Here is a 72089-nt window from a genome sequence, read left to right on the forward strand (position 1 = left end):
GATTTTGTTACACTTTTTATTCTTGCATTGGACATTCATCTCATCATTTATATTTATTTTTAATTTTTTTTTGAAATATTTATATTTATTTTTATGATATTATTATAATTGTAAATTTAAATAAATTCAATCTAATATACTGACATGTGTATTCGTGCACACAAACTTATAAAACTTATTTAATATCTAACCCGGGCAACGTCGGGTCTCTAAACTAGTAATAATAATAATAAATGTTGTTACGAGGATAATATTGAGATTTTAAATTAATATAAGGATAATTTTGACAGTGCAATAAAATTTGCTCATCTCCCCTCCCCTCCCCTCCCCTTCTAAAAATTGAACCAAACACGTCAAATTAAAAATCTCCCCTCCCCTCCCCTCCAAAACTCTCGAACCAAACAGACCCTTATGTTAAAATATACACTCCCCTCCCTTGAAAAGTAAAATTTATACTCCCCTCCCCCATAAGATGCTTGAATTACATACTCCCCCCTTAATAATTAAATATGGACTTCACTTTAATCTATTTTAACATAAATAAATATTTTTATAATATATATTAATTTTGAATCACCATTTAAAAAATATAAATTTGTTTCTTTATAATCTAAATGTCAATTACAATTAAATTTAAATCTTTTGTTATTAATTTTATAATTTAGAGTATAAAATTCACTTTTAAATAACCATACTTAATCGACTTTAGTAATTTTTTAAATATTTTAATTTTTTTGTGGGTTGTTTCATATTTTATAATAGGGTTTAAAACTATATGTTAATGAAATTGTGAATAAAAAATAGAGAAAGATATGTATTCAAAATTTGATTATATTAAAATGAACCCGCAATACTATTTTTCTTTGAAGTGTGTTAGATTATTTTTTTTCTAGATTATTAGAAATAAAAAAAAAACTATTGAGGGACTAAAGCGTAGATTTTAACTTAAGAGGGGAGAGAAATGTAATTCAAGCTTCACTCAAGGGAGGGGAGTGAAATATTTTCTAATATGTTTTGAATAAGAGGGGAGGGGAGTGTATATTTTAACATAAGATGGGAAGGGAGTGTAATTCAAGCATCTATGATGGGAGGGGATTGTAATTTACTCTAAATTTTAAAAGTCCTTGACCAAAAAAAAATTATAAGTCAATGTTCATTCAAAAATTTCCTTTTATTTACTCTATTTCCAACTAAATACTATTACACATCTTTTTTTTTTGAGGGAAAATACTATTACACATCTAAAAGTCAAAATAAGATTTAAATAATATAGTGGTGTACCTATTTTAATAATATTTAACTAAAATTATAATCAATAACTTAAAAATTTAAAAATAATGTGAGAAAGAGAGAGATTAGGGCTATGTTTAATCTTTGTAAATTACTTCACATCCTAACATTTGATTTGGGTTGGATTGGATTTGGTGATTTAAAATTAATCAATAATAATAATTTACTATTTTTTAATTTTAAATCATCATATCCTTCATCATTATTCGAATGAGCTAGAGATTATTAGAGATTTCATGGCGAAAGATTGGGCAATATCGTTTCATCACGCCCTTCGCGAAAAGAATGCTTGTGCAGATGTGCTAGCAAAGTTGGGAGCTAATAATGTAGATCCTTTAATTATGCTCCAAACGCCTCCTTCTAGTTTGTCATTAGCTTTGCTAGCTGATGCTCTTGGGGTGTCCTTTGTAAGGAAGTAATCCCTTATTTTTCTTTTCTTTTTTCTTCTTTTTCGTTTCTCATGTAACCAAAAAAAAAAAATCATCATATCCTAACCAATTTTTTTTTTTTTTTGAAACATATCCTAGGTTAGATATGGAGTAATTTTATAAACTCATTCAATTAATCAATGAAATGTTATTTTTTTTCATCGAACTTAAGTTGTTTTCTTTTTTTTTTCTTTCAATGTAATGATTTGTTAGAGTATACTCAATTAATGTCGATCAAATCACAATAGATATATTGTAAAAAAAAATACATTCACAAATAGATGTTTTTTTTTACCAATTTTTAATTTCTATTTTTATTTTGATATATGCATATTTAGAGCGAATATAACATTATCTATAAGTCTAGATACATGCAGAATTATAAACATATTTGACATATTAAAATTTCATACATCAATATATAATTAGATTGAACTTGAATGTAGAAAGTAATTTTAATATATTTTAATGAAAAGATCAACATTAACTGTTATTTGCGAATTCTCGCTGCACTAAGGAATGCTTCGACTTTGTTGAACTTGTGCCAAGCACGAGATGACTATTATTGCGTCTCGAACAATGTATTTTTTCTAGAAAACATTATTGATTGGGTAAATAAATTAGAAAAAAATATAATTTACATAACCATACTGATAATATGTTCTAATGGCTTCTTAAAAATCTTTTTTAGACAGAAAATATGTTCTTACCTCCCACTTATAGTCAACCATATTGTCAGGTAGCTTAAATGTAGAGAATTTAGTCTTAGCCCTCTCATCCCCATTTTCATCTGAATGTGAGAAAAACACAAGAAGAGGGTTGAATTGTGTTGGATTTTTCTGGCTAACTTTTTCTAAGTGTTAAAAGCTGTTCAGAATCTGATGAGTACAAATTATGATACAGAGTTTGAGTGCAACAAAAAACAGAACACATATATAAAAGACAAAGAGAGAAAGAAAGCATACACAAGCATTTTTATATTGGTTCCTCCCACTACACAGGAATAGTCTAATCCCCTTGCACTTCCAAAGGATTTCATTCTAATCACTATTGATTACAAATTGCTCAAGAACTCTTCCAAGAGACTTCTCAATGCTCAAGCACCCTTGCAAAAGACTTTTTTGCCCAATGTCACTACCAAGGGACTTCCACTGCTCAAGGACAACTCCAAGAGACTTCTCAATGCTCAAGCACCCTTGCAAAACACTTTTTTGCACAATGTCACTACCAAGGGACTTCCACTGCTCAAGGACAACTCCAAGAGACTTCTAATGCTCAAGCACGTAGCCAAAAGACTTCTTTTACTCAAAGGGCTCCCCTAAGAGACTTCTGTTGCTCTAGGTTTCACCCAGAGACTTATATTGCTCAAACACAACTGAATGAGACTTCTGTTACTCAAGGTTTCACTAAAAGACTTATGATGTTTAAGCTTAACAAGCAAGATACTTCTATTTGTTTACAACAAATATAAACAAATTTGTTCTTACACTGGATCTAACAATTTTGGAGTAAATTGAACAATATGAACAAACTGTTTACAACTTCTAGGATTTCTATGATACAATAATCAAAAATGAAAATCCTAAATGTTTATGCGCTATTTGATTTGGCAGAGTAATGACACAATTAAAATCGCAGAGTCTTGTTGGTCGTCTTCATGGTTTTCAGCTCCTTATATAGGCAGGGATTTGAGAGACGTTGGGGAAGAGTGCCAGCGCATATAGAGTCGTTGAGAAGCTTCAGATCAAGGACATTAAACCATCACCAGATATGGATAATTCCATTGGATAGTCAGTGGAAATTCTTGCTGAAACATGAAGTATTTGTTCATTCTTTTTGCCTATGAAGTCATTTGTCTGTTTCTACACGTGGTCAGAAGAAGACAAAACTGTGTTCAAATTTTTTGACGTGGACAACTACAGAAGACGGCAAAACTGACGTGGAGTCTGGGTCCTTCAGGTGCTTTTGAAGTCTGAAGGGTCTTCCAAGTTTGATGGGATCTTCTATGTCCTGCTATAACTTCTGAGTTTGGCGATCTCTACAAAATCTGATGATCTCTTCAGCTTCTGGAGAGGCGTCCTTTTCTTCTAGTCCAATGTGTTGACTTCTTGTTGACCTTTCTTCATATCTTCTACCAAAGTCTTTGAGCTTCTCTTGTGCTTCTGATGCTTTTATATTTGTTTAATAATACTTGATGGATATATTATATGATCCTGCACACTTGAACAAATATTAATATGTCCAATTGTTCTTCAATACTTTGTTATCATCAAAACTTAGAGGAATTGTACAAGACCCTTCTTATTCCAACACCATTTTCACTTTCACAGCCACTTTCTAACACATCATTGTTATGCTCTTCATCGTCACTCAATCCTCCATCCTTGACTATACTAGACTGACCATTCTCACTAGTGTTGATCTGCTCAAGTAAAACCTTGTCCTCGAACACAACTTCATTCAAGTTTTGTCTTTGTTTTCCTGGACTTCCTCTCTTCTCTCATTCTTTCCTCTGCCCTAGTTCAGTTAAAACCTCATTAGGTGTCACTTCAGCAACCTCATCACAAACCCTATCTTCACCCTGATTATGTGTTTCTTCACCTACTTCAAAACCAAAGTTATCTTCCAACCCTCTATCTTCCTCTACAAAGGTTGATGTCAAGTGCACTGTCTTCTCTATCCTCACCTTCACAGTCTGACTCATTCTCATCTACTAACTCATCATCAAGCCCAGTCATAAAATCTTCCTCTAGTCTAGTAGACTCATTCACATCATTCTCTTTCCTTGACGCATTCTCATTAACTACATTGCTTGGCCCATCCAGATCTACGACAAAGCTAACACCAGTGGGGCCCCTCATTTATTCTTTCATTAACCTTTATGGGCCCCCATCAACTCTTTCATCCCTCTTAGTGGTCTCTACATAAACTTATTTGTTCCAATTCCAACACCTATACCAGTGTCCCCGTCATCCAGCTCAAGTTCAACATCTTCCACCTCAGCTACCCCCACTTCCCACATTAGCCCCCACATTCTCCACCTCAACATGGCGAAACTCACCATCCCCCACCACCACCACGACGGTGGAGCACAAGAACAAATCTACAATCCAGAGCCTACAAATTGAAAAAAAAAAAAACTAAGCCTACTTAATTTTTTTGCACATAAAGCAATGGAGAAAACAAAGAATGAATATGTTATGGAACACTTGTTTAAAAAATTGATTTTTAGCAAAACCCAAAACCACAACAAACACAGGAAACAAAAACGAAAACTAGAAAACAAACAAACCCTAAACCAGAAAATTAGACAACAAAACCCTAAACCAAAATTCCAATAAACCCTAACCATAACATTAAAAAGGTGAGAAAAAACCAACCTTTCCAAAAGCATCAAAATTGACGTCTTCAACTGCCATTTTCGTGTTCTTCGTCCTCAGATTCCTCTTCTTCGTGTTCTCTCCCTTCTCTCTTCCTCTTTCTATTAATGGTACTTCTCTCTTTACAAATGAAACATCCCTTTTATACGTGTCACGTGGGATAGGCCACATGTGCACTCGCTAACGGGGGAATAAATCATTTGATAAAAAGGACGTGTTTGATTAACGGAGGTATACTTGAGTAAGAATGTTTTTTGAATTTAGATCAAAATGAAAAACAACAAATAAGTTAGAGGACCACATGATCAATTAAATTAGAGTTATAATACAGTTTCGATGAGATAATACGTGTCTCTTCTATCATAATCAAGACCGTGAGTTCGAATCTAAGCTTTAGACATGCAAGCGATACCAAATTTACATAAAAGAAAATCATTATTGAAAAAATTCATTCAAAAATTTGAAAGGTGTCCAAATTATATTAAAAAAAAAAAAATGGTTTATACTCTTCATTGATTGATTACACAGGCAGGCCTACTCGAACATAAGAAATCGAGGTAAGTAGGGTCCACACTTTACACTGTTCAAAAACTATAATCCCTTCATTCCTTCTCACTTCACAATTTTCTATTCGAAACCAAATTCCATTTCATCCCAAAACCCTAATTTCCTTCTCAATCGCAGATCTTCGCTCTCCATAGATTTTAGGGTTTCTTCCACCTTTCTCAAACCATGGTTAGTTCTTCACCTTTCACTTCGATTCACCTTTTTTTTCACTTCATTTTTCTTCAAATTCTTAGTATTTTTTTAATGTAATTTTTTGTTTGTTTGTTTACATATGCAAAATATATACAAGTAGTTGCTCTGTGTGTTGATATTTTTATGAATCAGTTTGAGTGATTTTTTATTGTTTTGAATTGAATGATTCGCATGTTGTAATAATTGATGATGATGCTCAAAGTGAGCTTTAATGATTTGTCGGTGGTGGATGTTAATATTGTTAGGATTTTGTTTGGATAGACAACTTATTTGCAGCTTATATACAACACAAGCGCTTAATAAGCACTTGTGTATAAGCTGATGTAAACTGTGGGTCTGTTTGGATTGCCTTATTTTAGCTTATCTACTAGTACTAGCATAAGCTTTGTGGCACTGTTTGAGACATGTTTTTTCGGTATTGGAGAACTTATGACCTAGAATTGAGGATTTGGCAGTTATACCTAAAAGCGGTTATAAGTTAAATATAGCTTATAAAAATTGATTATAGGTTGTTTATCCAGATATTCCCCTAGTAAAAGATAAAATAAAGTTAAGTTGTTTTCGTATATGCTATAAGTTAAATTGTTTTTGTATATGCTATAAGTTTTTTTATAAGCTATTTTGGAACATTTATGATAATAACATGAAAAAAGTGTAAGAAAAATGGCATAAGCTGTTTTCACAAGTTCTTCCAAACAGTATCACAAAGCTTATGTCGGTAGATAAGCTCAAATAAGTCAATCCAAACAGGCCGTTTGTAATTGTTAGTGATGTAATTATGATGTGTGTTGTGTTGATTAATTGTTTTGTGATTCTTTGTGCAGCATAAATTGGGGAGAGGTCATCGGGATAAAGTCCAGCAGTTCGTAACGATAACTGGAGCTAGGTAATCTCATAGTTGCTTGTTTTGTTTAGTTTCACGTTTTCTCGGTGGATATGTTGATTTATCACTTGCATGAGAAACTTATAGAATTTAATGCGGTTATATATATTTATCATTTTTTTTAACCACAGAATTTGATATTTGGTCTAAAAATAAAACAGAATTAGATACCCTTTTGATTTTGTATATGTTGGTATTTATTTATTGATGGTGGAGAGGGGAGAGTGGGATCTGTGTCCAATCTTGGATTGAACACGTGTTTGTATATTTCGTATCATTGCAATGTTGTTACATAGCAGCTATAGTCGCGCTCTACTGCTATAGCATAGCGGAATTCTGGCAAACCGCTACTGTTTGCTACACGCTATTTACTACAAAATGCTGTCAAATAGTCGCTAGTGGCACTATATAACTACTGCTTAGCGGAATTTAAACAATATGCTACTTTCTGCTATCCACAATTGACAACACTGGATCATTGTAACTTTGAATAATATTTTCTATTTTCTATATCAATCATGTTTAACTTTGCATTCTATGTTGATTGTGAATTTTAGTTTGGTGAGCCGATTCAATCAAATTTATTGTATGTGTTATACAATTGCTTGTCAGCTTCATCCTAAACTGGTGCTGTCAATATGATAATCTAATTTTGTATTTTCAGCGAGAAAGTGGCAATGCAGGCTCTGAAGGCTAGTGATTGGAATCTTGAAGGAGCATTTGATTATTTTTACAGCCAGCCTCAGCTTAGAACCTTCACTGATACTAGACACTTGGAGGAGCTATACAATAGATATAAAGGTTAGCAATGAAGGTGAAAATATTGAGACACCTATAGCTTCTAAAATAATTATAATTGCAAGTAATCAACTTATAATCTCCCATAAGCATAACATTCAATGGCTCGGTAAACATGGCAAAAGGATTGAAAACGCAATGATAGTGTTACATGTATAGGGTGGTTGACAGACAGCCATAGTAAATTTTATTTCCCTTCAGATTGAAAGCCTGTTGGAAAGCTTGTAAATTTTACTACATAATAAATTTTTTGTTATTTTGAGAGAACATGGGTGTGTTTCATCCCTATCTCAGATTAAATTATGCCTTTCAAGCATTCTAAGATAAAGCATCATGGAATCAGAACTGACTCTGCATCCTGCGATGTGGCTAGATGATGTCATTCTAGAAATATGTAGGAAACAATAATTAGAGCTCCTTGTAGCCTTATGCTGATGAAAGCGTCTCTATTTGGACATCATAGTTTTCATGCATTTCAAATATTGATATTCTGAATCTTTAATAGTATACATCAATTATTCTCTCTCACTGCAATTTTTCTTTTTACTTATATCCATAGGAAAATGTAACTGATTCAAAGTATTAAGTTGACAAAAGAAGGAATGAATACTTCGAATTGTGATTATTATTTTACTCACAAGACTGAGAACTATCCCTTACTTGTATTAGACTCCAAATCCCAATTAATTTTAAAATAAATAAGAAAAAAAAAATCATGTTTTGGGGAAAAAAATCAATGGAAGGTTTAAGAAAACAAATCAACACAATATAACCTATCAACTTGATAGGGAAAAAATCACCATTTGTATGGTACGGTGGTGTGAATCATCATTGTATGACTCATTGGTAAGAAAAATTTGCCAAACATCATCACTAAAAAGATAACATGCATAACAATGGAAGGTTTGAGAATAGAGTAGAGGACAAGCCAATCTGGGACATAACCAAGGACAAACTGCATCTGGAATAGTTGAGGCCAAGTTGCATCTCACAACCAAGGAGAAATTGTATATGGGAGAGGTTGGCAAATGAAGAATACAATGGTGGGACAATATTTTAAGGGTTTTGAGATAGGTCGTGGAAGCGACAAACAGATATCCCACAAAAGAGAGATTTATGAGAAAGAAATAGTAGCTGAAATTTGGCAACGGTATGGAACAATAACTTGATAGGTCATGAAGGATGTGTTGCTCTGATGCCATGTTGAAGTTGTGATTATGGTCTTCATGCATAATTATAAAACCTTTGAAATGTGATTAGGAAGGATGAGAAAGAAAAAATCTTCTAATTGTGGCTATGCATTTGATATTATACAGAAGTTTAAGCACTAACCCTTATTTATACTAGTACTAGATATCTACCCTGATTAAAAAATTAAATTAATAAGAAATATAAAGAAATATGGAAATCTACCGTAAGAGATAATATATGATATTTTAAATTACTCTTGGATACAACCCAATATTCAGATCTTTAGTTCATATCTTCTAATAGGAAATTTCATTTATTGAGTATAAGAGATGTGAAAAAAAATATTAGATACAAGATCTTGTAAATTTTGCGTGTTAACTCAGATTAAAGAAGTTGATCAAGGTCCCCTGTTTTGTGGGCTGAGACTCTCATATGAACATTATATCTTTGCTGCTGCCAGTTGCTTATTTTGAGTTATTCCTTGCCCATTAATATATCATTATCATTTATTAGAACAAGGTACATAATGACTGTTTGCTAATCCTTCACTCCCCTAATTTTCATACAGATAAATATATTGATATGATTTATGCAGACGGCATCACCCTCCTTTGCAATGATATCCAGGTTGGTGCTTCAGACTGCAATTAATTAATTATATTCTCGTGTTTTTGATTTAGTATCTTTATAACTCTTCACATGTAATTTTCACGGAAGGATTTATGTGAACAGTACTTGAAGCAGTAAATTCTTAGGTATTTTATTTTTTATTTATGATTAAACTTGGAAAAGAATTGCTGTCAAATACTTGAGTGGTTTTCAAAGTTTTTAGGGATCTGATTAGGGGATTGATCTGATTAACTATTAAGATAAATCAGAGTGGTGGACATAAGAGAGAAGAAAGAAAACCATGACTTTACTTTACACTTGGTTTACTTAGGCTTTGTTTGGATAACCTGAAACTAACGGAGCAGAACGGAATGGAGCGGAGTGGAACGGAACAGAGAGGAATAAATGTTCCATCCTATTTTTTGGATATTTTACGACGGAATAGAATTAATTTTCCACTCCATTGTTTGGAAAGTGAATGGAACAGAATGATTTATAACTTTTTTATTCCATTTTTACTCTTTATTTAAAAACATTACTATGTTAAATTCTCAACTCAATTCAATCAATATGTAGTTATTTTGACATTATTCATAAATAGCACAAAATAAACAAGTAAAGGAATAAACACTAGTAGCACCACAATTAAGGTAAGAACAAAACATTTTTAAATTTCGGGTCTTGCATAATTTGCAACTACCGTATTTCCATTTGGCAGCTTAAATCAAACAATAATAATATAGGATACATGTTAAAATTCATCTATTTAATTTCTAGCGTATGTAGGTTACATTAGTTGCAAATTTCTGTTCATCGTATTTTTAGATATAATTCGATATCAATAGTTTTTAGATATAATTCAAAATCGATCTTAAAGAGGTTTATAAATAAGAAACCTATGTGTTAATCAGTTCAAAGAGTTTTATAAATAAGAAACCTATGTGTTTTTCCATTTGCAACTGCTGTAGTCAATTTTCATGATACTGTAACAGGAAAGAAGAAGAAAGAGATTTATAAACAAGAAACAGTGAATGGAAAAAAGAAACGGGGAATGAGGAGTGGCTAATGAAATAGTAAAAGTAGGGATAAAAATGTAATTGGATTATTAATGTGTTCCCTTTATTCTAAGTCCCAACAGTCAACTTGTTTATTGTTCTATTTAGCATATCCTATTGTAACTGAATTTTACATTATTTATCTTGTTTGTGAATAGCATCATATTCACGTCAGACACGACGCTGATTACTGGCATCATGTTCATGCCTATTTGATAATCTCTGTTTCCTAGTCTCGTCAAATATTGTCATTTAAGTTGTTTACATCTTATCTGTACTTCAGATTTTTATTCTCTTATTTACATTTCCAATGTTTGAGTTTTGATTCTTTCAGAATGTCAAGACCATATTCATTCAAAGTTTAATTGATGTTTTCTTGTCATGTGCAGGTGGATCCTCAAGACATAGTAATGGTATGAATATTTTTGAGATCATTTCATTTTCAGATCATGGATGGTTTCATGGTTATTTACTGTTCCTCGTTTAATATAGTCAAATGAATCAAACTTTAGAAAATGTTTGAACAATTATCATCCAAGTTACGAATACGTAATGACCAAAATTCAGTAGGTATTGTGAAACTATGAAAAAGATAGGAGGGTGGTTATAGCTGAGAAGTGAAAGCTTCACATGGTTTTTCATGGCCAGAATTTCTTTTATTGTAAAATATAGGTGGCCAGTAAGTTACAGATGAAATGCAGAAATGTTTATGATGGTTTCACAATCCATCATTTTCTTCTAGGAAAAAGTCCAAATATATATTAGCTCCAGTAGATATCAAAACATTGCACGATAAGATCCATGTTAGATTTGTTAGAAAAGGTTAAATATCATTCCTTATGGTGGCTTAAAGCTCATAATGTCAATTTTGTATATGGCAATCATAATTGGTGGTCGAACCCATTACTGTGTTTGGGTATTGACTGACCTCTCTGATGTAATTATGAATTGATTGGTTGTTTCTTTGTGGGTTGGCTTCTTGAGTACACCTTGTGCTTAAGAGGTTTCAGTGCCAGTTGTTAATATATTTCATTTTAGTTTCTTCAAAAAAAAAGATCCATTATTTGTAGCAATGGAGAATAATAATCCTCACACTCATTGGTGCAACTGGATGATTATTGGTCCCTATATTGTGAATGTGCAATATTTTGTAATTGGAGTGTTGGTAATTTTTATGCAATATTTGTAAATAGTACAGTGAGGGGTAACCTTGGCGCAACTGGTAAAGTTGTTGTCATGTGATCGAAAGGTCACGGGTTCAAGTCCTGGAAACAGCCTCTTGTGTAAAAAACAGGGTGGCTGCGTACAATACACCAAATGGTGGGACCCCTTCCCGGACCCTGCATATGCGGGAGCTTCAGTGCACCGGGTTGCCTTTTTTTTTTTTTTTTTTTTATATTTGTAAATAGTACAGTGTGTTGGGTGGTTAAGAGTCAACACGAGAATCAAGTAAGTGTAGCGGAGATGAGGATGTTGCTTTGGATGAGTGGTAAGACTAGACATGATAGGATTAGGAATGACACCATTAAAGAGAGAGAGAGAGAGAGAGAGAGAGAGAGAGAGAGAGAGAGAGAGAGAGAGAGAGAGAGAGAGAGAGAGAGAGAGAGAGAGAGAGTGGGGGTAGCACCTATAGTAGAAAAGTTGGTAGAAAATAGGCTTAGATGGTTTGGGCATGTAGAGAGAACACCCGCAGATGCCGTGGTAAGAAGAGTAGATCAAATGGAGGAGAGTCTAGTTAAAAGAGGTAGAGGAAGACCTAGGAAAACTATTAGAGAAACCATTAGAAAGGATTTAGAGGTCAATGAGTTGGATCCAAATTTGGTTTATGATAGAACACTATGGCGTAACTTGATCCATGTAGCCGACCCCACTTAGTGGGATAAGTCTTGGTTGTTGTTGTTGTATTTGTAAATGGTGTTTGTACTTTTTGTTTAAAAAAATGATGCTACAAAGCTTCCATTATGTTTAGAGTTCAGGGCCATTGGAATGCTTTAGGTAACTGGGGATGTTTACATTTTTGCAGTTAGTTCTTTCATGGCACATGAAGGCTGGCACTATGTGTGAGTTTTCCAAAAAGGAGTTCATTGAAGGCTTACAATCTTTGGGGTATGAATTTTATAGTAACTTTGTAATGAAATTTGTTTCTGTAATGACACAATCCCGGTTGAAGCTCTTATAAAATTATTGCAGGATTGATTCTCTGGAGAAATTCCGTGAAAAGATACCATATATGCGCTCTGAGCTGAAAGATGAACGTATGAACCCTAGGCATTCAGATCATGGCTTGAAATTAGTCTTAGTCATGCAATTTTTATCATTTGTCATTAGAAATCATCTCCAATGATAAATTGAAGATCTGAAATTATATTTTCTGTTTTTGGTTGTCCAGAAAAATTTCGCGAGATATATAACTTTGCTTTTGGCTGGGCAAAAGAGAAGGTATGAACTGATATCTTCTTGTTAACCCTCCCCTTCTTTGTGTGGCTTAACTTATTTGCATGGAAGTAAGTGATGACCTGTTGGCTTATACTAATTTAAGCAATCTATTCGAACCGAATAAAATATACTAGTTCATGCATAAGACTCAATTGCCCCTTCCATTTTACTTGGTATAATCATGATTTTTCCCCCCTATTCAATTAGGATTAGGACTAGAGCCTCATATCTCTACACAGTGTTAAAGAGTCCGACATCGGACAAAAGATGGCCTCAACATGTGTTTATAAGTGGGGGAAATCCTCACCTCACAAGCCGGTTTTGTGAGGTTGTGTTAGGCCCAACTATGAATTCTAAGACAGGGATTGGTACGTAACCTTTTTAGTATCATCTGATTATTTATCAGCAAATAAATCATCAATCACAACAATATTTTAGTCTTCATTATTCTTTCTCTCCTCTCTTTATCCATAATATAAACAGATTGTATATAAATTATTAGTTGATTCCAATGCTGTATTGGTTCTTTCACTTTTACCATCTAATACCACACAACAGTAATATACAAGTTTACTTTTTGCAGGGTCAAAAATCTCTGGCTTTGGATACAGCTATTGGGATGTGGCAATTATTATTTGCTGAGAAGCAGTGGCCTCTGGTTGAACATTGGTGCCAATTCTTGCAGGTAATAAGCCTAATTATACACCTTTTTAGTTTTCACTTTGCAAGTTAGAAGATTTTCTATTGGTATGATAATGCTTGTTTATTTTACTTCAAATTGAAAAGTTCGTTGCTACTTACTCAGGCTCGGCATAACAAAGCAATATCTAGGGATACATGGTCTCAGCTTTTGGAGTTTGCAAAGGTAAATTCACAATTTATCAACCTTTAGAATAACTTCAATAGGCGACACCCTCATAATATGGATGCAACCTCCCTTAATGTGGATATTATGCTGCATGAATTTAACTATGCGTGTTCACTGCTTGTATATTGTGTATGTCTTGACTAAATATCCAGAATCATAATAAGGAAAAGTAAATGTGGCTACATTTATCCTTCCATGTCGTTTCTCTCATGATTTGTGTTTGACCATCTTGCAAACAGTAGCTATTAATAGCATTCGAACAACTTTGTTTTTTAAACATTTTGAATCCTGATTACATCAGTGATCTTTGTTTACTTATTGCCATACACTTTCTTGGCATGTGGAACCAAGGAACCAACAATACACTAGGACAAACTGCAATTTATGAGAATAGTTTAGCTGATACAGAAGGATATTTATTCATTTATTACACTCTACAAAAAAAAAAAAATCAAAATTATCACATTTTACATCAGTGGCTGTATTTATTGCCAGCCATGTCAGCTGTAAGTCTTCATCGTCATGTCACTGTCTATAGACCAAGAAGAATTTGTATTCACTTTTACTGTATATAAAGATGGCAATTAGGCATGGCAACAAAACCCGTGCCCATGGGTACCCGCCCAAACCATCCCCGATTTGAGGGGTTTTCTCCGATTTGACTAGGTTTGGGTATGGGTTTGGGTTTTCCCCGATTTCATAATACGGGTATGGGACGGGTAACGGGGATATATGTACCCAACCCGAACCCATACCCAAACCCTACCCGAATGTTTAAATGTCATGTTTTTGTTTTTGTTGAGGGGGTTGATAACGATATGTAATGTTATTTGGTTTGATAGCTATCATGATATAAGAACTTTCATTGATGATTAAAGGAGCAACCGAATTATTCGGTAAGGAAATGTTAAAATGAGCGCAAATTCTTGGATAATGCATTAGAACATTACCATTGAAGCTTAAAAAAATCTTTTTTCGTTAAAAAAAATTGATTCACTGCAGGGACGGGGACGGGGCGGGAATACCCAAACCCATTGGGGACGGGGATGGGATTCAATTTCTCATCCCCGTTGGGTATGGGTAGGGTAATGGGTAAGTATATGGGAGTAGGGGATGGGGATGGGGAAGGCAAAACCCGTCCCCACCCCGCCCCATTGCCATGCCTAATGGCAATGCAAGTGGTACCTTTTTCTTAGGCTGGCATATTGATGATATTATGTTGTTACCTTTATGAAGTTAACACTATATTTATGTTCTTTTATGCAGACTGTTAGCTCAAATTTATCTGATTATGATGCCGAAGGTGCTTGGCCGTATCTTATTGATGAGTTTGTCGATTATCTGAACGAGAATGGTGTTAACCAACATGGTCAGATAACCGATTCTAGTCTAAAACGATGAATCATTCGGTAAAATGCTGCTATTGAAGAAAATTTGATCTCTGGTCTTTTGTGATGGAGTCATGATTGTTAAGGGGTGATTAAGTATTTCTTTTTTTAGGTTGAAAAGGGTGATTAAGTCTAAATATGCAAAAAGAAGAGGACATTGACAACTAGTAGCATCAGTTTCATGTGAGATTGTTTATATAGTTCATGAATTTCCTTGGGAGGTATTGTGGAATTAGTACTGGTAGACTACTGACACCATGTTATAATTTATTGTCCCTTTAACAATTTATTCTTGTACGATGTCTCTGGTTAGATAAAATATTTTGAAATTGTATGGGGAAAATTGCTAGCTAGCATGTGATATGGATACCATTGGAATTATTGAAAAAAACCATATATATTGGTTCCATTCCTTGTTTTATTTTTCTTACTAGATGTATGTTCCGAGGAAATTGCTCAAAAGCCCTCCGAATTTGCTTAAAAATCAGTAAAAACGACAACCAGAAGCTAAATAGGTTCCGATACACTTCGAAGCAAAAAAATGCCTATCAGAAGCTATGTTCCAGTAAGCAAAAAAATGCCTATCAGAAGTGATGTTCCGATAGGTTGAGCAACATGGGGGATTGATCAGCAATGACCTTCCAAGTAATATGTGTGGGGGGGATTCACTTATTTTAGAAACAATAACATGTGGCACGTGCTTGGTTTAATAATTTATTTACGAAGGAAGTACTCAAAAAAATGTGTCACTAGCCAAGTATTTTATTTACAATATAATATGTATTTTATTTAGAATAAGTTACAATGTATTTCATTCAAAATAAGTGGGAAATAAAAAGCGGGGAACGATAAAAATCACGCATATCAGTTGTAAATGTTGCCTACTTTGCTTAAGAGTGAGTTATACTATTTGTTAACCGTCTAACAAAATTAACACCATAGTTTTCCTTAAAAAATATAAAATTTAACACCATAGTTTTAGAACTAAGAAGATTATAAGAATTTAAAGTACCACTCAATTGAGAGACATGATCAAGAGGCTTACCAAGACAATTAACAGTCTTATTATTTAAGTCAAAATGATTTTTATTCGGTCAAAAAAAAAAAAGTCAAAATTATTTTTGTAGGCCTTGATCTTGCATCATCCATTGGAGAGCTTTAAGAAAACATGTAACTTCACTTTCAAGAGTACATAAACAATAAGGGACCTAAATCGTTCATCTCTGATACGAGATATAACAAAGAAGGGAAATGCTAACTATTGCTCTTGGAGCATTGGATAAAGTACTAAAATAAGTAAATTTGTGTTGAAAAGTGGTGTAATTATTGCTAAAAAAAATTTAAAACTTGTATTTTCAAGACAAAGTTTCTATTCAAGGAATCATTAACCATTATCCTTAAGACACTAGTTAGCAAGACCCAACAAAAAAAGTTACGTCATCTTTTCCCAATTTTACAATAGTAAAAGATATTATTTATTTTCGCAATATCTTTTATTTCGAAATAGTTACTTCAAAGATTGTAAAACGGACTCTCATATCAAGTTCATCCCTTCTAAAAAAGTAAAGCAAAGGTATTTAAAAGAATCATATGTATAAATATGAGGGATGAGTATGGTCCTACAAACCTTATCTTCGTCAACACTCCTCTCAACGAACAAGTTATGAAGAGGTTTGGCAATTTATTTTTTATTTTTATTTCACAATCACTGTAATACGTTGCGTTGCAATTGGCGTTGAAGGTAAGCACTCTCTACAAACCTTTACTCTTGGTGAAATCTTGAGTTTTCAAATAAGCAATAAGTTTACATCATCTTTAAAATAATCATTATCAATTACATCATTCATCAATAATTATACCGTTGCTTTTTAAACTCTACTATCATGAAGAAAAACCACATTGATCGATTCCTCACTCCATTGCTTCACATTTGGTTTCAATAAACTCCCCACCTTTAATTCTCCATTAAGAGAGCACATGTGGATGATATGCTTCTCCACAAATAAGAAGGATTTTGGCCAATTATTTCAAAAATAACACCAGGAAACTTACTTAGCCTTAAACAACATTGTTTCCAAGAGCATCAGATTGAGTAATGAATTTCTAACCTTGTTCACCAAACATTGATACATACATACATACATACATACATACATACATACATACATACATACATGAGAGATCAAATTACATCGATGTAATGTTACACTAATATTACACCGCTCAATATTATTTTGCTCGATACATATTTTTTAAATTTGACCGTTGGATTGTAAGTTTATATCATATATATTATTCATCCAAGTTTTTATAAAAATCTAAAATCATTTGATATGTATTGACATACACAAAGATTAACAATGTTCTATAAAAATGCATAAACCGTTAATCTTGATGTAGATAACTGCATGAATGTAACATAATTTTTATAGAACATTACTTTGTCCGTTTTTTCTAATGCGCATTAATGCAACACTACTTTAATATATTTCATGAATGATTTAAATAATTGATTGTTGCATTTAAGGAATATTTACCTTTTAAAAAAGAATTCATAATACAAGGAATGAAAGCCACCTCCCAACTTTCTCCCTCCCTTATGAATAAGGATCAGATGTTCCTTTGTTAGTAAACTGATATACATAGAAGAAAAAAAATCTCCATAAAGAACTTGAAGGCAATATGAAAAACAGGTTGGAACTAATCTGAAGAAAATCGCATAGAAAATAATCATACAATGGATAATGACAACTAACTTATTAACAAAAGATTTTCTTACGTGACATTGACAACTATAGAAGTTTCTTATTAGTTTCTCAATGTCACTTAAAATCAACAAACCAAAAATAGTAAAGGTAAAATAGTTTATTATAGGGAGTATGTAGTTTAGTCTATCCACATATATTCACTACAACTGATCTTCACTTGAAATAAATCGCGATATCAAAATTTTTTTAAAGTTAAAACGGGAAATGTAAATTTCTATATAAAATCTTAGAAATTGTGGTTGGGCCTAACACAACCCCACAAAACCAGCTTGTGAGTGCTAAACAAAAATGAATACAAAGCATTTTCTCTCAATATTTTGAAATATTATTTTTTAAAATATTATTTTCCAAATTTAACTGCCGTCCGCGGTCATGCACAAACAACTATTTTTCCCTCCTTCCATGCCCCTTAACTTCAAACTTCAGTTTGATTAATCTTTTCTCTAGCTGTAATTATAACTTAGGGGTGTTCAAATCCAAACCGATCCAAAATAAAACCGCAAACCGATCCAAAAAAACAGAAAACCGCAAAAAACCGAATATATTTGGATGCGTTTGGATGTTGTTTTGTAAAAACCGCTAAGATCGGATCGGATTTAGGATAACTTTTTCAAAACCGAACCAAACCAAACCGAACCGCAAAAATAAATATTAATATTTATTTATTCTTTTATTAGTATTATAGATTGCATTATTATGTTGTTTGTTAAATTTTAATCTTATACATTGCACTAATTTAATCTATATTATTATTACTTCATATGTTTCAAAAATAATCGATAATTTTCATACTATAATTTTATTTTTTTAATATATTTTGCATCAAACCTATTATTTTACCGTGTTTGTGTAATATTAATATTAATAAAAAAATTATATTCTTCAAAAAAGAGTAAATAAAAAAATATATTTTGCATTTTGGACATCCAAAAACCGATCCAAATTAAACCGCATATATTTGGATCGGTTCGGTTCGGATTTTTTTAGAATACTCATCCAAACCGAACCGAACCGCATGTGATTTTTATTTTGGATCGGTTGACATTTTGCCTCAAAATTGATCCAAACCGCACCGCGAACACCCCTAATTATAACCGATAATCGATACTACAGTTGTAACCAACTCCTAAGTAATTCACAACTGCCCAAACGCTCCCGGCTCTAGCCCTAATCACATAACAACAGCGTACGCAGCTCATACAACTATGTACCATCCCTAACATTCCTTCTTCAATTTTTCCACCCCACGAATTAAATCTTGTTTTCATTACACTAATACATTTTCTTCTATTTTATAATAATGTCAACGCAATCAATTAAATCTCTACAAAGAGTTACAATTTCAACATTAAACCCTAGAAACACATTCTAAGCATCAATTTCCACAATATGCAATTTCATGATAAAATTTCCAACATAAATCTGAAGGTGAGAAAAACACAAGAAGGGGCGGTTGAATTGTGTTTTCTTTTTCTTCTCCTAAAACTTTGTTCACTGATCATAAGCTGATAGAGTTCAGGTTCTGATGCAATGTTCAGAGCCTAAATGCAGCGGATAAGTAAAGATAGAGAGAGAGAAGAAAGACACAAAGCAATTATGGTGGTTCCTTCCACAATCCGGAAGTAGTCCACTCCTCCTTGCACTTACAAGACGAGTTCACTAAAATCAATATCTGATTACAATTGCAAGTAAGAGACTTCAAACTACTCAAGCACAACTGCGACAGGTTTCCTATGCTCAAACACAACTGCAAGAGACTTCCTATGCCCAAGCACAACTGCAAGAGACTTCTATTCAAACAAAAGTACAAAGAAAATGTTTGAGGTTGAACACTTGATATACAATCAGCGCTGTTCAAAAATACAAATCAGATAAGACTTTTAAGACTCTAGAATTTCTAAGATATGAAAGTTGTTAAAAAATTCTAAGTGAACTTGATGTGTAACAATTTCAGCAGAGGTTTGACACTTGTAAAATTGTTGTGAGTCTCTTGGAAATCTTCAAGTCTTCGCTCCTTTATATAGAGGTGTGAAAGAGACGTTGTCGATTGCCAGCACATCAAAAGAGTCGTTGTTGAAGCTTGATAATCACCAATGATCTATTGCTTGATTTGGATATTGTCCTAGGAGGGAACAATTTCAAATCCATTCCTTGTATAGAGAATTGCCAGTGTAGTCACAGCCGTTGTCTTGTACTATTGCAGACACAAAAAACAGAGTAGTGGAGATAGTGGTTGTACAATTGTACTATGTCCTTTTCTTGCGCTATTCAGTGAATAAGCATCCAATGCCTTCTAATTCCTCTAAAATAGCCATTGCTCCAGGCTTTTATTCCTTCTGCAATGATGTGCAATCAAAATGACAACATTTAACTAACTTCAGCTTCTGATGATCTTCAACTTCTGATGACACCAGCTTCTGGTAGACAGCTTCTGTTGAGACTGCTTCTGATGATCTTCAGAACCTCTTCTCTTCAGACTCTCTTTTCTTCAGATGCTTTCTTGCAACACAAGCTTCCTTTTTGTAGATTCCATTGCTCTCATTTGTTCTTCCAGAACCTATGCTTGATTTAAAGACACTAAATTTTTTGTCTATGGTCCTGCACACTTGAACAAATATTAGCATATCCAATTGCCATTTTTAATACCTTGTTATCATCAAAACTCAAAGTGGTATTGTAAAACACATTTTGTTCCAACAATCTCCCCCTTTTTGATGATGACAAACACTTGTATTAAAAAATTCAATTGTTGTTAATCTAATTAACAAGTTGACTATTTGGGTCTGAGGTTTGTAAGCTCCCCCTAAGTCCAATAGCTCTTTAAGGTGAGGTTTGTAAGCTCCCCCTAAGTTCTATTCAAGTTAATTAAATTCATTTTAAAAACGTAATAACACTCAGAATAATCTCACATGAAATTAAAGACTAAGAGATGAGAAGCAGGTTCTCCTAATTCAATTAAACATTCAGAGAATCACACATACCAATCTCCGTAACAAACCACCGCATCCAACAAGATCTACCGACTTTTTATAAGTTCCATTACAGTTAAGCTTGATCAAACTCAGGTAGATGCTTAAACAAAAACAGATTTCTTTTTTTTTTTTTACCATCAAAAACTCATATTATTTCATTTCTTAAAAGAGTCTCAATACAAGATGGAATCAAATCAAACTGTTGGTGAGGAGCATGTAATCTTGATGCCCCTGCTAAAGTATGAGCGACAGAATTAGCTTATCTCCTAGCAAAACTTATCTTAAAGTTTGGATGTTGTTGTAAGAGAGCTTGACAATCGGATATAATACTTCAACAAAAACAGATTTCTATGATACAAAAATTTGTAAAAGTTCACTTCATAAATAGTATTAAAAAAAAGAAATTACAAGAATAAAAAAAATATATTAATAAAAAGTAAGGGGGTAATATAAGAAAAACTTTTTATATATAAAAGAAACTTATTTGTTTCTTCAAAAAAGATAAAGTGAGACAATTTATTTTTGTTAAAATGATAGCTTTTGTGGGGTCATGAGAATACGTATGTTTGAACATCCACTACCAATTTGGTTATCGGTTGAAATTATTTTGAACCCAAATTATCGGTAGATAGAATTATCTATCTCTGTACAAAATAGGTTTGGACTTGCACATATATTTACGATTTCCATCATCAATTCCCTAACCTTATGTAGAGTGATGATGGTTCTTGTATGAATCCATCAATCAACCCCTTTTCATAAAAAGGATCTTTAATTTTCAATGTTCCATCAAAGCAAAAAAAAGGTTGAATTGTGATGAATTTTCATATGCACCGACAGCACAATATAACACAACACAGATCTCTTGGAATTGCTCAATTTTCAGGTACTGTTCTTATCTTTTGATAACATTTTTATGTTAGATTTGCTAAATTCTGCGGTCTCTGATTGTTTAAATTTGTTATCCATTATCAAATAGACTTGTATGAAACACTAACAGATACCGGATACTGACACGTAGACACCAGTAATAATTTGAAAGAATGGAAGTAATTGAACATGTCTGGCACCGTTAAGTTGGATACCGGATACTGAACACGTCTTCAATCTTAAGTGTCGGTGCCACATAGATAAACAGTTTGTTTTAGATTGTTTCTGTTTCATAAATTGCTGAACTGAACAATCCATTTGGGAGGAATTGATTGGATTTGAAGTAATTAGCACACAAATCTTGATGGATAGTGAATATAATAACAATCCTTCAGAATCAACTTTATCATACAAAGTAGAATGAAATGGTATTCTTCATTCCTATGTTCAGGACCATCAGAGACATTAAAAATTTATCAACGGTATGATGATGAAGGTTCTTAGTTGCTGTGCTAACTTTGACGATTGAGACTATTTTCATGCTCTCATGACTCTAGGAGTAGCTCTTTTGCTGCCTTGAATGCCTTCTATTCTCATGGTTAATTTTACTGATAGTGCTAGCATCTACTTCGATATTAAAGTTCTTTGATTCCCATTGCTATTATATAAATTGTCCTGACTTGTTAGCAACGTCCCCTATCGCAACATAGTGTGGTATAACAGTCCTTAGTCGTTGTGCAAGAACCTCGTAACATTGCAGTTTTGACGAGTAGTGGCGCTAACAATCTGATAACTGCTGTAGTGGCCACATTGAAAACCTGATTTACCCACAATTGATAGCTGTGCTTATATTTTCGAGAACCATTTATGCAATTTGTAGATGCCTTCATTTATACAATTTCGTGCACATGCTGTGTTCTGTTATTGGTTTCCCCTCTGTGCAAGCTGTTTTGACTGATATTGGCTGCCCCCTGTTGTGTTGGTACTCTCCCTCTACCCAATGCTTAGGGGCTAAATCTTATTTGCTTTATAGATATTGAGGTTGAATATTAGTAACAATCAATAATTTACTAGTAACAATCTAATGCTTAGGGGCTAAAACTTTGTTTGAGCTTTTGTATGTAAATTTATTGTATCATTTTACTAAACTTTAGCATAGCAGCAGACCACCACTACCCATCAGTGTTATGGGGGTGGAATGCTAAGTGGGATTGACTACATGAAAATTGCCTGCATCGAAATAGATGTAGCCAAACCTCAGCAAGGAAGGTGCACAATCTTTGTAGTTGCAGCTAATTAAAAGCCTGAAAATTGTTCTATATGCATTTTAGAATACCCCTAAAACTTAACAACAACATCAAATTCTTGCAAGGGTTACATGAGGTAGACTTTGCCACAAATGCAAGTGTCTATTATAGTACAAATATTCTTGCAAGGGTTACATGAGGTAGATTTTGCCACAAATGCAAGTGTCTATTATAGTACAAATTAATGTCAAACCATTTTAGCAACTTTAAGATGAAGCATCATTGCACGGTCAACTTTTTTTGGCATAAATCGGTCATCCTCTGCGTACAACAGCAAAGACTAATCCCTCTAACCTTGTGAGATTTGAATGGACAACTAATTCTTTGCTTTTTAACGTTGTTGCACACCCAAGGCTAAATTCGAACCCAGAACATTGGTAAAGGTAGATGAGACCCATGTCAACTCATCTAAGAGCTCTCGGGTATTGCCCAGTAAATTTGCTTTATGAATTTTTGGTAAAGGTAGATGAGACCCATGTCAACTCATCTAAGAGCTCTCGGGTATTGCCCATTAAGTTTGCTTTATGAATTTATATATTACATTAATTTTCCTTTTTCCTTCCATTACATGCATATTCTTATACTCTCCATGGTCTCAATACATGTGTCGCAGGTACTAAAGGTTTAGAAAGGGATTCAAGACATTTGACAGGCTCTGAAGCGAAGCAAACTGAGAAAAATGCACCAAATTACTTTTCATTTCAGTTTTAACATTTTACATTTGCATTCAGATAAAACAATTTATGTGCCAGATAAATGAGTCTCTATATCCTTAATTGTCCTTAATTGTAACCGAACACAGAATGCACACGTGGGCATTTTCAGTGACAAAAGTCTGGAGTAATGAAAATTAAAATGACAGAAAGTGACCCTGTAAGAGGACCATCTTTGAACATTCTATGCTGTTTAGTTGCATATACATTTCACCCACAGTCAGACTTCTAGATGAGACTTCGAGAGAGAGCAAACAATCATCTTCCAGGTTCACGATTGTCTCCACCATGCAGCTGATTTACGTGCTCTAATCCTCTTTCCATTAATTGTCCATGCGAATACGGTTGTTCTCCATCTGTTATATGGCAAAAAAAAAAAAAAAATAGTTACATAATTTACAAACATGATAATTACTTGTGAAAAACATACACTACAAATCTATTGTGAGTTAATCCTAAGCGCTTGATGGACACCTCAAGCATGCATAACCAATTGTGCAAACAAAGCCACCACTTAACATAATACAAATCACTTGTTGATTCTCAAATATGCGCTAGCAAAAAATTACAAATCATCATTTTTTTCTGCCTCTTTCTCCATACAAGCACATTATGATGCAACTAATTCAAACATTAGCCATAATGATGAGTCCACTGATTACTCTCTTAACCTCTCACTTCCCCTTTTCTTGGTTTCACACTCCTTGCATGGTTTCGACCCAAAATGCAGAAAAGCTATTGTTTATTTTCAAGTTGGAGAATTGCTATAATATGTTTTTGTGGAAAACACTACAAAATGATATATTTCATATTTCATTCAATAGCAACAGTAAACTTTTGTTAACTTATCATGAACAGAAAAGTTGATTTCAATATACAAGTTGAGTTTCAATAAACAAAACGTATGAAGCAATATTATGTAGACTTCTAATTATTACCACTTTCACCATCTGATGTATCTGCAATCCTCGAAATTGCGTCGACGAGAGCCTGCTCATGCTCCTATACAACATTACAATCAATAATCAGAAAATATGAACAATAACCATGTGCATTAAAGTTGATATTAAGTAATTTCATGATGGTTAGTGACTGTACTTTCAGCATTTGCTTTGCTTTCTCAAGCTCCACAGAATCTGGATGACTTGTAGCAAAAACCCTTTCCACCTGTTATATAACATACGTGGCATTAAAAACTAAAGAACTTCCTTATCTTTTCACCCGGTTCTTAATAAGGTTTCTTAGGCAAGACATATCTACCTCCTTAACTAATGAATCTGTGTTCAGCAACTCAATTTCGTCCGGAACTCTATTTCCAATACCATTTTGTGGCGGCATGAGTTCTTTTCTAGAGTGAAATCTTGGATGTCCTCTCCCTCTTCCAGCACCTAAAGTATCACCACCATGGCCAAAAAATTTCTTAGCTCCACGACCTTGCCCGCTATGTTCACCTCTATGTAGTATGCTAGGTTCTTCACCTTCCCATCGTATATCCTCAGGTGGTATCTGCAATCAATAAGCTTTTAGCTCATTCCAACCAGAAACTTGTAGCAAAATAATAAACATGATTTATTTTGCACAAATAGTTTTCATATTCAGAACGTCCAATGGTGTAAGCAAATTAAAATCATTACCACATTTAAACCTATATCTGCTTAAACATCTCTATCCAAAAATTCAGTTTGAGTCATGATGTTTCTTTTCATTTCATTTACAATGGATTATGCTGTAATGTTAACTGGTCATAATCTTTGTTCAATCAGTGATCCTTTATTCTCAAAGTGGGATCATAGGCAAGCAGGGTATGAGTTTACAAGCAAGGGAAAAAAAGGTGTGTCACATATAAGTGAGGAAAAGAATCTTATGATTGAAGGGCATTGGAGAATGGCCATTGAGTGAGGTGCCACACAGTTTGATGTTAACTGCTGGTGCTTCATTTGATGTAAGCAATGGTTAAAACCTAATCAATTATTGTTCTATCCATTTCCAATTCTCATTTGCTTTATTAACATCTTAATTTCTTGCCTTATTCATTCAATGTTATTTGCTTTATTCCCTATGCAACAAAAGATAGGAATAAATACCTCTTTGAGATCAACCCATTCCCAAGTCTCATTCGCTTTATGAATATCATAAACCAAAGCATGCCGGCCCTGCAAAGAAAAATAACAAATGAGTAACAGTGTATATATCACCGACACTTCTGATCAAAGGTGTGTCTGGTGTCGACGTCGTGTATTTGTCGGTGCTTCATAGGTAAAAGTTCCCTAAGAAGTTATTAATTTTTCTTTGAGATGATTAATATACATCGCACTTTGAGGTTCAGACCCTAATCACATTTGAGTATTTTCATTACATCTAGGTAAAAGGGGGACAACTTTCTATACTTGAACATTAGAAAAAAGGCATCTTAAATGAGAAAACAAATTAGACAAATCCACATATAATTAACCCTAAACACAATACTATATCAACCCAGTGAAAACTCCAACAAGGAACACTAACCTCGTAATATATCTACATGTTAATAATGGATTTCGACAGTTCTGAAGACCTAAACATACCTCAGCATGGTTGTAATCAGTTATGAGAGCTTCATAGAAGTGGTTGTCTTCAGGCCATCTGGTCCAAACTTTCTTCCCAATCAATGGATCAGCAGGTGCATTCAGATTACTAGAAGAATTGCGATTTGCGAAATGCCTAGCCCCAGTGGGAGTAGAAGCGTACTGTACAGGCTTCACTGAAGACAAACCAGGCAATGACTGACCCTGCAAAATTTGATAGAAAATTAAAAACTAAATGGACATCAATAAATTACTTTTCTTTGTAATAGTTGAGTAAATAATTTAAGTAGAATGGAATTAGTTGACTTTTAGCCACCGGCTATTAAAACCATCTACAATTGCAGCACGAGTACAAAGATACTAACAGTGCTGTTAATGATCACATCAAATATAAAACAAGAGAGGGTAGTACCGAATGTGATGTCTTCGGTTTTTTGCGGGAAGCTGAAACGGTTGGACTGGGTAAAATGTCATGAACAGGCTGAGATGTGGTGCGCCTTGGAGGTTGGTAAATGCCAGTTTGTCTCCAATCCCTGATTGCGTTTTGCATCAGATAACATTGTGAAAGAAAAAAAAAGAATCTGAAACTATTGATATTTTTAGCTGTCATTACAATTTACAACAAGTCAGATAACTACAAATACAATACCTTATGCGGTGGATTATTTCATCGGAATTAACCCTGCCAAGAAGCTCCCTATGTTCGTCATCTGAAACCCTTAACTCTTTTCTGAGCTCAGTTATCAAACCTTCTTTTTCCTGATTAATAAATAAAAATAAAACATAGGTTATAATTCTTCAAAACAAGACCAATATAAAGATAATATAAAAGACATAGAGGGAACTAACTAAATATACACACCCAAGTAAGAGCATCGGACTGAGCTTTAAAAGCACGCAAGACAGCAGAGTATGCATCTTGCTCAAGTTGATGAATTTGAACCTCCATGTCAGTTTCCCTGTCCAATCGATAGCGTGAAACAGAAGCTACAGCAGATTTTTCATATCCCACAACACTGGTACCTCTCAGAACTGTATTTTGATTGGAGGGAGAAAGGTCATCATCAGTACTTTATTTTTTTTTATGAAAAAAGAACACACAAATAAAGAAACAAGGACATCATTGTAAACTACCAAATTTAACTTTGCTTAAATGTATTGATTCATCCATTCTTGGTAGAAAAGATCTTTGTGAGTGCCGATAACACTACTTTTCAGTTCAAGACATAGAGGACTTTTCTTTAATTTGCAGTATGCTACTATCAAGGTTATATAACACAGCTGACAGCTCTGATGCTTTCTTTCTTTTTTCTTTTTCTTTTCGTAATTGTTAGTTGAACGTGCAATATTTTAGTAATAACTTCCTTCTGTTACTTGAATCTTTTAGATTTTATTTGGTTCGTATAGGTTTCTGTTCATAACCAACTACTGTAACTGTTTGTAACTAACTATTTTAATGCTCTACTATTTATCTTGGTTCTTATAGCATAGATAAGACAGGCATGAATAAACAGCAACTGCTCTGAAAATATTCTTCCAAGTTTCCTCTTGCTTTCTTACATTTTCTACCCTACATAACATGGTACCGGAGTCATTGATCTAAAATGACCTGTGAATATCCTAGCTACCACAACTACCACCACATTAATCTCAAACCATTGCAAGTTCTGTTGTAAGATTCAAGACCACTGTCACCCTAATCTTCATTGTTTTCCGGTGCCGTTTTCCGATTTGAATACCCACTCACAATTTCAGAAAAGCTTGATTATCACAACTTTATTATTTGGCATCGGCTAAAGAGGGTGCAAATTACTTATCTGACCCTTCCATGTTCATTACAGATCGGTGGTTTGGGCTTTCCAATATGCAAATAATAAAAGACTCGTGGCTATGTTGCGAATAAAGTTTGTTGCTATTTCATGTCCATTGGAATTTCATTGGGTGGCATTTATGCACTTAAAAGACACTTCAAATTGCAGTTTACAATTCTTCCCTCTGTTGACAAAGCGGAAAAGCGGCGCGACGCGGCCACCCCAAAAATTGACGCAGCGCGGTATGCGGGCGCGACACGGGGGCTATTTCATGACGCGGACACTAATATATTTAATACTAAAATACTATAGTGTTGAAAAAGAAATACTAAAACAACTTAAATATTACTCAAAATTCATAATGTATTCATAATTTGAAATAAAACATGTCTTATGCAAAACATAAGAACATACTTGCAAGAAATACTAATAAAATTCAAGGTATAGTTTGGTCTCTTGATCATACTTATTTTAACTTGATTATTATAACTTATATAATTGAATATAGTTTGGTCTCTCTCCCATAACCACTCAGTAACTATCACATAATCACTTTCTCCTTTCCTTTCTCTATTTATTCCTAAAATTAAACAACATAAGTGACATGATAACTGGCATAATAAGAGGTCTAACAGATTCATTTTTAATCACTTTTTAATTTTCGTTCTTAGCAATAAAAACACTTTAACATGATTATTATAACTTATATAATTGAATATAGTTTTTAAAAAATATTGAAGGAGAGGACTAACCAGTAACTTATTCCTTATTCCTTGTTACTGATTTAGAATATAGTTTTTAAAAAATAAAAAAGAAAACCAAAAACGAAAAAAAATAATAATTGAATGAAGATTTCACAAAGAAGATTGCTAAGAGGCAGAGGAAGACCAAGACAAACTAAAGGAAAGAGCAGAACCAGAACAGTGGAAACAGCAGATTGGCTACTGCTAAATAACAACCAAAACACTGCAACGGTAGAGAACTACGTTGCACGGGTGCGGGTACGGGATACGACATTTCTCAAAAAACAAAGGTACGGGTACGTTAGGATGATTTTTTTTTTTTTTAATTTAAAATAACATAGCATGAGGAAATTATATTGCAAATATAGTATAATCAAGTGGGAAGCGAGAACAAAAGCTTAACAAGGATTGGATTTTATACAATATGAAAAGGAAGATAAAAAGATACATTGCACAGTAAAATAAATGGTTTAACAAGGCTTGAGTGCTAGACTTTTCTACTTCTGCAACTATTGGCAGACAAGAAAAGGCGGACATTAAGTAAGTAGCAGCAGTTCCAGAGTCTAGTAATTGTTGTTGTGGCTCTTGACCCGTTTGAGTTTATAAAAAAAACAAAAAAAAAACTATAATTGCTATTAATTCCCATGAAAAACCTCATTTTCTCAAGAAAAAAACGGTTATGAGTACCCTGAGAGTACCACCGCACCGTAACCGTACCAACATTAAAAAAACAAAAAAATAAAAATGGTGCGTGATGGCTGCATACTGTACGCGTACCGTACGAGTACCAGTACCCGCGAAGTACCCGGTATGGGTACGTTTTGCAAATTGGAGTACTGGTGCTTCAGAGGTAGAGAACAAGCACAAAGAACCAGTTTTATGTAAACAAAACACACAGCATAGACTCATTATTCCTAGTATTGAACTTTTTACCAAGAATTCCCTATTTCTTAGTTGACCAAAATAATCATTGCAAATGCACCTCAGTCCTACGTAAACACAGAACAGGCAATCAAAGGTAAGTCCCAAACAAAATTTACAGTCATAAAGGATTTCTATATCTTCTATACCAATTCTACAAAGCAGATCAGGATGCCACTATCTATTTAGTACCAAAAGTTTAGATAGGAATAGATTAGAACCTGAAAAACTTGGTACAAGGCTTCGTTTTGCTTCCTACACCAGTTGATTCCATTTCTGTTGCAAAACATTAATTATCTTTTCTCAGTTAATGTTCTCTAAATTATTAAATGTAGTACATATTATTCCAAAAATCTTATTCTTTCTTTTAAGTAATAATATTTTTGGAATTAAAGAAACTAAAAGTTATACTACTAGTATATCAACGTTAAACTCAGGGTCATGTGAAATTTTTCCACTTGTGCTTCCAATTGAAGCAATCATCCTAAACTTTTGAACACTCTCTGACACACAACTCTGTTGCTATTACGGTTTAGAATTTCGGGTTTAGTTTTCTTAAAGGGAATTTGTTTAGATTGATGTATATGGTATTTAAAACGAGGTTTTTTTGATAAAGTTGTTGTTTTTCAGTTTACAATGTATTGATTGATTCCAGTGGAAAAAACATCGAACGCAAATTTCACTGACGATTTCGACAACAGAGTTGCAGAGGGTATAGCTTAAACAGTTTTTTAAGTTCAGGACGCTAATTGCTTTAACTAAAGAAGCATATTTGCTTCGACCTATGAAGCACGGACACTCCTCGGATTAGAAGTGTCCAGGTGTCCGACACTGACACTTGTAATTTCACTGAATTATCGAAAATCACAAACACCTTTCAAATACAAGAACAGAAAATAAATAAATAAATAAATAAATAAAATAAAGAGAGAGTTTGTAGAGGTGAAAAAGAAACCTTGTTTGGTTTTCTTGACGGAACCCTCCCTCGTTTGCGGGCATCCGTAGTAGTAAAAGAAAGGAGTAGATCGAGATCCAAAAACCCTAACCCTAGATAGAGATAGAGAGCTTGAGAGGAAAAACCCTAACCCTAAACCCTAAGGTTGAATTGAATGGAAGATTGGGTTTGGAAAGAGATGAGAGAAGCGAAGGCGATACAAAGAAAAGAGAAGTGAAGAAAAGGTTCCAAAGAAAAAACACAAAGCACACTGAGGATAATATTATTTATAGTACTATTCGAATCTTAACTAAATTTTGTTTTTTGTTTTTTTTGTTTTTTTGTTTTTTTTTTGGCTTAAATGTGTAGGTTCCAAAATGTTCTTTCAAAAAAAGAAAAAACATGTGTGTTTTTGTTGTATGATACTGTCAGGTTTGTAGCTTGGTCTGGAAAAGTAGAGCACTTACTTAAATTTTGAGATCTTTTTAAAAAAATTAAGCTTTAATTGTATCACATTTTTAAAAAGATTTTTTTGATTTTATTTTTTTTATGATTATTATCAATAAAAATAATGAACAAAACAATAATAAAACATAATAATTTCATTGAAAGATTTAAAAAAAAGTTTAGGGACCAATACCAAAGTGCAGGGACTAATATAAAAAAATGTTGAAAGTGCAGTGTGCCATGTGGCGTGTCATGCTTGGTCCACGTGGCACATTGTTAGTTTTGGTATTTTTTTTAACTGAAATTTAACAGAAGGACTAAAACCAAAAGTTTTACAAACTGCAGCCTTTTTTTTTTGACTCAATCTTAAATCAATAGTATCTATACTATCTATACTACATATAAAGAAAACTACCTCTTTCAGCACACTTTTGGGTTGGACTTTTCTTTCCAAAAATACTTTTAATTTTTAATTTTAATTTTAAATACAAATAACACATGTAACAAATAGATAAGAATAAATTTAATTTAAGATGAAAACTTACACAGAGTTCCTTATGAACTGTTCTTACTGTTAGCCAATTATAAAATAACACGTGGATTACTAATCCATGTCACTAATATTCTCTGTTAACCCTCTTTTACCTTTGTTAACCACATATCAAACTCACAAAAAACTAGCACAAAATAAAAACTCATGTTACTTTTTTATTAGCCGCTTTTATATTGTACATCTGTGTTGTTTCTGTAACAGTCTGATTTTTCGATTAGATTTATTTTTATTATTCTTAATTGTGTTATATGTGCTCTTGTGTGAATATTTGCCTCTCTGTAAAATTCGGTATTAGAAGGGTATTTTAGTCATTTTGGACTTAGGGCATTTTGGTCATCTTGAGAACAAGGGTAATTTTGTAATTTTTGCTGAAGGTTATTTTTAGTGCTTAGTGAGAGTTATTATTTTACTAAGTGTTGGAGAGTGGGGTAATTATTTAGTTTACCATTAAGTGACCGTTAGTGTTATATTTCACCGTTAAGTGAGTAGTAACATTTTGGGGTTAGGATAGAAATGGATTAGGCCCATTAAGACATTGTGAGTTGAGCCTAATTGAGTAGAGCTTATATAAACACTAGATGGTAGTGAAATTGGGGCTTTACCAACATTTCATTTCATTTTCAATTAAGATAGAGAGAAATAAGGGTTTGAAGAGGAAGAATAAGAGAAATGGGTTGGAGGCTAGAATTAGAAGAGGAATTCATCATCTAGGAGCTAAATTGAGGCTTGGGTTAGAGATTTTTGGTGCTAGAGGTAAGAGGGTTAGACTTCACTCATAATTTCATAACTTTTCCCTTTTACCCATTTTTATGAAATTGATGAATTGATTTTAATTGTGAAATTCGTGCTTATGTTGTGATGCAATGTTTGGGTATGTAAATTGAATGTTAATTGAGTTGATGATGAAATTGCAAGCTTAAATCATGACATATGTATGCTTTGTGTTTCACCCAAAAAATTGTTGATATGAGATGTTGTTGTTGATGAATTGTGATGAATTCATGATTAGTTGTTGTTGTTGATGTTGTGAGGTGTTGTTATTGATGAATGGAACCTTGGGTTATCATAATCTTTGAGCTTGTGATGATTTGTGTTGTTATTTTTGAAGTTATATGAAATGGGTCAAATGATGAATTTTGTGGGAATAATGTTTTGGTACAAATTTTATATGGATTTGAGTGTCTTTTCATGTTTAGAAATGTTTGGACAAACCTTGGAATCAAATTTGGGCATTGGGGAGTCAAAATTGGGGTTTTGGGGTGAAAATGACTCTTTTTCTCGAAACTACTGTCACAACTTGCCACCGCGCTCGCGAGGCGAGTTGGACGCGAGCAAGGGGAGGCTCCCTGGAGCTTACTCGCCTCGCGAGTAAAGTTACTCGCAATGGCGAGTTACACAGGGCAGCACCCCCCTGTTTCGCGTTCTTGCATCTTTTTCCCTCGCTTCTGTTTTGTTTTGGTTTTTGGTGTAAACATGGAAGTTGTAGATAATTTTGCTATCTTTCCAATGGCATTGGTTTGACTTGAAAATGATTCTTGGATTTTAAGTTATGAGGAAGATGCTCTATGGATGTCTTAGAGGAATTTTACGAAAACTCCGCATAACCACTTTTAAGTCAACCCAAACCTTATGGATTGTTTCCTACTTTCAAACTTGGGTTCTATAAGTTCAATTATACTTTTAAAACTGTGATGTGTTGGGTTTAACTTGTTTTGCTTAGAAAATGGAAAATTTCTTGAAAAGTGTTTCGGTGAGACGAACTTGTGATTTTTATGAATTCATCGTAGTTGGCCGATGAAATGCTTATGTAACCTCTACTGCACGCATATGTGACTTGTGCGAATACATGGCATAGGCAATTGAACTTGTTTACTTGGTTTTGGCTTAAATGCTCAATTATTTTTAATGTTGTGACTTTGAGAGACGAACTTGATTGAAATTGAGTTTCGAGAGCCAATTGTATATGAATCCTTTATGGATAGTTGTTATACCTTATGTGAAGATGATTGGTGGTGTATATATGTGACAACTATATGTTGCTTGAATTATGGATGTTGTTGGTGATTGTACATATTGTTAAGTGGTGGTGAATTGTTGTTGATTGCATATGTACAAGTATTGGTGATGTTGAGGTGATTAGTTTGTGTGAACATATGCATTGTAGTTGAGTCATATGTTCATGCATTTATGACTGATGGTGATGAATTTTATATCCAAATGAGGTGATTACGATGTTTTTGTTGCATCGAAGGTGACGACCTTGAGGTGATATGGTACGGCATGCATCTAGATGAGTCTAGAGCCATTGCATACATTGTTGGTGAATTGAAATATATTTGAGTTGTGCATGATGATTGGACTTGTTAATTGTTAATTGACATGGTTGAAATTGTGATATGTGTATGATACACTTGTTGATACGAACTTGGAATGATGATATTGAATGATGTGAGTGTTGTGAATACTTGTGAACACATGTATGACTTTTTTTTTTTTTGACAAACACATGTATGACTTGTTCTTGAATATATATATATATATATTCCCTCCGTTCCTTTTTAAGTGTGTTTTTTGGGTGAATTTTTCGTTCCTATTTAACTGTCTTTTTGGTACTTTAAGGGTACGATTTGTCAATTATACCATCTGTCAATTACTTTTATCTTTTTCAGTAAAACTAATTAATTCTATCTATTTGGAAAATTAAAGTTTGTTTTTTTAAACAAAATTTGGTCCAAACAATGGTTTCAAGAAGTGTTAAAATTCTATAAATAAGATGAGTAACAATTGTTAAAAATTTCAAGTGTGACTCTAGCATTAGTTGAAGCCTTAACTTTGATTAAAGGAGTTGGAAGAAAGTTAATTTTTTTTCTTAACTTTTGATAAATGTGAAGTTGAAATAATTTTTATATTGACTTACAATAATTAAAAAGATGTGCACAATATTTAGAAAATTGACAATTGTTTGTTATGATAGAGAGAGTGCGCAAAAAAATAAGAATTTGTTGGAGAAAAAGATAATAATTGTTTGTTACGGGAGAAACATAACATATTAAATTTATTGAAAAGATAAAGTGTATGAAATAGGAATTTATTGGTGAATTAAAATGAGGGTATAATAGGAAGGAAATGTGCAAAAATACACATCGCTATTTCAGTGTTAATTTTCTAAAAAGACACTTAAAAAGGAACGGAGGGAGTATATATATATATATATATATATATTCCTGAGCATTATGGTTGGAACAAACAGACTAAGAAATGGTACAAAAGACGATCAAAACTAAAAGTTATTGGAAGAATATATATGGTATCACCTGCAGAAGGTTAAAAGTTTTACTTGCGAGTTTTGTTATCCCATTTAAGAGGTCCAACCGGTTGGGAATATCTTCTTACAAATAATGGCACACACTTCAATATATTTAGAAAGGCAGCTGAGAATCGAGGATTTCTATAAACCGATAATAGTATTAGTCAATGCTTGGTTGATGCATCAAGTCTCAAAATGCCATACGTGTTAAGGAGGTTGTTTGTGATTATATTAGTTTTTGGTGAACCAACTGATGTAAGATCCCGTTATGATGAATTTCACACTCATATGATAGAAGATTATCAAACAATAAACAATATCGTGAGATTAATATGTTATTAAGGGATTTAAATGAGCTCTTGAAGCAACATGGTAAAGATATCACATATTATGATCTTCTAGAATTACCAGCAGAAATAAATGAAGATAATCCAGTTCCAAGGGTTATTCAAGAGGAGTTATTAGTCCAAATTCCCAACGAAGACATCGAATCTATTGAGAAGTTAAATCATGACCAAATGGTTGCTTTCAATATCATTATGAATTCCATTGATCATAAACAAAGTCAAGTATTTTGTTGATGGTCCAATGTCAAAATTAGGTGAAAGTGCAGGGATCAACACACATTTAAGCCTTTTTTTTTTACTCAATCTTAAATTTAGTTTAAAAAAAAACAAATCTTAATTAATTTTATCATTATTAAAAAAAAAACTAATTTTATACTGTACTAAACACTTCTTTCTGTTTTTATTTCTTTTTCTAAAATGAAGTTTAATGGAAAATGGAGTTATAAAAGGAGAATTGGATAATGTGTTTTTGCTAAAGTATCCCTAGTCAAGTGTAGTAATTTCTCCTAAATCCTTTTCTTGGTTTTGGGTTACTTACTAAATAGGCTTGAGTCATGCTAACATTCTACTTGAACTAATCTTTTAACACTAACTCATAATAAAAAACATATCGGATTTTGTCAACAATATTAATAATCATACATTAAAGGTTAATAATAAGTAATAGTAATAACTATAACAACAACAACATCAATATTATAAATATTTGGTCAAGAAAATTGGGGATGTTACAATATATATGCCTTAAAATCTTAATTTTAGAAAAATGTTTCAGTTGTCTATGCTACACTATAACACATGAAGGTTACACTATAGCGTAGCTGAAATGATTCAAGAATGTACATCCACGGTAGAGATGTTAATAGGTACCCTTTAGGAAGGATACTATAGTGTCATTCCCATATCTCCATTTATAAAAAATCCGCATACACAAGTCTATATCCTCGTGGGCAACAAGTTTGGTGTATGTCACCGTATTTTATGGGCATTTAAGCACATGTACTTGCGCCTATTACCCACACTTTAGCTATAAAAAGACAATTAATAACAAAAAATATCACAACTTAATTAAAATATGATCTAAAATCACTTAAATCAACTTATACAATATTGCACATAATAGTATTTAACAAAATAAAAAGGGACTAAAATATAAAATACAAATTCATATTACGATAAATATCAATGATTGTCCTGTTGTAAAAAACACTAGTGATCATTTTACAATCGTTTTGAAGGGTATTCGAACTCAACACTAATAGGGTTTCATTCTCAAGAACCACTGAACTAATAAACATGTTTCATTTAAACAATCAATACACTAACAAGGTTAATACTATTAATGTTTTGTACATACAATAGGAATAGGCTGAAAAACTAATGATGCAATTCGATTCTGAATTTCAGGATCTTGGTTGGTATGGCCATCTCCACGATGATACATAAACAATGCCATTCTAGCAAGATTTACAGCAGTATCTATGAAATATTGAGAGAAAGATGAACTATGAGCTTCTTTATTCAACTTCTTCCACTCTATAAACATCATGGACTTAACATACTCACAAGCCTCAACTTCAGAAGCTCCAGTTTCATTCATGTAGCATTGAATTGACTTTGGAATATCACCCGTCTCTTTTTCACGCTTTAAAAAGGAAAAACAAAACAATTAGCGAAAAATTTAAGGTTTAATTGCATTTTTAGTCCGTTTAGAGAAGCAAAAAAAACTTACTTTATATGTTCCGAGGTCATTAGCAAGGCGTAAAATTATTGCTGAAAGCCTAATTATGTTGGAGTTTTCTTCTAAACTAACCAAGTCTTCCATTTTGAATGAATGTGGAATCACAAAGTAAGCATGAGTAAGTATAGTAGGTGCACTTATGGATATCCATGCATTCTCTAAGTATTCTCCAAGGCTTGGTGTGTATCCACTATGGTACCACTTTGCTTCAATCAAATATGATTTACATAGATCTGTCCACTATAATAATAATAATAATAATAATAATAATAATAATAATAATAATAACAATAACAATGATAATAACAATAATAATAATAATAACAACAACAATAATAATAATGATTACAATGAATGATGATGATAATGATAATGCTTACCACTTTTTTCAAGTATGGAGTGATATGGTAGCCACACTTTTTCAAAGTTTCAAAAGCAAGTTCACTCACAAAGTTATAGAGTGCATGAAAGCATATTTTCATGTAGTTTGGGAGAGAATCCATGGCATTTAGATCCCATCTAGAATCAGAAGAAAAATATTGATAATTACTCACTAATAGTAAGAAAATATTTCAATAAATTGAGGAAGTAAAAAACAAATTATTGAGCAAGAATTTTAGACCTATCAACCGCTTTTGTGAAGAGCTCTAGTTCTTCCAATGTGCCATACACATCGTACACATCATCAATGATGGTAATTAAGGAATTGACCTTTGTCATAACTTTTCGTAAATATTTAAAATCTGGTTTGAAATTTGTTCCCACGGTCCAAACAAAATTCTCAACCAATCTATCCCTTGCAAAGCATAAATTGTCTCCAAGTTTAGTTCTTTTCCACCATCTTCAAATATACCCAATAAAATTAAGCATTAGTCGGAAGTATCATCTATCTCAATCTCTAGTATGCCTACAAGTGAGCAACTAAATTTTTTATTTACTATTCATTAAGTTAAAATTTTAAGTAATAAGCTAGTTTAAAATATAATTTTAATTAAATAATCACTATTTAAATTAATAAAATAACTTTTTTAAAATAATTAATCAACCTTAGAAATGTTTTTCCATTTGTTATCGAATTTTAGAAAAATAAAAATATGAAGAAGAAAATATAAAATTTCTTTATATAAAAATCTACTTTTTACTGGTTCAGTTTCAATAAATCTTTTTCTAAAATAATAATTTTTATTATGGTAAAAAAACACAAAATTTCTGTTTTTTTTTTCTTAGAAAAAATCTCTAAAAGTTAGACACCACAACGTGAACATGTAATGTTTATCAAGGAACTGATACTTGAAGTTGGTTAGCACCTTGATGTATACTTAAGGTCTTCTTGGTAGAAGCTTTGAAGAATGTTGAAATCCAATTTAGCAAATTCAAGTAAAACATGATTCTTATTTTGTTGTCTTTCGTATATATCAATGAAACACCTAGCCTCCCATCTTGGAACTCCCCAATGTAGTGGATGCTCCAAAGCATGACTTATTTGAAGTGATATGTCATTATCTCCATTTTTGTCCAAAAATTCTTTGAGAAACTTGGATGTGACATCTCTTGCTTCATCCAATATAGGTTCATCTTCAAATGAATGAAACGATGCTTCATACAATGATAACATTCCCTCAACGTCAACAAACCTACCTTTCTTGAAATTACAAATTTCATCTTCAAAGCAAACAAAAACATCTGCAACAAATAATTATATAATATAAATTAATATACAAATTAACAATAATTTTCGGAGTAATATATGCTTCCAAATTTTGGTCTATTCAACCTCAATCACCGTCGTAAAGATATCAAAAATCTTAATTTTGCGACTTAATGATAGTTGTGGAGCTTTTTCTTATATATTCAATGACCTGGTGATATATCATAACCATGTTGCCTCAAGAGTCTGAACTCAAGTGCTGTCGCATGTAAATTCTTCTTCAACTTGAATGATTGTTTGTTGTAAATGTTATCCAATATGTCCCTAATTTCATTATTAAAATGGTATGACACTCCAAGCCTTTGCAATACATCAATAAACTCAAGTTGATCAAGCTCATTTTCCGTTTTGTTAAGCATCATTCTTACTTTTTCCTTTAAAATTGTCCATTGCTTTGTGTACATTACTTCCTGAATTAAGTAGATGGTGTTAGCATTTTTCACATTTCAGATTTGTAATATATGAAGACTTGATAAATATGTATGTGAGTAAAAAATAAAGGGTTAAATATGTTTTTGGCCCCTATAAATATGTCAAATTTTCGTTTTAGTCTCTCTAAAAGTTTTCTTCACTTTTAGTCCCCCAAAAGTTTTTTATCTACACTTCTGGTTCTTCCTTTAAAGTAAACTCATATTTAGAATTCATGTTTCTTAATAAAATTTTGCAGAAAAATTTATAATATTATAAGAATTTCTCCCAAAAAAACAATTAGAATTTTTTAACAAAACATGAATTAAATATGAATTTTTATATTTTTGGCGGTTAAAAATTCATATTTAATTTATGTTTTGTTAAAAAATTCTAATTTTTTTGGTAGAGATTTTTACAATATTCTACACATTTCTGCACAATTTCATTAAAAAATACAAAAAATTACTTAAAAATAGGGACCAAAAGTAGTGATTGAAAATTTTGTAGGGACTAAAAGTTGAAGGAAAATTTTAGAGGGACTAAAACGAAAAATTGGTATATCTATAGGGACCAAAAATATATTTAACCCAAATTTTTTTTTTGATAAATGGTAAATATGTTGTTATCCTTACAAAATATTGTTTTTCATCCACATAAAAATCATACTTTTTAGTTCTTACGAAATTATCCTATAAACAGTTTTAATCCCTATTGAAACAAATCGTGTTTGACTATCCTTCCATTTTTGAAAAGATTTTTTTACATGTACTCAACATTATTAAAAGTTTCTCCACACAAAAATAATTTCTTAAGTTGAGATGAATACCATATGAATTTTTTTAATGTAAAAAATTGAAGATAACAGTAACAAAAATGTGGACTTAGAGATCATTTAAAAATCAAATTTTGAGATAATTTTCTTGGGAGGAATTTTGTTATAATGTTCTTAACATTACAACAAAAGTCATTCAAAAATATGCATTTACTTAATAATATGAAGTAAAAATTGCTTGCATAATAATTTTTTAGAACTAGAAAAAATATATTTAACCCTAAGATAAAAGTGCAAAGAAGAAACAAAATAAGTATTAAGTCGTAGTACCTTATATTCACTACTTAATGACTGTATATGATCATAGGTCCAAATTGATGGTTGGAAATTAGCAACTCGACGAGTGATTGTTTGACTATGTTCTTTTGCATCCTTATATGATACCTTGCATTGAGTTGTGCGATGGAAATTGGAGTTCCATATTGCTGCAGTAGAAGCATTCTTTTCAACAGGAGGAAGCATTTTTCTGGTCAAGCTAAAAAGAGTTCCAATTATAGGTAAAGCCATTAGATATAATTGGAGTTATATATTCTACGGTATATAGGAAAATTTGGTTTGTTCTCTTCGTTGGGTTTTCTTGATTTCCTAATATATTTTTGAAAGATTGTAATTTTCCTAATATACCTAAACAAGCATAACTTGTATATATGGATGGAATCATGAGACAAATTATGAATTATTTTCTGTTAATTCAACAACCATGCTCTTGTACTATCTTAAGTGAAAATGATATTTTCTACTTAATATCCCTCGTGAAAAAATCACAAACACAAAAACAAAGTATATGGTTCCAATATATTATGGGATTGTTGAACGATAAGTGTTATGTGGATGATGTTAGTTCTCTCTGTTGGGTTTTCTGTTTTCTTGTATTATCTTTTGTGAAATTGATATTTGCTATTTAATATATCCCCCACGTTTGCTATTACTATGAAAAGGAAAAAAACACTAGTACATGGTTCCAGTTATGTGGGATTGTTGATGGTAAGAGTTATGTGGAGGATGTTAGCTTTCAAATTTATTGTGTCCCCCAAATTTGATAATATGAAAGTGACTTTTCTGGTTCTTTTGGAATTCGTTGTAAATGGGGTTAGTTAGTGTTGCGTCATTTTCAGATGAAAATAAGTGGGGTTAGTTAGTGTTGCGTCATTTTCAGATGAAAATTACGGTTTTCTAAAATTTTCTGCTAACAAACTCATATCGTGAATGGAACAAGCAATGCTTAAACATCTCTATGGTCCCTCCTCTGAATATAGACTGTTGAATTTTCGTCCCTATTGCCAATGACGGATCCATAAATTTTAATAAGTAGGGTCAAGTTATATCATAAAAATTTATATAAAACTTTATAAACGCATAAGCGTGCAAAAATTATACAAGTTATATTTATTTTATAATTGCCCTAAAATGTTAATTTTTTTTTTTAAAAAAATATTTGTCCATTTTTAGCAGAGTATAAAAAATATAACAATAATTACTTATTTTTTCACCACCAACGTAGCGTCAGTCACAACCTTTTTCAACAAATATAAGAATAATTTATATTATAATAGTAGTTGTATGGTCTTGCCAACGATATGCTCTAAGATAATTGGTTAAAGATTTCATAAAAGAAATTTTTATCTTAAAAATAAGCATTATTTGTATCGATGTAATAATTATAACAACTTTTTATAAAAAAACTACTTCTTTTGATTTATTAACTAGTGCTCTTAGAACACTCATTAGGATCCTTCTTAGTTTTGTAATTTTTATGGTGTAATAAATAAACTATGTGAAGACAATAATATTATATAAAGAGGGGTCAAACTAGATATAAATCTAATTTTAGGTTAAAAATACAATACAGATGTGGAGGCAAGTGGGGTTGCTTGACCCCATTGCCCCCACACTAGATCCGTGCCTACATGTTGCTACTAATCCTTTCATTTTGCTATTGCAAATATTAATAATTTGAATTTTAGTCATAATTACGTTTCTTTGATGAGGTGGATATAGTGATTAGCAATGTGGCACTTACGCGGCAAGTGGTGACTAGGTATGACTCATGCCACGTCAGCTAAACACATTTGAAATGCCTTTTTTTTACCCTTAATGAGTCTGGCCAGGCGCAAAATGACCATACTGCCTCAATCTTCATCTTCCCTCTTATTCCATCCTCTTTCCACTCGGCCGTTCACAGTAAAACCCTAATCCATCCTCTCTTCTTCTCCATTCAACCCAGTTGCTTCAAATCTCTCTTCCTCTCACTCGATTTCATAATCCTTGTTTGCAATTCCTCAGTTTTGCTCCTTGTTTGCAATTGTTGAATTCTGGTTCAATTCCTTAGTTTTGTTTTGAATTCCTAGTGTCATTCTTTCTCCAAGCATCCCAAAACTCATTTATGCTTCAATCCCTCATTTCATATTAAAAAATTCCAACTGGAAACACTACCACATGGTACTCATATGGTTTTGCATTGTATGGAGGTGATTTCAAAACTTCCCGCGGAATGCTTCCGATGTGCTTTTGTGAGTTGCCCATGGCCATCCACTACAAGAAACATTGAAGTTAGCTAGGAAACATTTCCTAGGAATAGAAGCAAAATTCCTAAGTATGGAGGCTTTCCTAGGAAGTTTCCGAGGAAACACTTCCTAGGTATATTTATAGTTGTTCCTAGGAAATTTCCGAGGACCCACCGAGGAATCTGTTAGCTAGGACACACCTAGGAAAATTTCCTAGGAAACGTTCCTGTAAAAAACTGCCAAATGCTGCCACCACTGTCAAAGTTCAGTCGATGTGACAATTAAAAATAAAAAACAAAATTTAAAATATTTTGAAACAATTAAAAATAAATTTTGAAATTCAATTTAAAATATTATTGCGCCAAAAATTTAAAATTTTAAAAATTGCGCCAATTTTTTTTTGAACCAAAGAAATTCGAAAAATTTAGGATATTTAATTATTTGTTTCCTAGGAAATATTCCTCGGAAAACTACTAAAAAATAAAAAAATCGAAAAAATACAAATTATGTTAATTAAAAAATAATTTTAAATATTATTTTACATTTCCAATACCCAAATAAACGGAAAATATATTCATCGACGAGAGAGTGTAAGACACACCCGCAACTCGCGGAAGAAAGTACAAAAGGGACCGTATATATGCGGCACACCTAAACCCCAAAAACAAGACCCAATCATGATGCGAGGAATATACAACATGCCACAACCAGCAAAAACGATGCCGACAATAGCATATCCCTGCATCAAAATCGAACACAAAGGGCCACCCGCCAAAATAGAACCTAAAAACTGCCACTGCAGCATCAACAACAGCCAAAACAGAAAAGCATAAATGCTGCAATATCAAACTGCAACATTCACATAGTCCACAAAACTAGCCTAAAACTATGTAAAACATCATATTTAAATAAAGAAGTCAAAATATTCTTCTCATCTGAAGCATCATATTTAATTGGTGTCATCACTTTCATCCTCCTCAATGTTGGGATTGTCTGACTCATCTGAACCATCTTCTTCAACACCCGGTCGCCTTGATGTGCTTGCAATCAATTCCTCAAACAGTCGATCAACGCTTTCTTGAAATGCTCTATATTGCTCAGCGTCCCGTTCCATCCTGTCCCGCAACTCTTGCTCCATTAGCTTACGAGCTTGTAACTCCTGTGTCAATTGTTCTATCCGGGCAATCAAATGAGAAGGCAACATTTCCTGGTTACTTGAAGACCCTTCTCCAAATGAAGGCTCATTGATTACTGATGACATCTTGTCATTACATAATTTTATATGTATTTTCATCACAAAATGGAGTTCACAAGGAGACTTATGCAGCAAAAAGAGCAGAAAAACTGAAGAAAATGCAAAGAAAGGAAACATGTCACGATTTGGTACAAACGTGACACGATTTGGGAAGCATCAGAAGCATTGATTCAACATTATAAAAATGTGTCACGATTGGTAAAACGTGACACGATTTGGTGAAACCCTAATTCAATTTCTTGCTCCATAAGGTAAAACGTGTCACGATTCACTTAAAACGTGACACGATTTGGGCGATATTCTGTGCCTATTTAAGCTGAAGTCTATTCCAAAAACAAGGGGGTTACGAATTGAAGAGAGCAAAGTGCAATTTTGAGACTACAAGACGGCCAAGGAGGACGATTTCTTCATCCTTCCACCACTTTGTGTATGTTTTATTTCCTCTAATGATTATGTTATTTGTAAACACCATTATGAGTAGCTAAATCCATTAGAGGTTAGGTCTGAGATGATTCTTTCTAACCCTAATTGATACATGATGTTGTGAAACTCTATTTATTGTGAATGATTATTTAGTCTTTATTCAATTCAATTGTTCTTAATGCTTTTTATATCCTGATCAAATATAAACATGATTTAGTGAGAATGAATGACTACTGACCATAGCTTTATACTTAGACCTAATTGAATTGTTCTAATAAACATGGTTAGTCTAGGAATGGATAATCGTTTATTAGTGATAATAGGTTAACGTGCTTTAAACCTTCAAAGATTATTAGGCCACCTAAGGAATTAGGGGCTGTAGTTTGAGAAGAGGGTCCTAACTCAAGGGATTGATTAGGACTATTTTGTTAACTATCGTGAGACTAGAAAATCATTCATACGAATAGGTGCGACATACCAATTAGGGAAACATCGATGATTCGAAAGACCTAAAAACTGCCACTGCAGCATCAACAACAGCCAAAACAGAAAAGCATAAATGCTGCAATATCAAACTGCAACATTCACATAGTCCACAAAACTAGCCTAAAACTATGTAAAACATCATATTTAAATAAAGAAGTCAAAATATTCTTCTCATCTGAAGCATCATATTTAATTGGTGTCATCACTTTCATCCTCCTCAATGTTGGGATTGTCTGACTCATCTGAACCATCTTCTTCAACACCCGGTCGCCTTGATGTGCTTGCAATCAATTCCTCAAACAGTCGATCAACGCTTTCTTGAAATGCTCTATATTGCTCAGCGTCCCGTTCCATCCTGTCCCGCAACTCTTGCTCCATTAGCTTACGAGCTTGTAACTCCTGTGTCAATTGTTCTATCCGGGCAATCAAATGAGAAGGCAACATTTCCTGGTTACTTGAAGACCCTTCTCCAAATGAAGGCTCATTGATTACTGATGACATCTTGTCATTACATAATTTTATATGTATTTTCATCACAAAATGGAGTTCACAAGGAGACTTATGCAGCAAAAAGAGCAGAAAAACTGAAGAAAATGCAAAGAAAGGAAACATGTCACGATTTGGTACAAACGTGACACGATTTGGGAAGCATCAGAAGCATTGATTCAACATTATAAAAATGTGTCACGATTGGTAAAACGTGACACGATTTGGTGAAACCCTAATTCAATTTCTTGCTCCATAAGGTAAAACGTGTCACGATTCACTTAAAACGTGACACGATTTGGGCGATATTCTGTGCCTATTTAAGCTGAAGTCTATTCCAAAAACAAGGGGGTTACGAATTGAAGAGAGCAAAGTGCAATTTTGAGACTACAAGACGGCCAAGGAGGACGATTTCTTCATCCTTCCACCACTTTGTGTATGTTTTATTTCCTCTAATGATTATGTTATTTGTAAACACCATTATGAGTAGCTAAATCCATTAGAGGTTAGGTCTGAGATGATTCTTTCTAACCCTAATTGATACATGATGTTGTGAAACTCTATTTATTGTGAATGATTATTTAGTCTTTATTCAATTCAATTGTTCTTAATGCTTTTTATATCCTGATCAAATATAAACATGATTTAGTGAGAATGAATGACTACTGACCATAGCTTTATACTTAGACCTAATTGAATTGTTCTAATAAACATGGTTAGTCTAGGAATGGATAATCGTTTATTAGTGATAATAGGTTAACGTGCTTTAAACCTTCAAAGATTATTAGGCCACCTAAGGAATTAGGGGCTGTAGTTTGAGAAGAGGGTCCTAACTCAAGGGATTGATTAGGACTATTTTGTTAACTATCGTGAGACTAGAAAATCATTCATACGAATAGGTGCGACATACCAATTAGGGAAACATCGATGATTCGAAAGACCTAAACTCATCTCTCTTTTATTCTTAAAAACCAAATTTGTTTTTAGCAATTATTTTATTGAAATCAAACCAATCTACTGCCTAGTGGCAAAACAAAATAACTTTTATACATCCTAAAGTACAACGTAGTTGAATTATTGAGATTAAAAACAGTCATCGTGGGATCGATATTTTTACTACTTCGATAGTATTTGGTGGACTTGCCAAACTTCTATCAAGTTTTTGGCACCGTTGCCGAGGACTGTTTATTTATTTCAACAAGGCAATTACGTTATAATTTAGGATTTTTGCAATTTAATTTTCTGTTTCGATGATTAATCACTTATACCTTTTCAAATTGAAACATTTTTCAAGTGTGCCAAAAACTCTATATTTCACTTATAATTTAAATTGTTTAATCATGTGTTTTACATCTTGCTGTTTCGATGTGTATGTTCGCGATAGTGTTTGCTTGCATATATGCTACGTGTTTTCCAAAAGGGATTGAAATTCCGATCATAAGCAAATTCGGTTCTTGTGTGGTTATTGAATTTTTTATTTTATTTTTTTTAAATTGCAATCACACAATTTTAATAGCATCGAAAATCACGATACGAAAGTCTGGAAAAGAATTGCTGGATTTTGAGTAACTCTTGATTTAACGCAATTTGTTTTAATGGGCAAATTAATTCTATAAAAGGGTCTAGAATCAATGTTGTCTTATTTGTTCATATTTAAATACTCCATCCGTTTCAAAATACATGTCCAATTTTTGCAATGTGCACTATTCATTTGACTTACTTTGACGATACTTTTTTACTAATGTATAAATACAAATATTAGCATGTAAGATGTTGTTTGATTTGTCTCGACAAATATTTTCAAAATATTAAATTTTTATAATTTTTTTACTTTAGATAATTAAAGATATTAACGGTCAAAATTGTGCATTGGCATATGTGAAGTGGTTGACTTGGACATGTATTTTGAAACGGAGGGAGTATTAAAGAGTTAAAGTCAAAATTGAATTCTTTTCTTTATATTGGCACAAAATCTTTTCAATTAAATGGTGAAATTCGATTTCCAATTAAAATATACTCTAGTTTTGTCAAGAGGCACTTGAAAAATGTTTCAATTTGAAAAGGTATATTCAACAGATGCGTTATTTTTGATGCTATTATGTGCAAATAAATTAGATTTAATTGCATACCGATTGTTTTAAATTTTATGATTCCTGTGCATATCTATATATCTTTGAATTTGAAACTTGAGTTATTCTTATGCAAGAGTTGTGATGATGTGGCATGTCTATTTGAGCTCCAATTACTCATTTCCTATTGATTGAAACCTTGCCACCTTTCTTAGCTACTTAACTATTACTCTACTAATTCATTTTTAATTATCCACTTAATGTTTGCCCATTCATGTTCAACCTTCCATTAGCTTAGTATTCAATACAACATAAGGTCATTTTTGTTAAAACTAATCGGTTATACTCTATTGAATTGATACATATTCATAACCATAGGTTAGGCTATTAAAATGACTAATTCACCACCATAGCTTACCCCATAGTGTTAGCATACATGCATGCAAACATTTTTCATATTTTCTCTTCATTTTCAATTAGTAGAAAATAAAGTTATATACCAAACATTGCAAAAATGTAAAGATATTTGACAAAGTTTTAGTCTCAAATAAAAATTCAAATAAAGATATTTATATTTATGGTACAGTTTTTTTTTCACATTGGTAACCTTTTAGTTCCTCTCAAAAAATTGGTATGAAGGAAGTTCCTCTAAAAAAAACATGATGGAAGTTCAATGGCAATTAGTAAGTCACAAGTAATGTAAATTATCAATGATACAGTTTTTTTTTGTCTTTCACTTGAATGCTTTTTTGAGGGGATGAAAAATGGAAAGTTCACTCATTATTTTTATCAAGACCTTTTATTTGCAACCTTTTAGTTCACATATTTACTGCACTAATTGAAAGCCAAATGTTATCATTCTTAATATATTGTTTTATTTATTTTTTTCACCTATGTAGCCTACCTTCTTTAGTTGTTGCAGTATCTTTGTAGAAATCCAGAGATAAGCGACCATGAAGACCTTCGTAGGCAACATTTTTAGATATTTTTAATATCTAAAAAGATTTCTACCACTCTTATTCTATCCAAGTGTTCCAATGTATACACCTTCATATAGTTGAAGAGATATACAAACCATCTTTATAAAGTTTAACAAAAATTGTAGTTTTGGATTTCACTACATATTGTGTCTCAAGCAAAGATAAAATCACATGTTGGATTTTTGTTCTATGTTTTGTTTGCAGGGTTTGTCACATATTGTTCCAATAGACTTTTTTCATGCTATTACTAGAAGAACAAAAAAGTATGTAATTTTTGGAGTTTTTTATTTGAGTCTTTTCTTTTTTGTTGCCCATATGTACATCAATTGATTTTCCTTCTTAAAGCTTTCAGGTTGAATCAGAAGACAAAAAGGTGGAATTTTGTATTCCCTATCAAAGTTCATCACTTTTCCTGCAAGTTTTTGCCAAAAGAAAAAACTCTTTATTCATCCTTCTCAAATACAAGTACCAATCTAAATCACATTGTAGTTAATTTGCAAGACAATAGATTCAGTTTTTTTTTTATCACATTATAATTTTCACAAAAAAATGGTGTTTGAATCCCGTTTAATTTATGTTATATAGCCAACCGATGTTTGCCAATTCCATTTTTCCCATACATATGTATTGTTTCTTTTGTTTGGATTCGAGGGATGGATTTAAGCAATTCAATAGCCAAAATAATACCTTCTACATGGGTCTAATGTCATCAATTTCACTACAATTTTTGTTTCATTTTACTATTAGATAATTTCATTATTCTTCTATTCCTATTTAGAACCTTTTTAGAATGGAATGATAGGATAAATGTGCCTATGATAAAATATGATATATCTTCTTTTTATATAAAAAAAAATTAAATTATAAAGCATATAAAATGTTTTGAGAACCACAAAAAAAAATTATTAGTTGTCATTAATTTTTATTTAACAAATATATAGTATGAATCAATACGAGTTCTCATACTTATGAAATATCTTTTTTTTTTTAAAAAGTATAAATTGATATGATCATACTTACCATGATATGAAAAATATATTGTTCACTTTCTTTGGGTAAGGAAGATTTGGAGGAGAATGGAGGAGGTAAATTTGTTTATCCCTAAAAATAACCCTCATCTATTGGATGACTAGGATATATCTCTTTTTAAGTTCCTCTTTGTTATTTTCTATATGATTAGTGTTTGTTATCTTAATTTTTTTTTATCATTTCTCTGTTCTTACAAGAACTAATTTCAAGTAACATTGAAGAATTTATTATGAAGAACATTTGAAAACTTATGATGAAGATTATGTCAAATAGCATATATTTGCATAAAAAATATAAATTTAGTTTATATATACGAATTTAGTGGTAATTTAGTGGTAATTGTTATCTTCTATATTTATTTTATTTTTGTCAAAACAAAAATCTATATTTATTTTCAATAAAAAAAGTTACATATTTTCATCATCTTTTATCTATTTATTCTGTTTATATACATTTAAAAATTATAGTATACTAAAATGTTAAAGCTCATGTAATAATAATTTTTTAACAAGAGGTTGCAACTTACATATTTTAATATCATGTAGAATACCTTTAGTATTTTTGTTAGTATATTTTTCCAACTTTCTTTCTTATTTCCTTTATTCATTATTGTGGATAGGGTAGTTCATCATGTGAATGGGGATAAAAGGATAAAAGAGGATTACATTTTTCACTTTTATTTCATTCTTTTTTTTTTGAACAATCAAAAATGATATAAACATATCATTCTCACTTGATATGCCATATATATATATATATATATATATATATATATATATATATATATATATATATATATAAACAACTGTAGTTTACCCAGCACAAGGCGTGCAAAGGGGAAACCACCCAAGAGTATTTACAAGATCAAAACGGTGACCACAACCCGGCACCACCGAAACAACAAAACAGACTAAATATTACAAGTGGACGCCCATACAAAGGAGCGGTTGCTTCCACCAGTCATTATAGCTATAATTGAAAATTGCCTGTTTTGACTGTAACCATTAAAAAGATGTCAATTTAACCTTTTCTATAAGGTTGAAAGGTGTCGATACCGTGTTATTAAACACACGATCATTCCTTATCTTCCAAAGAATCCAAACCGAGGTAAACCAAATAATCCTGAAAAACAGATGTGTAGATCTATGCAATCCAGGCATTTCAATAAATTGAGTGAAATGTTGATGAAGATCACGCGGTGAAACCGTAGAAATACCTAGCCAAAGCCAAACCTGATACCAAAGGGATCCAAAGACTTCACACTCCAAAAATAAATGTGTTGCTGTTTCGTGACTCCCACAACCAGACACACATAACGCGTCTTCAAGAGAGAGAGCCATTTCATTCTTGCTGCTTGGGAAGTCTATAAAAAAAATGGCAGACATAGATGTTTGTAACAAAAAAATTAGGATTTTGTTCATCAACAATTTCTCCAAGCAACTATTTGATTGTATCTTTTCAATTTCGTATTATAGTTTTTCTCCTCTTTTTACACTTCATCTCTTAGTTATTCATTAGTTTTGACATGATAATTAAAGACTTAAGTCACTATTAGATTGACCAAATATTCTAACCCTACTTTTTTTATTGATATATATTGTTTGTGGGTCTATGTTCTAACTTCCTTATTTCCTTTTATTACTTAATTTGGATATTTTATTACTTCTAGATAGAACCAAGTATAATGTATTAGAAAAATAAACATGAAAACTATAATATGATAAAATAGTTTTTATAATATTTATATTGTCAAAAATATAGTCTTTGCATACATATTAATAATATAGAACATGATGAGGTAAAATTTTATTCCTTTTTTATTCAAATACTTTTAATTGAATATGGAAGGCTATATCTTACATAAAAATATTATTTTAGTTTATAAAGGTTAAGACAAATGTCTACTATCTGTTTTATATAAAAATAACAATAAAGAGATTGCAGCATAATTTAGAGAAAGATAGAGAGATTTGAGAAACCTAGATAATGGTGCCTGTAAGAAAAGATACAGAGAAGGGTGAATGATATGGTTCATGTTACACTTATGCAGTAGCTTGCTTAGGAAAAACACTAAATTAAAGTATTATATAAACTGGGATATTTATAACATATATTTGCAGTTATGTTTTAATTATTTTACGTTCATTGTGAGTCCAAGAAATTATATTTTAAGAGTCATTGTTTGATCCCCGTGAGCTTAGCTCAATTGGTAGGGATATTGCATATTATATGCAGCGGCTGGGGTTCGAACCCCGGACACCCCACTTCTCCACAATTAAATTGAGTGAGTTCTAACCACTAGGGTACTTGACAAAAAAAAAATCATATTGTTTGGAAGATTTAAGACATTGTGTTTTGAACCATTTAAGTGTCTTTTAACAAAGAAGATAAAATTCCTTTAGGTTTTAGGACAAGAGAAAGTTCTACACATATTTTAAGTTTTTTTTTTTTTTTGTAACTTTCACATGTGCATGAAGAAAGAATCACTTTCCACACTATGAATTTGATATTTTCACATGTATCCATATGACACCGACGATTTTAATTAAAGTAAATACATTTTATGATTTAAATATTTAATATACTTTTTACTTATTATATAAAATAATTGAATTTGTATTTCTTAAACAACAATTGTGTGAAATTAAATAAAATTTTATAATAGAGTGGATTATATTATATCAAGATTATACTTTTTAATCAATTGTATAAATGTTGTTAAGTTTTTTATTATTAAAGTCAAATCTATTTAGATTTTTTAGTATAACATGTTGTTGTACAATTTAATTTAAAAACAATTCTTCGATTAAATAAATAAATAAATCACATTCAAGATTTTTGATAATCTTTGTGCGAAAAAATATACATGTTTGGATGAAACCCGTGCAACGCACGGGTTAAATACCTAGTATAAGTATATATGATATATATACTGCTGATATCGTTCAAGTGTGACGACACATTTCGGATTGAGAAGAATCAATTCATATCTTTAGAAGATACAATTGCCTTCTTATTGCCATGATAATAGAAACTAAATTATTTGTTTTGTTTTTAATTCAATTGTTGATATAATCACGTCTTGGAGATAACTAATTTAAAAGCCAATATGACGCATGCTTATATGTTTAATTAGTTAATTGAATTAATATTCAGTTCTCATAATAATAATAATAACAAGTATTATTACTATGTTATTTTTATTATTTTTTTTAATATTTAAATAAAAATAAATAGTTATTATTATTTATTATTAATTTTAATTGTGAATGGTATATGGTTATGACCTTAGTGTTTGGCATTGATTTAGCTTGTTTAAATACGACCTGCGTGTTGTGGTTTATTGTATTTAAATACGACCTTGTTATACCCTAATTTTGGACCTAAAAATACTAACTCAATTCTTCTTTTCTTGCATTACAAGCCATTTGAACTGTCTCTGATCAATTACGTCTTTCTCTGCATTTTATTTGCAAAATTCACATAGAAGGGCATTTTAGTCATTTCTGGTGTTAAAATTTCTCTCAATCTTTTAAAAATTTGTTTGAGTCCTTTCAAATAGTTTGAATAAGTCCTCATTTCAATTCTGAGTCAAAGTCCATTTTAAGATTGCACTTGAAGTCATTCTGAGTCAGTTTAGCCCCTAGGGGCATTTTAGTCTTTTCATGTGTTAAAACCCTGTTGTAATGTTAAAATTTGTCTCTGAGTCTTTCAATTGGTTTAAATAAACCTTTGCTTCAATTCTCTGTTAAAAATCCATTTTAAAATTTACATCTGAGTCATTTTTAGTTGTTTTAGCCCCAGGGGCATTTTGGTCATTTCACACGAAATTTCGGCAGAGAGAGGTTACTTTAAAGTACCTCATTTAAGCCATTGGTTCGTTTTAGTCCATTTGGTGTCTTTTATTGGTTTCACTTTACGTTTTTTCCAATTTACCAATTTTATTCCAATTTTATTATTATTTTCATTTCAGTCCCTAAATTGTTAGAAATTGCACTTTAGTCCTTTTATGTCATTTCTAAGGTTTTTTCATTTTTAATTTTTAGTCCTTCAAGTCATCCTTTGCTTTAAGTCCTTTTGAGTCAATTACAGTCCAGTCCTTTAATTTCAACAAATTGCAGATTGGTCCTTAACATTTTTTTTTCTTCAGGAAAGTCCTTTAAGTCTTACAAATTGCAGGTCAGTCCTTATTTCATTTTGGCCCAAGTTCAGTCCAAGGGCACGTGGCACTATTCTATTGAGCAGAGGGAACACTTGGCACCTATAAAGCCTTGCCAACTCAAGTCAAAGTCAGATTTCATCAATCACTCAGTGACACATCATCATCAGAAAACTCTAACAGAATTTCTCTCTCCCAAGTCACCACCGTAACTGAATCAAACCACCACCGTAACAAACTCAAAAACCACCACAACAGAATCAAAAACCACCGCACAAACTCTCAAATTCGTACCAGTTTTCGCAAAATTCATCATCAAACATACAAAATCAATATGAATTGCTAGAAAATCAAAACCGAAGCATTCAATTCAACAAAATCCTTTTGAATTAGGTTTGTTCTCAGAGATTTTCCACGAAAATCATCATCATCGAACTATTTTCTTTCGTCTTCTTGCAATTCAAGTCTAAAGACGATCACAAGAAGATTTGAGAGAGAGAAGAAGAGAAATTGAAGCGAAATCAGACTAGTTCGAAGAAGAAGAAGACCAAACACCGATTTATTTTCGGTTTCGAAGCTTAGCAGAGGAATCAAAAGCTCGCAAGGATCCACTTGTTCGAATCTCCAAGCAAATTCAGGTAAAAATACGAAAAACCTTCTCATATTCATCATCGAAGCTTCGTATTAAAAAATAAACGGTGAATCCAAATGAAAAGCTTGAAAAATTCGAACGAGTTGAAAACTGAAACCCTAAAACACAAAATCATAAAGATTCACCGTTTACTTTTTAATTCAGAGTGCAAATTCATCATTAGCATAGAAAACGAATTAGATTAGGGTTTCAGTTCCAAGAAAGCTTCAGAAATCCGAAACGTTTCGAATTTGTGAAGGTTTGAGATCAAATCCGTTCGAATCAAGTGCAGATCGAAACGTTTCGAACATCGTTGTTCAAAAACATCAAGATTGGAACGATTCAAACATTTTTTTCAGAAGACCACAAGTTCAAGTCGTTTCGAACACTTTTCTTCATAAAAGATCAAGATCGAAGCGTTTTAAGCATATTTTCTGCAAAAAATGACAAGTTCGAAACAATTTGAGCAACATCCTTCAAAAATAACAAAGATCGAAACGTTTTGGGTCCGATCTGTGCTAGTTTATGGTTTGATTCATGGTTTACAACTCGAAAGTCATGAAAGAACGAGTGAAAAAGATGAAAACATGAGGATGGGAGAATTTGGAAAGGATGAGAGAAGACGAGAGGAGATGAGGGAGTCTGAAGAGAAGAGAGAGAAAATTAGGGTTAGAAATGATTCAGACCGGTCCCCCTTACCTTTATACTGGAGTGAACCGAACCGGTTCATTCAAACCGGTCTGGTTCGCTCCTGAACCCTGGATGTTCACCGTCTGATCTAGGTTTTTAGGATCTGGATCAATCCAACGTCCCTGATACGTTTGGATGATCCAGGATCCACATTCCCCTGGGCCTGGACCTTGTTCTTTTGCAGACTTTCGTTTTTACTTGTTTTTTTGCTATTTTCTACACTGCACATTGCTATTTGCACCTCTGTTTCATCCAAAAATCTTTAAAAAACTCCTAAAACTTTTCCATGAGCTCTTGATATTTTCTTCAGTGTTTTATGGTATTTTTGCATGATAAAATTTGACAAAAAATAGGTGTATTAATTCTTGTTACTTGTTTACTTTTCTTGTTAATTTTTGTGAAATCTTGCTATGTTTTGACCATGATACCTTGTTATGTGATATTGATACTTGATATGTGGCTTTGTGATGTGTTTATCTCTGGATATGTGTTTGTTTTTTTACAGTTTTGTGTGTCCAATTATGAGTACCTTGTTTTGCAAGTAATGGTAGTACTCTTGTGAAAATAAAGTGTAAAACATGCTTAAAATGTGCCATAAGGCTTGGCTTGATATTCCCTCACAATTCTTGTGTTAGACCTGAACTAAAATACTTTGTAAAGTGGTCAATATGTGAGGATTATAGGTCATGTGTTTGCCTTGTTATTGTGGTGAATTTTTAGGCATATTTTACTACTTGTTTTGCTATGTTTTGCCACTTTGTTAGTGCCATCTTACTTACCTATATCTCTATCTCCCTATGCCTTATATTACTAACAATTTCCTCTATTGTATTTCACACATCATGAGCATTTCATCCCCCATCTCACATCTTCATCCTTTCATTTTTCTACACTTTAAAGTTCATGCAAAGTTTGGAATGTAAAGACTTAGGAATCTTGTAATTGTAATATTTTGCTTTATGCCTTTAAATTTCTTGCAAGACCATAGAATGTATCTAGGCCAATGATGTAATAAGGACAATGGACTCTAATGATGTACACCGACACAAGCACCGACACATGCACACACATCACATAGATAGGTTTAGATGTATGGCTAGGATATGCATGTTTAGATGTATGTTTAGGATTGCATGTTTAGATGAATGTTTAGGCTTTATACTTAGAAAAATCAATTTTCCAAAAAAAATATGAACAACATCACTCAAACCATTTTCTAAATAAACCTTGGGATCAAAATCCCATTGAAATTTTCCCTTTTATTTTCTTAATCAAATCTTAATGAATCTTAATCATACTTTGACTCTCTCTTGCAAATCACTAATCAAACCTCACAATTTCACAATCTTATGCCCTTGAGGCCTCTCAATCTCCATTCTTCAAAATTCCAATTTTCAAACTTAAAATCAACCAACAAACACAAAAACATTTTTGGAAGAGAACTACGGTGGATTTGATCCCTTAAACGGGTACGTAGGCAAGGAACAAAATTCCTTCAATTCAAATAAAATAAAAATTCAAACACATTCTTCTCCCTCCAATTCTTCACTTAGAACACCTTTAGGAATGAAGAAGACTAAGTCCTACAAGTTCAAGGAAGTGGATTTGGCTAGTTTGAGAGATTTGGCACTCAAGATTGAGGATCCGACTGGTTTCCGACATCGTTACGGGGCTTTGCTTTCTATTCTGCAGACTAATGTGGATGAGAAGCTTGTGCACACTCTAGTGCAATTCTATGATCAGAAGTATCGGTGCTTTACCTTTTCGGACTTTCAGTTGGTGCCTACTCTAGAGGCTTATGCTCACTTGATGGGTCTAGCTATTGCTAAAGGGGTGCCCTTTGCGGGACTTGAGAATCCTCCTACTTCTTTGGTTATTGCTAAAGATCTCCATCTTACAACCTCCGATGTTTCCAAGAATCTTGTCACTAAGGCACGTATCCGAGGGTTCACTTCAAAGTATCTTCTTGAGAAAGCCAACCTCAAAACCACTTGTCAAGACACTCTCGAGGCTATTCTTGCACTCCTCATCTATGGGCTTATTCTCTTTCCGAATCTTGATGACTTCGTGGACATGAATGCCATTATGATCTTCCACTCCAAGAATCCGGTTCCTACCTTGCTAGCTGACACGTACCATGCTATTCACAATCGTTCCGGCAAAGGTCGTGGATATATTCTTTGTTGTGTACCTCTTCTCTATAAGTGGTTTATTTCACACCTTCCGGAGTCTTTCCACGACAATCCGGAGAATTGGTCTATTTCACAGAGGATTATGGTTCTCACTCCTAATGAAGTGGTTTGGCTCACTCCCGCTTCTAGAGTCAAGGAAATTATCTTTGGTGGTGGAAAGTTTCTTAATGTACCTCTTCTTGGTACCCGGGGTGGAATCAACTATAACCCGGAGCTCGCTTTACGACAATTCGGTTTCCCGATGAAAGATAAGCCCATCAATCTTGCTACAGCTCCTTACTTCTTTCACTACTCCAATGCTCCCACGGGAATAAGAGAGGATTTCATGGAAGCTTGGTCTAAACTTCGAAAGAAAGAGGTGAAGCATATGGGTGTAAGGTCCGGTATTGCTCATGAGGCCTATCACAGTGGGTGATAAACCAAGCTGAGGAGATTGGTATGCCTTACCCCTCTATGAGATATGTGTCTGCATCTATTCCTACCATGCCTTTGCCTCTACTCCCACCTACCCAGGAGATGTATCAGGAGCATCTAGCTATGGAGAGTCGGGAGAAGCATCAGTGGAGGGCTAGATACTATGAGGCTGAGAACTTGATCATGACTTTGGATGGAAAGGATGAGCAGCAGACTCATGAGGTCCTGACACTAAAGAAAGAGCTAGCTAAAGCTAAGAGAGAGATTGAAGAGAAAGATAGGTTGCTTATGAGAGACTCTAAGAGGACTAGGGGTGCCCGTGACTTCTACGCACGATACTGCAGCTATGAGTCTGAGTCTGAGGATGATGCTTCCACTTCCTATGCTTGAGGACTTCCATTTCCTGTTGTTGTTTCCAGTTGTTTATGTTGTTTTACATTTCAAAGTCTATCCCTTGAATCGTCTTGTAAAACTATATGTTGGTTATTTGTTTCCCGTTCATGTTAATTGTTGTGTAGTAATGTTTGCAAATTTCTAATTTGTCTAAAACCCTTCGATAACACATAAAAAGAGTCTTTTTGCATGTACATTAACACATTTCATGCATCATATGCATTCATTGGTCACAAAAGACTTCTCTCGTGCTCATTGCCTCCTGGTTTTGTCCGCCGCAGTCTGAAAAGTGGCTCGTGCTCGCAAAGTTTACCAACCAGATAGAATTCATCAAACAAGATTTCACAAGAGAAGAATTATGGCTAACTTTGAAGAAGAAAATGCTCAGCTCCGTGCCGAATTGGCTGCTATGAAAGAAGACTTGGCTAAGGCTCATGACGCTATGTCCACCATGATGGCTGCACAAGAACAACCAGCCACATCTGTTCCAGTCTTTACTGAAGTGATTCCCTCTATCCCACTGTCTACTGTGGCTACTGATGCTCAGTTTGTTATGCCCAACGGGCGTCCTTATGGGCTCTCAGCCTGCTACTCTCCTAATACTGCTGCTGGTGTCTCTGGTTTTGCTGGTCAAGGACAGATTCCCGTATCCACTGCTATGCCTCAAGTGACTACTGTTGTTACCGACCCTATTGTCCACACTATGCAGCAGGTGATTGATGTCGACACTCCGCGTGGACAAGACCCTGTAATGGAAGCTATGAAGAGGCAGTTAAGGGAGTTGGCTGGAGAACTCCGTGAGGTCAAGGCTAGCCGGGGAAACAATGGTGTTCCTGCTAAAGCTCGTGATCTATGCTTGGTATCCCGATTTGAGGTTCCTAAGAAATTCAAAGAGCCAGAATTTGACAAATACAATGGAACTTCCTGTCCACACAACCATGTCATCCGGTACGTCCGAAAGATGGCAAATTATGCAGATAATGACGCACTGATGATCCACTGCTTCCAGAGTAGCTTGACAGATGATGTAGCAGATTGGTACACTAGTTTGAGCAAAGACAACATCCATACTTTTGAGGAACTCGCTGCTGCTTTTGAAAGTCAGTATGAATTCAACACTCGCTTGAAGCCAAATAGGGACTCTCTTAAGTCTTTGTCTCAGAAGTCAGATGAAACCTTCCGTGAATATGCTCAGAGATGGAGAGGGGCAGCTGCCCGCGTTTCTCCTCGACTTGATGAGGAAGAATTAACACAGACATTCCTGAAGACTCTAAAGAAGGAATATAAGGAAAGAATGATAGTCTCTGCTCCAAACAACTTCTCCGACATGGTTACCATGGGAACTCGTCTAGAGGAGGCTGTCAGAGAGGGTATCATTGTCCTTGAAAAGGGTGAATCTTCAACCAGTGCACCAAAGAAGTACGGTAATGGCCACCACAAGAGGAAAGAATCCGAAGTAGGGATGGTATCTGGTAACCCATCTGCAGCTGCTACACAATTACCCTTGCCTTATCAATACATGCAGTACTCTCAACATCCTTTCTTCCCGCCATTCTACCAGCAATATCCTCTGCCACCGGGTCAATCATCAGTGCCCGTTAATGCCATTGCTCAACAAGTACAACCACAGCCTCCTGCTCAACAGCAACAACAGCAACAACAGGGTCCCCGACCCAGACCTTCTTTTCCACCAATACCAATGCGGTATGCTGAGCTGCTCCCAACCCTACTTGCTAAGGGACACTGCGTCACTAGACCGGACAAGCCTCCGCCTAATCCTTTGCCTCCCAGGTTCCGACAGGATCTTACATGTGAATTCCATCAGGGCGCTCAAGGCCATGATGTTGAAGGTTGATTTTCTCTGAAATATATTGTGAAAGACCTGATAGAAAAAGGACGGTTGACTTTTGAAAACAGTGTTCCGCATGTTCTTGACAATCCACTTCCAAACCATGCTGCTGTTAACATGATCGAGGCTTTCGAAAGAATCCCCGTTCCTCAAGAGGATCCCATGTTGGATGTCCGCAATATCGTTACTCCCTTGGTACCACTACATGTCAAGCTTTGTCAGGCTTCTTTGTTCAATCACGATCATGCTTCCTGTTCAGAATGTCTTCAAAATCCTATGGGCTGTTGTGTGGTGCAAGATGATATACAGAGCCTGATGGATAACAAGCACTTGATTGCCAGTGATGTATGTGTGATTGTGCCAGTGTTTCATGATTCTTCCGCTGAAAGTGTATCTAAGACAAGGAATGTTGAACCCTTAGTGATCAGGCTACCTGGTCCAGTATCTTATGCCTCTACAAAAGCAATCCCTTACAAGTACAATGCAACCATGATTGATAATGGAGTAGAGGTGCCTCTGGTGTCCCCAGCCACGGTTGATAACGTTGCCAGTGAAATTACAGCTCTGAGAAGTGGAAAAGTCCGTCCACCCTTGTTCCAAAAGAAGGTGGTTACACCTATTGCCACCATAACTCCACCAGTTGCTCCTCCTGTTGACAAGAACACCGGCCCATCAGGCCAGTCTATTGAAGAGTCTAATCTGGACGAAATTCTGAGGCTTATAAAAAAGAGTGACTATAAGATTGTTGACCAGCTGCTGCAAACCCCGTCAAAGATATCCATCTTGTCTCTGCTCATGAGCTCAGAGGCTCACAGGAAAGTGTTGATGAAAGTACTGGAACAAGCATATGTTGATCATTAAGTCTCCGTGGATCAGTTCAATGGAATAGTGGGTAACATTACTGCTTGTAATAACTTGGGGTTTGGTGATGATGAGCTCCCCGAAGCAGGGAAACACCACATCCTGGCTCTACATATATCGGTGCACTGAAAGTCTGACATGATATCCAATGTGTTGGTGGACACTGGATCATCCTTAAATGTAATGCCGGAATCTACACTAAGGCAGTTGAGTCATCACGGAATCTCCTTAAGGGGAAGTAGCTATCTGGTTAAGGCTTTCGATGGATCCCGCAAAGATGTTCTTGGGGAAGTAGACTTGCCAATTACCATTGGTCCTGAAATGTTCCAGATTACTTTCCAGGTCATGGACATCAATGCCTCTTACAGTTGTCTCCTCGGAAGACCGTGGATTCACGACGCTGGAGCAGTAACTTCTACTTTGCATCAAAAGCTTAAGTTTGTGAAGAACGGTAAGATTGTCACTGTGCATGGTGAAGAAGCATATCTAGTTAGCCAAGTGTCATCTTTCTCTTGTGTTGAAGCAGGGTCCGCTGAAGGGACGTCATTTCAAGGCTTGACTGTTGAGGGTGCAGAACCCCGGAGGGCTAGTGCCAATATGGCTTCATTGAAGGATGCCTGGAAGGTTGTTCAAGAAGGGCAAGCTGCCGGCTGGGGCAAAGTGATTCAGATCTTGGAGAACAAGCGTAAAGAAGGCCTTGGATTCTCCCCAACATCTGCTGTTTCAACAGGAACTTTCTACAGTGCTGGGTTTATTAATGCTATTGCTGAAGATGCTGCTGAAAGTAGTTACGTGCCTACATTTGTTATACCAGGAGGCACTGTGAGAAATTGGGAGGCCATTGATGTTACTTTAGTCATGCATGCTTCCATGTAATGTGTCTTGTTGCTCATGTTTTTCTTTGTTTTCAAAATAACAGTCCTTTCGCTCTGCCCAAGGCGAAAGTGATATCATTGTAAGGGCATGTTTGTTTCGGCATTGCCGTTATCAATAAAAGTTGTCGTCTTTTCCACGACTCTTTGTTTTTTTACTTTTTAGTGCCTTTTTCTTGGAAATAATGGTAATGCCAGAAAAAACCAAAACATCTGTATTTTCTTATTAATTTCAAAAATCTGCATGAAACATTTTTTCTAAAATCATCCCAATCATATTATGCAGATTGAACCATAATAAACCCGTTGAACACAGTGACCCTATGGTTCCTCCAAATTTTGAATTCCCTGTATATGAAGCTGAAGATGAGGAGGATGATGAAGAGATACCGTATGAGATCACTCGACTGCTTGAGCAAGAAAGAAGAGCCATTCAGCCTCACCAGGAAGAGATTGAGCTTATCAACCTGGGTACTGAAGAAAACAAGTGAGAGATCAAGATTGGTGCTGCACTTGAGCCAGAAGTGAAAAGGAAGATTACTCAGCTTCTCCATGATTATCCAGATGTCTTTGCATGGTCCTATGAAGATATGTCGGGTCTAGATCCCAAGATTGTGGAACATCGGATACCGACATGACCTGAATGCCCTCCTGTCAAACAGAAATTGAGAAGGTCTCGTCCAGACATGGCTCTTAAGATCAAGGCAGAGGTGCAAAAGCAAATTGATGCGGGTTTCCTCATGACAGTTGAATATCCTGAGTGGATTGCCAACATTGTACCAGTACCAAAGAAAGATGGGAAAGTTCGAATGTGTGTTGATTACAGAACAAAGCCAGTCCAAAAGATAACTTCCCATTGCCTCATATTGATGTGCTTGTTGACAGTACTGCTCAATCCAAGGTGTTCTCCTTCATGGATGGTTTCTCTGGCTATAATCAGATACGAATGTCACCTGAAGATAGAGAAAAGACGTCCTTCATCACTCCATGGGGAACGTTCTGTTATAAAGTGATGCTGTTTGGCTTGATAAATGCTGGTGCTACCTATCAAAGAGGTATGACAACTCTGTTTCATGATATGATTCACAAAGAGATTGAAGTATATGTTGATGATATGATTGTGAAATCAAGTGATAAAGAGCAACATGTTGTGTATTTGAAGAAGATGTTTGAAAGACTAAGAAAGTACAAGCTGCGGTTGAATCCTAACAAGTGCACATTCGGTGTACGATCTGGAAAGTTGCTAGGCTTCATTGTCAGCCAAAGAGGCATTGAAGTTGATCCCGACAAAGTCCGAGCCATCAGAGAGATGCCAGCCCCTCAAACTGAAAAACAAGTCAGAGGTTTCCTCGGACGCCTGAATTATATTTCAAGATTTATATCCCACATGACTACTACTTGTGGTCCAATTTTCAAATTGCTCAGAAAGAACCAGCCTGTTGTATGGAATGATGAATGTCAGGAAGCTTTTGATAGCATTAAAGAATACCTGTTAGAGCCACCTATCCTTGTCCCACCAGTGAAAGGAAGGCCTTTGATTATGTATCTATCAGTGTTAGATGATTCAGTGGGTTGTGTTCTCGGTCAGCAAGATGAGACTGGTAAGAAAGAGCATGCTATCTACTATCTGAGCAAGAAGTTCACCGACTGTGAGACTCGGTATACGATGCTTGAAAAGACCTGTTGTGCTTTAGCTTGGGCTGCCAAACGCCTGCGTCATTATATGGTGAATCATACAACTTGGTTGATATCCCGAATGGATCCAATCAAGTACATCTTTGAAAAGCCTGCTGTTACTGGAAAGATTGCGCGTTGGCAAATGTTGTTGTCTGAATATGATATTGTGTACAAAGCTCAGAAAGCAATCAAAGGAAGTGTCCTTGCTGAGCATCTTGCTTGTCAACCTCTTGATGATTACCAGCCAATTAAGTTTGATTTCCCTGATGAAGAGATTATGTATCTGAAAGCGAAAGACTGTGAGGAACCACTGATCAATGAAGGGCCGGATCCCAATAGCAAATGGGGATTGGTGTTTGACGGTGCTGTCAATGCTTATGGTAAAGGAATTGGAGCCATCATTGTAACTCCGCAGGGGCACCACATTCCTTTCACCGCTCGAATAACCTTTGAATGTACAAACAACATAGCTGAATATGAAGCATGCATCTTGGGCATTGAAGAAGCCCTTGACCTGAGGATTAAGCACCTTGACATCTATGGAGATTCTGCACTTGTTAGTAATCAGATAAAGGGTGAATGGGAGACTCATCATGAGAAGCTGATCCCATACCGTGACTATGCAAGACGTCTGTTGACATACTTTACAAAGGTTGAGCTGCACCACATCCCTCGGGATGAAAATCAGATGGCTGATGCTCTTGCTACTTTGTCTTCCATGTTTCGTGTCAATCACTGGAATGATGTGCCCGTAATCCAAGTACAACGTCTTGATAGACCCGCTCATGTGTTTACTATTGAAAATATACCAGATCGGGCTGATGAAGATGTGGATGATAAAAAACCTTGGTATTACAACATCAAACAATTCTTGCAGAATCGTGAATATCCACCTGGTGCTTCCAACAGGGATAAAAAGACTTTGAGACGATGGGCTAGTAAATTCCTTCTGGACGGAGAAATCCTATACAGGAGGAACTATGACATGGTCTTGTTGAGATGTGTTGACAAACAAGAAGCTGAGAAATTGATGCATGATGTACATGACGGTACCTTCGGGACCCATGCCTCGGGTCACACCATGTCAAGAAAACTGTTAAGAGCCGGCTATTACTGGATAACTATGGAGCGTGACTGCCACAAACATGCTAAGAGATGCCACAAATGTCAAATTTATGCTGATAAGATTCATGTGCCTCCACACGCTCTCAATGTTATATCTTCTCCATGGCCTTTCTCTATGTGGGGCATTGACATGATCGGAAGAATTAAGCCAAAAGCTTCCAATGGACATCGTTTCATTCTAGTGGCAATTGACTATTTCACCAAGTGGGTTGAAGCTGCTTCCTATACAAATGTGACCAAGCAAGTGGTTGTCAAGTTTATCAAGAATAACATCATCTGTCGATATGGTGTCCCCAACAAGATCATCACTGACAATGGTTCCAATCTGAACAATAGCATGATGCAAGCTTTATGTGAAGAATTCAAGATTGAACATCACAACTCTTCTCCTTATAGACCTCAGATGAATGGTGCAGTTGAGGCCGCTAACAAGAACATCAAAAAGATCGTTCAGAAGATGGTCACTACTTACAAAGACTGGCATGAGATGCTACCTTTTGCCTTGCATGGTTACCGTACTACGGTGCGCAGTTCAACCGGGGCAACTCCCTTCTCTCTGGTATATGGTATGGAAGCAGTTCTCCCTCTGGAAGTGGAGATTCCATCTCTTCGAGTGATCATGGAAGCAAAATTAACTGAGGCTGAATGGTGTCAAAGTCGGTATGATCAATTGAATCTGATTGAAGAGAAACGTATGGATGCTATGACTCATGGACAGTTGTATCAAGTGCGAATGAAGAATGCTTTTGACAAGAAAGTCCGACCTCGAGAATTCAAGGAAGGCGAACTTGTATTGAAAAGAAGGATAAGTCAGCAACCCGACCCCAGGGGCAAGTGGACACCTAACTATGAAGGTCCTTATGTTGTCAAGAAGGCTTTCTCTGGTGGTGCTTTGATTCTTACACACATGGATGGTGTTGAGCTTCCAAATCCTGTTAATGCTGATATAGTTGTCTAGAAAGAAAAGAACAGCGTGGTAGGTCGAAAACCCGAAAGGGCGGCCTAGGCAAAAATACGCTTCCCAGTGGATCGAAAACCCGAAAGGGCGATCCAGGCAAAAGTTAGGGACAAAAAAAATGAATATGAAAGAGCTCGCTGAGATTGTACGCAACTCAGGCAAGAATGGGTGCCTCGATGAGCCGAAAACCCGAAAGGGCGGTTCATGCAAAAATGAGGTCAATAAAAGACAAGTAACTATATCTGGCAAATCGCCATCACCCCTTGGGGCATCTGCAACTGTCAATGATCATCTTCATCAGAAGCTTCTGTACTTGTGAATTCAAAATTTCTATGAAATGTAGCGATCATCGTGTTCAATGTATCACCAACCAATAAAATTACCATTTTCCAAGCTTTGTAAATCCGTGAAGTTATGCCTTTGGCTAATTCTCACTCTTCTACATCAATTTGAGCTTGTGCTTTTGTTTGAAACTCTATTCTTCTTTCTATTTTCAATGCTATATACAGATTAATTCCTTTCTATTTGATAATGTCACTGTCTGAAACAAACATTTTTGAAAATTGAAAAATCTTTTTCCGTCTATTTTGAAAGCAAACCTGAGCAACAGGGTACATTTCAATGAAACATGCATGAATAAATGAATGTCAATGTCTATTTCAATACATGTTACAAGCAGGTTACTCCCTAGGATGGTCTGTGGTCAATGGCAAGAATGGAAGAACAGAATGAAAATGAAAAAATGAAAAAATGAAAATGAAAAGCTCGCTAAGTTGAAAACCCGAAAGGGCGGCTTAGGCAAAAATGAGCACCCCGCTGATTGACAACCTATGAAGGCAATTCAGGCAAAAATGGGGCAATGAAAAGAATCTTATTCCCCGGTGAATCGAAAACCCGAAAGGGCGGTTCAGGCAAAAATGGGATTGAAAAATGAAAGAATGAAGTATTGAAAAGCATTGACCACAGATGTGAAAATCCAATGTTTACCCAGCACTGACACGCCTAGCAACGGCGACCTGTATCCAAGAATCTTCCAAGGCTACTTCCTCTACAAGTTTTATTGCCCTCAGCCATGGTTTTGATACGTCTTTCAACGACGGTCTCACCAAAGAGGTTTTCCCCTGTGAATATGTTGCAGCACGAGCCACTACGTGCCCAATCTTCCAATGTTTTGTCTATCTCTGCGAAACTTCTCTGCCAAATTACAAACCAATCATGCATTTCAAGCATTCATACATGCATAATCATGCATTTTATGTGCTCATACATTCAAAAATCTTGTTATACCATACATGCATGTTGCATATCCAAATCTCAACTGTCAAGTTCAATCTAATTTCCAATTTCAATCCAATTTCAATTGCAATTCCAATCCAAATTTCAACTGTCAGACTCAACTTCAATCACAATTTCAATTCCAACTGTCAAATTCAATTCAATTTCAACTGTCGAATTCGATGCAATCTCAACTCTCAAATCTCAATTTCAATTCAATCCAATTCTAATTCGAAGCAATTTCAATTTCAACTCAATTCAATCTCAATTCGAAGCAATCTCAATTTCAATTTCAACTTGATCTCCAATTTCAATCCAATCTCAATGTCAATGTCAATTTCAATTTTCAATTCAATTCCAATCCAATCTCAATGTCAATTGCAACTCTCCAATCTCAATGTCAATTGCAACTCTCCAATCCAATGTCTATGTCTATGTCTCTGCTCAATCTCAATTCTCAATCTCTCTTTCAATCTCAAACTTTCAATTCAATGTCTGTATCAATGCTAATCCACTCTCAATTTGCTTTTGGGCCAACAAAAATGGTCATGTTTACCCTCAAATCAAGTCAATGACAATTTACCCTCAATTGGTATCTTGTCAAATCAGGCTTCCAATTTGTATCTTGTTATCGGTCAAGTGACTAGTTCGATCCAAAGAACAACTTGTACCTGCTTATATACCTATATTTCCGGACAAACGACAAGTTCAATCCAAAGAACAGTTTGTACCCAGCTTATGCTTCGTTATCAGTCAAACGACGAGTTCAATCTAAAGAACAGTTTGCACTCACTTACATGATGTGGTGATGATCCAACGGCAAGTTCGATCCAAAGAACAGTTTGTATCTATCCTTTTGTCTATGTCTCCAACCAAACAGCCAGTTCGATCCAAAGAACAGTTTGTACCTGTCTATCTGTTTGTATCTTCAATCAAGTGTCAAGTTCGATCCAAAGAACAGCTTGTGTCTGCCTATATGTCTATGTTTCCGGTCAAGTGTCAAGTTTGATCCCAAGAACAACTTGTACCTATCTCTTGTTTTGTATTCCTCGGTCAAGTGGCTAGTTCGACCCAAAGAACAACTTGTACCTTATTTTCTATCCCCTGGTCTGTCCACCCTGTCAATGTCCACCTGAATCCCCAGTGACATGACATGTTCCATGGACTCCAGTTGGTTGTCTTGCATTCATAATCAAAGTATTGCATGGCATTCATATTTTTGAAAATCTGAGAGCGTATTTTTATGTCCAAAAGCAGTGCAAATGTTAATATTTAAGTATCTTCGTCCCGTCAAATCAAAGACTTCGTCTCTTGACTCTCCGGACAAAGAAACTTAAATAGGGGCAGCTGTTATACCCTAATTTTGGACCTAAAAATACTAACTCAATTCTTCTTTTCTTGCATTACAAGCCATTTGAACTGTCTCTGATCAATTACGTCTTTCTCTGCATTTTATTTGCAAAATTCACATAGAAGGGCATTTTAGTCATTTCTGGTGTTAAAATTTCTCTCAATCTTTTAAAAATTTGTTTGAGTCCTTTCAAATAGTTTGAATAAGTCCTCATTTCAATCCTGAGTCAAAGTCCATTTTAAGATTGCACTTGAAGTCATTCTGAGTCAATTTAGCCCCTAGGGGCATTTTAGTCTTTTCATGTGTTAAAACCCTGTTGTAATGTTAAAATTTGTCTCTGAGTCTTTCAATTGGTTTAAATAAACCTTTGCTTCAATTCTCTGTTAAAAATCCATTTTAAAATTTACATCTGAGTCATTTTTAGTTGTTTTAGCCCCAGGGGCATTTTGGTCATTTCACACGAAATTTCGGCAGAGAGAGGTTACTTTAAAGTACCTCATTTAAGCCATTGGTTCGTTTTAGTCCATTTGGTGTCTTTTATTGGTTTCACTTTACGTTTTTTCCAATTTACCAATTTTATTCCAATTTTATTATTATTTTCATTTCAGTCCCTAAATTGTTAGAAATTGCACTTTAGTCCTTTTATGTCATTTCTAAGGTTTTTTCATTTTTAATTTTTAGTCCTTCAAGTCATCCTTTGCTTTAAGTCCTTTTGAGTCAATTACAGTCCAGTCCTTTAATTTCAACAAATTGCAGATTGGTCCTTAACATTTTCTTTTTCAGGAAAGTCCTTTAAGTCTTACAAATTGCAGGTCAGTCCTTATTTCATTTTGGCCCAAGTTCAGTCCAAGGGCACGTGGCACTATTCTATTGAGCAGAGGGAACACTTGGCACCTATAAAGCCTTGCCAACTCAAGTCAAAGTCAGATTTCATCAATCACTCAGTGACACATCATCATCGGAAAACTCTAACAGAATTTCTCTCTCCCAAGTCACCACCGTAACTGAATCAAGCCACCACCGTAACAAACTCAAAAACCACCACAACAGAATCAAAAACCACCGCACAAACTCTCAAATTCGTACCAGTTTTCGCAAAATTCATCATCAAACATACAAAATCAAAACCGAAGCATTCAATTCAACAAAATCCTTTTGAATTAGGTTTGTTCTCAGAGATTTTCCACGAAAATCATCATCATCGAACTATTTTCTTTTGTCTTCTTGCAATTCAAGTCTAAAGACGATCACAAGAAGATTTGAGAGAGAGAAGAAGAGAAATTGAAGCGAAATCAGACCAGTTCGAAGAAGAAGAAGACCAAACACCGATTTATTTTCGGTTTCGAAGCTTACCAGAGGAATCAAAAGCTCGCAAGGATCCACTTGTTCGAATCTCCAAGCAAATTCAGGTAAAAATACGAAAAACCTTCTCATATTCATCATCGAAGCTTCGTATTAAAAAATAAACGGTGAATCCAAATGAAAAGCTTGAAAAATTCGAACGAGTTGAAAACTGAAACCCTAAAACACAAAATCATAAAGATTCACCGTTTACTTTTTAATTCGAAACAATTTGAGCAACATCTTTCAAAAATAACAAAGATCGAAACGTTTTGGGTCCGATCTGTGCTAGTTTATGGTTTGATTCATGGTTTACAACTCGAAAGTCATGAAAGAACGAGTGAAAAACATGAAAACATGAGGATGGGAGAATTTGGAAAGGATGAGAGAAGACGAGAGGAGATGAGGGAGTCTGAAGTGAAGAGAGAGAAAATTAGGGTTAGAAATGATTCAGACTGGTCCCCCTTACCTTTATACTGGAGTGAACCGAACCGGTTCATTCAAACCGGTCTGGTTCGCTCCTGAACCCTGGATGTTCACCGTCTGATCTAGGTTTTTAGGATCTGGATCAATCCAACGTCCCTGATACGTTTGGATGATCCAGGATCCACATTCCCCTGGGCCTGGACCTTGTTCTTTTGCAGACTTTCGTTTTTACTTGTTTTTTTGCTATTTTCTACACTGCACATTGCTATTTGCACCTCTGTTTCATCCAAAAATCTTTAAAAAACTCCTAAAACTTTTCCATGAGCTCTTGATATTTTCTTCAGTGTTTTATGGTATTTTTGCATGATAAAATTTGACAAAAAATAGGTGTATTAATTCTTGTTACTTGTTTACTTTTCTTGTTAATTTTTGTGAAATCTTGCTATGTTTTGACCATGATACCTTGTTATGTGATATTGATACTTGATATGTGGCTTTGTGATGTGTTTATCTCTGGATATGTGTTTGTTTTTTTACAGTTTTGTGTGTCCAATTATGAGTACCTTGTTTTGCAAGTAATGGTAGTACTCTTGTGAAAATAAAGTGTAAAACATGCTTAAAATGTGCCATAAGGCTTGGCTTGATATTCCCTCACAATTCTTGTGTTAGACCTGAACTAAAATACTTTGTAAAGTGGTCAATATGTGAGGATTATAGGTCATGTGTTTGCCTTGTTATTGTGGTGAATTTTTAGGCATATTTTACTACTTGTTTTGCTAAGTTTTGCCACTTTGTTAGTGCCATCTTACTTACCTATATCTCTATCTCCCTATGCCTTATATTACTAACAATTTCCTCTATTGTATTTCACACATCATGAGCATTTCATCCCCCATCTCACATCTTCATCCTTTCATTTTTCTACACTTTAAAGTTCATGCAAAGTTTGGAATGTAAAGACTTAGGAATCTTGTAATTGTAATATTTTGCTTTATGCCTTTAAATTTCTTGCAAGACCATAGAATGTATCTAGGCCAATGATGTAATAAGGACAATGGACTCTAATGATGTACACCGACACAAGCACCGACACATGCACACACATCACATAGATAGGTTTAGATGTATGGCTAGGATATGCATGTTTAGATGTATGTTTAGGATTGCATGTTTAGATGAATGTTTAGGCTTTATACTTAGAAAAATCAATTTTCCAAAAAAAAAATGAACAACATCACTCAAACCATTTTCTAAATAAACCTTGGGATCAAAATCCCATTGAAATTTTCCCTTTTATTTTCTTAATCAAATCTTAATGAATCTTAATCATACTTTGACTCTCTCTTGCAAATCACTAATCAAACCTCACAATTTCACAATCTTATGCCCTTGAGGCCTCTCAATCTCCATTCTTCAAAATTCCAATTTTCAAACTTAAAATCAACCAACAAACACAAAAACATTTTTGGAAGAGAACTACGGTGGATTTGATCCCTTAAACGGGTACGTAGGCAAGGAACAAAATTCCTTCAATTCAAATAAAATAAAAATTCAAACACATTCTTCTCCCTCCAATTCTTCACTTAGAACACCTTTAGGCTTAATATCACTTTCAAAATAGCATTTAAAAATAAAGCGCGCGCGTAGAAATTAAAGACGGTTCCTATAGGATACTATAGTCGTTATGGGTGCCTAACACCTTCCCGTAGCGAAAACAACTCCCGGACCTCGATTCTCAAGGGTTTTGCTTACTTTTTCCCTTCCCAAGAAAAAATAAGATATCACCGGTTAAAAAGGTTCAAACGTAATCAATGTTTGACACCCGAAAACCAAGATAAAACAGCTGGCGACTTCACTGGGGAGATTCGAGAGTTACGCCTAGTCTTTATTTCCACGCTTGCGCTCTTTTTTACTTGTTTTCTTTTACTTACTTTCCTATGTGAATAAATGTTTAATTTCTTGCAAACGTGTGGGGTGAGAATATCAAAAGTCCTGCACCCGGGCTGAGCGAACTTAGGATTTAGGGGGGATATAATCGACAATTCATTCCGGGGGTTGCCTCGTGTTTTGGATTATGCGATCAATCCCACATAGCTGAGGCATTTTGGGGGTGATGTTGTCGGCGCGTGTTGTCGCGTTTAGGCACTTTACTTCAAATTGTTCTATGACGCTATGAACCGTAGATAACCAAACCCATCCATGACCATTTTCTAGGACGTAGTGCGGAGGCTAAACCGAGTGTTGTCTCGAGTTTTAGTCGTCACGCGATACTACACTCAAGTTAGACCTTCCACGGATAATCATGGAGCGAGTGTTGTCTCGTGACACCATGATATACGTCGGAGAGGTTGCAACTTGGGAACCTTTTTAGAACCCGGTTACTATTTCCTAAAGCCCTAGTTTCACCGGACGCCGTGTCCACCCATGACTCCTCGACTTTGAACTTCAACCCACCATGTTTTCTCCGAACTTGAACATAATCATGCATTCATGCATACATGCATACATGCATAAACTTTTGTCATACATTGTTATCGAAGGGCTTAGACAAGTTGAATTTGTAAACATTGTAGGAATGAAGAAGACTAAGTCCTACAAGTTCAAGGAAG

At 34.2% G+C, this 72089-nt stretch overlaps 3 protein-coding genes and 2 long non-coding RNA genes across 8 annotated transcripts; 3 read left to right on the top strand and 2 right to left on the bottom strand.

Annotated features, from left to right (window-relative positions):
- The first annotated feature begins 5712 nt into the window (after positions 1-5712).
- On the top strand, positions 5713-15494 carry LOC146948880 (defective in cullin neddylation protein). Of its 2 annotated transcripts, XM_085745054.1 has the most exons (12): positions 5713-5833; positions 6682-6743; positions 7405-7541; positions 9298-9356; positions 10783-10806; positions 12417-12499; positions 12584-12648; positions 12783-12832; positions 13413-13514; positions 13635-13694; positions 14964-15106; positions 15198-15494. In XM_085745054.1, the coding sequence occupies exons 1-11, from the start codon at positions 5831-5833 to the stop codon at positions 15096-15098; spliced, it is 780 nt and encodes a 259-aa protein (XP_085601180.1). In that variant the 5' UTR covers positions 5713-5830; the 3' UTR covers positions 15099-15106; positions 15198-15494. The 2 variants fall into 2 exon arrangements, with proteins under 2 accessions (XP_085601180.1, XP_085601179.1); XM_085745053.1 differs by having other exon boundaries at positions 14964-15494.
- A 5839-nt stretch (positions 15495-21333) lies between these two features.
- On the top strand, positions 21334-23897 carry LOC146948881 (uncharacterized). Its single transcript, XR_015027058.1, has 2 exons — positions 21334-21711; positions 23616-23897. It is a non-coding gene; the product is annotated as an uncharacterized LOC146948881 (long non-coding RNA).
- LOC146948882 (protein EMSY-LIKE 1-like) lies at positions 23674-30949 on the bottom strand. Of its 2 annotated transcripts, XM_085745055.1 has the most exons (11): positions 30710-30949; positions 29976-30030; positions 27142-27311; positions 26929-27038; positions 26692-26812; positions 26280-26483; positions 25800-25868; positions 24976-25221; positions 24814-24882; positions 24654-24717; positions 23674-24071 (listed from the first exon to the last, which is right to left on the bottom strand). In XM_085745055.1, the coding sequence occupies exons 3-11, from the start codon at positions 27226-27228 to the stop codon at positions 23974-23976; spliced, it is 1068 nt and encodes a 355-aa protein (XP_085601181.1). In that variant the 5' UTR covers positions 27229-27311; positions 29976-30030; positions 30710-30949; the 3' UTR covers positions 23674-23973. The 2 variants fall into 2 exon arrangements, with proteins under 2 accessions (XP_085601181.1, XP_085601182.1); XM_085745056.1 differs by lacking the exon at positions 29976-30030.
- LOC146948883 (uncharacterized) lies at positions 27577-30923 on the top strand. Its single transcript, XR_015027059.1, has 2 exons — positions 27577-29064; positions 29684-30923. It is a non-coding gene; the product is annotated as an uncharacterized LOC146948883 (long non-coding RNA).
- A 5546-nt stretch (positions 30950-36495) lies between the features above and the next one.
- LOC146948884 (terpene synthase 10-like) lies at positions 36496-40656 on the bottom strand. 2 transcript variants are annotated; one of them, XM_085745058.1, is made up of 7 exons: positions 40419-40656; positions 38943-39201; positions 38391-38766; positions 37706-37924; positions 37464-37602; positions 37075-37323; positions 36496-36987 (listed from the first exon to the last, which is right to left on the bottom strand). In XM_085745058.1, exons 1-7 carry the CDS (start codon positions 40539-40541, stop codon positions 36682-36684), a joined length of 1671 nt encoding a protein of 556 aa, XP_085601184.1. In that variant the 5' UTR covers positions 40542-40656; the 3' UTR covers positions 36496-36681. The 2 variants fall into 2 exon arrangements, with proteins under 2 accessions (XP_085601184.1, XP_085601183.1); XM_085745057.1 differs by having other exon boundaries at positions 40305-40656.
- Positions 40657-72089: the final 31433 nt, after the last annotated feature.

This window comes from Medicago sativa, chromosome 2, assembly GCF_051527215.1.
Source record: "Medicago sativa cultivar Bolivia chromosome 2, Bolivia_mono, whole genome shotgun sequence".
Lineage (NCBI taxonomy): Eukaryota > Viridiplantae > Streptophyta > Magnoliopsida > Fabales > Fabaceae > Medicago > Medicago sativa.

What these genes read in the sequence shown, in the direction of transcription:
- LOC146948880 (XM_085745053.1), top strand. An exon ending in ATTGGTGCCAATTCTTGCAG is followed by an intron (nt 13,515 to 13,634) that starts GTAATAAGCCTA and finishes CTACTTACTCAG; the next exon opens with GCTCGGCATAACAAAGCAAT. An exon ending in AGCTTTTGGAGTTTGCAAAG is followed by an intron (nt 13,695 to 14,963) that starts GTAAATTCACAA and finishes TCTTTTATGCAG; the next exon opens with ACTGTTAGCTCAAATTTATC.
- LOC146948882 (XM_085745056.1), bottom strand. Translation starts at nt 27,228, where the DNA reads ATGGAGGTTCAAATTCATCAACTTGAGCAAGATGCATACTCTGCTGTC. An exon ending in AGTCCGATGCTCTTACTTGG is followed by an intron (nt 27,039 to 27,141) that starts GTGTGTATATTT and finishes TTTATTAATCAG; the next exon opens with GAAAAAGAAGGTTTGATAAC. An exon ending in AATGGGTTGATCTCAAAGAG is followed by an intron (nt 25,222 to 25,799) that starts GTATTTATTCCT and finishes TATTGATTGCAG; the next exon opens with ATACCACCTGAGGATATACG.
- LOC146948884 (XM_085745057.1), bottom strand. Translation starts at nt 40,541, where the DNA reads ATGGCTTTACCTATAATTGGAACTCTTTTTAGCTTGACCAGAAAAATG. An exon ending in TGGTTATGATATATCACCAG is followed by an intron (nt 38,767 to 38,942) that starts GTCATTGAATAT and finishes TATTTGTTGCAG; the next exon opens with ATGTTTTTGTTTGCTTTGAA. An exon ending in ATGACCTCGGAACATATAAA is followed by an intron (nt 36,988 to 37,074) that starts GTAAGTTTTTTT and finishes TCCTTTTTAAAG; the next exon opens with CGTGAAAAAGAGACGGGTGA.